This window comes from Micromys minutus (assembly GCF_963924665.1).
Source record: "Micromys minutus genome assembly, chromosome: 23".
In the NCBI taxonomy this organism is placed as follows: domain Eukaryota; kingdom Metazoa; phylum Chordata; class Mammalia; order Rodentia; family Muridae; genus Micromys; species Micromys minutus.
Genome location: NC_137958.1, coordinates 41,019,758 through 41,091,846, shown reverse-complemented (window position 1 = coordinate 41,091,846; position 72,089 = coordinate 41,019,758). Strand labels below are relative to the sequence as shown.

The window sequence follows — 72,089 nt, the reverse complement described above, 5'->3', positions numbered from 1 at the left end:
ACCTAGGCAGAAGTCTCAGTCTGCTCCCATATGGTGACAAGAACCTTAGGCAGAAGTCTCAGTCTGCTCTATCTCTAGGAAATTCTAAGTCATCACCACTAGCAACAAAGATAAACAGTGGAATTAGATTCCCGACTGTGAGTAATTGGTTCCAATATGTAAATTAGGACCAATCACTCCTCACCATTCGAAATGCAATGAGTTATGCTTGAAAAGTTCCCACCCAGTGACCCACAGAGGGAAGGTTCACTGTGGGAAGAAGTGTGTCTCCCATCAGAGAAGAAGGAACAGAGTAAATATAAGATCTAGAGGATCCTGACAGCTACATATTTATATTCACGTGCGCGCGCGCGTGTGGGCACACACACACACACACACACACACACACACACACACACACACACGATGTAATGAGTTCAAATTCTCCCAAAGGTTTTACAGTAAGCATGAAGCCTTCTTCTTCAACCCAAAGAACTGAATACTTGCAGCTTGGACCCTCTTGAAGACTCTACAACTCCCTAAGCTCCTATTCTTCAATAGTCTTACATGATCTCCTCTCAGACGTGGAGTTGGTCAGTATTTGATTCCTTTCACCTCTGTAGACAGACCTGTGTTTGCAAACTGTCCCTACAATATAGTACCTTGTCTAATCTCTCCCATGGGTAACCTTGTAAATAGTAGTATGCAATCCATAGGCTTGCTGGAAACAGGAACTGGGTAAAAAAACATGCACAGTATCTTTAGCATATTAAAGTCAAGGGTGGTTATGATCAGTGAGCCAGTACTTCTTGTTCTCTAGCATAGGCAGACCTCCTTCATCTCAAATGCATGTTTGGGTGTGTTTCAGTGCAGGCTGTGAATGGGAGGTTCAGTGTCCAGCACCTTGCACACATCCTGCAGCCCTGTAAGTATTTGCCGAGTCACCTCAAAGAGTAAGCTTACTCAGTTGCTTTATCATAGTGCACATCGGTGGCTTCATTCTTGGACCTGGCTTAGAATGAATGTTTTCCACTAATCACAAGTTTGTTTCAAGCCTGCTTTCTTATCCTGGTGCAGTTGGCCCCCGGCATGTGTGAAGGTTTACAGAGCCCTATTCGTGGCTTTGTTCCATAGGGGGCTGGATTACATGTATCAATTTAAGAGTCCTATAAAACCATTCTCAGGAACTGTGAAACCATCAGTTCATCTGTAAAATGTTGCTACCTGCAGATCATCTTCAGGCTGATCTGCAGGAAATTTGCCCAGTAGTGTTGTCTGATGTTCAGGAATCATTACGTTATGTAACAATGACCGGAAAGGCATATCAGCAGCAAGAAGTGATCCTGGGTTGAAGCCTCTGGCCACTGTACATCTCAGAACTTACCCATTTCAGGCCACGCAAGATGATGGGTCATCTCCAGAAAACTCTCTGGCGTGTCTTGGCCTCTTCTAAATAGCTTCTGACAACATTAATTTTATTTTGCTCCCCAAATCATGGTGGAAACACATTTGTGAAGGCTGTGGTACTGTGACAGAGATGTGACAGGTGTTATGACCAGACACTCATCAGGACTACAAAGCTTCTCATGTGGGATCTTTGACCCACACAGATCCTGGAAAGATCAGTGTACATTTCTATATCTCAGTCCATAGATGAAGGAATGTGAGCTGATTCTGCTGTCTACTGCTCAGTACTGGGATTGAAAATCCCAAATGGTATCAGAAGTAGCAGGCAATTCAACTCTTAAGGAAATGGAAATCTTCTATTATGGACTCCCCTTCTGTCTGGGAGTCTTGAGTATAAAACTATTATTAGATAATTCCATTTTCCCCCAGGTGAAGAGCATCAGAGTGAGGAGTTCAGACTTCAGCAGTGGCAGCAGGCTAAACAACAAAAGTAAGCAGCCAGTACTCGAGTCATAGATGTGGTGGGGAATGGTTTTCAGTGCACTAGAGACAATACAGAATGTTAACACAGCCAGCATCCCCAACCCTGTCGTGCATACGGGAGCAGGTGTTTCCTAGATCATCTGAAACGGGCTTTGAAGTATCCAGGAATGGAACGGGAGAAGCTGAAAATTAAATGAAGACTTGTGCCTGAGCCAACGAATTTTTAAAAAATCAATTTAATTCAGATTTCTTGTGTTCATGTGAAAATTCATTTGAGCAAGGGACAACTCTATACGTTGGAAGCCTCTTTTCATGTCTGCCCACATCACCTCTCAATCTCTCCTGGCTGTCAGTGTGAACAGAGTTATACAATGGCACACCCCCCTGTTTTAAGTTAATTAAATGGGGGATGGAAAGCTTAATGTTCTGTTAACTTATGGCAAAGTCCAAGTCAGTATATGTAGTGTGTATATGTAGTGCCTGCTTTGAGCTGGAGTGGACAGTGGACAGCGCTACTAGCCACTGCCCTGGTTCCCTTGGATCTGCCGATGAAAGACACACACGTAGCTCATTTTAAACCTGCCTTATGGTTCAACAGCTGGGCTCTTCTAATTCCCCCATGGCTAGTGTGGTTCAGTAGCTGGGCTCTTCTAAGTCCTCAGTGGCTAACATACCTTTTCCTTTATTCCTTGCTCAACTCTAAATCTTCCCTTAGTTTAGTTGCCGGGTTATTTCATCCTTGTACAATACCTTACATCTGCTCTCATGAAATTATTACCCATAAGCTAAACTTAACATAAATTTGTGATTTACGTTATAGCAAGACAGGACTATCATAAAACTCAAGCTACAATGAGTATCACCGAGGAATCACTTAGAAGCAGCTGTGATAACTCCTGAGATAGACAAGGTTGTACTCCAGAAAAAGATATGTATTCTTGCGTTTTAATTATGTGATTAACAGCTACACTGGAGTAGACCAAAGAATACTACTTGGAAATTTAAATACAAAAGAGTTGATGTTGCCCACCAAAGAGTTAATTGCTCATTCACATATTTATCCTCTTCAAATTTTCTTCTCCTCTGTGCACAGGAGCACAGGCGTGTGTGTGTGTGTGTGTGTGTGTGTGTGTGTGTGTGTGTGTGTGTGTGTTCTAACCCGTGTTTGTGGCTGACTTATATATGCAGCCTACCTGTTCAATGCTTTGGGAAACCATAGCCACATTTGAGCCTTCTTTCAGCTAGAACATAGAAAGGCTGTGGAGTCCATGTTTAAAAGTTGTTAGGTCGGGGTTGGAGAGACCACTCAGAAGTCAAGAAAACAGAATGCTCTTCCAGAGGTCCTGAGTTCAATTCCCAGCAACCACACGGCAGCTCCCAAACAACTGTAATGGAATCCGGTGCCCTCTTCCGGTGTGTCTGTGGAGTACTGAACTAAATAAAAATAAATCTTTTTACAATAGTTGCTAGGTCAATTTATAACGTTACTCAGAGAAAAGATATAGTATCTCTATTCTTTGCCCCACTTATGTATAGATTTGTTCTCATTTGAGAATGTGACTTGAATCTGTGAACTTTCTTCATAAAACAAAAGGTTAAAATGGAGCTGACAGAAAAGGAAGCTATATTGTATCCCTTCCTAAGTTGGAATAGCTTTTGAACAAAACATTGGTGGATCAGAATCAGTTTGAACCTGACAGGATGAGGAATAACTTCTGGAATTACAGCCTCCTCTCTGCAGGATCAATTTGGTTTGTAAATTTTATTTCTATGGGCACTTCTTTTCTTAGAATTTATTATAAAAACTATCAGTTTATCTTAACATTTCTGTATGGAAGCAACAGAAAGCACTTTGTTTATTCTGTGGCCAGATATAAAAAATTGGGAGTCTGTGATGTCAGTAGCAATCTGTAAACTAGCTAACAGGGTGTGGAGTCCTGAGCAGGAGGTGGGGCATTATATAACTGAGTACCCACCCTCTGGAGCTCACTTCTGTTGAGACCTTGGAAGAAATCACTTTGTTTTAATTAGAGAAGCCAACTCCTGTAAAAGGAGATGACTTTAATGTCTGTCAGAAAGAATCCAGATACTGTGTGTACAAGGTAAGCCTAAACGCTCCTGGTGAGTCATGTGTGGCCACAGAATCAGATCAAAGACACAGGGAGCCAGCCAGTCAGTGGGAGGTTCAAATTGGCTGAACATGTGGCTTCCCCAAAGCAAAATTTTGTTTAAGCAATGAGCAAACCTGTGAGGCTTTGAAAAGCAAAGATGAAGGGAATCACACACACACACACACACACACACAAAAGTCCTCACTGTGTTCCAGCCAGCTGTATGTCTCCCATCTCTCCCATCTACACTAACTTCCTAACATCACCTACCCCTCCATTCACAACCATAACTGCAACACCCAGCTCCCCAGGGATGTTGTCACACAGTATTAAAAGTCATGTTAATTTTGACTCTTTTGAGCTGTACACTAAAGGAACATGACATGATATATTCCTATGGGTCTGCCTCCTTCAACTCAATGTAATTAGTGAAATTTGTCCTTCATTCTTCTTGAGGTTGTAATCACTATTTTAATTTCACTAATGTTTTTGAAATGTGCAGTACTGGATACGGCATCCTACTGGGAATGCTCATTTGAGTTTTCTACAGTCTGGCACATTCTGAGATATACTACCACCAACACTCCCATGTATGTGGATGAACATACTAACACATGTCTGTTAAGGGTGTGTTTGGTCACCAGTTATGTGTGTGTGTGTGTGTGTGTGTGTGTGTGTGTGTGTGTATCTATATATCTCTATACCTATATAATCTATATCTATATCCATCTATCTAACTGTCTATCTATACATGTATAGATAGTTATAGTATGTGTGTATGTTAAACTTCAATAGGAATTTTGATTTTAATTTCTAAACGTTATATTTCAAACCAGATAGATGAACATATAGATTCTCTCCGATTGCAAAGGAAGTTGAATATTTTCCCAAATGGCACTATGATGCAATCTATGTTTAAAATACTTCTTAATAAAGTTGGTCTTATATATGTCATCTGTTAAGAGTAGTTTAACCTATTTTTCCCGTGTCTTTTGATTTATATAACCTTTGGTAGCTTTAATCACCATAAGGTGACACATGGATGACAACATTCCTAATAGACATAAAAACTGACCTTAAAAATCCTCCTACGATCCTTCACTAATTTGGAGTCCTCACAAATTAACTCGACTCATGCTATGTAGATAGGTTGCCTAGGCAGTAAGTATATGGCTGTTTTACCCAACTTTATATAATAGTGAATATGTATATTTGAATACTTCTGAAGTAAAAACTGTTACATTGGATTTTGAGCTTGCCAAGAGGAATGGATATTGTGTATTCTTCCTCACCCAACAGCCATTATTTAAAATATAAGCTCATTTCCTCTTCTCCACGTTGGATGAGCTATGTATTGGTATTACTGTTTCCAAGCATTTCTTTCTTGTCCTCATTCACACAACGTGGCATTTATTAAGCTTTCCCAGTGTGTGTGAGATGCATGAGATGCATCACAGAGGACCTATGCTTTCAGAGACAGGTACAGTACCAAAGTGTGCTCACAGTTCCTCAGGTTTTGACATCATTTGTCTTGCACTTTCTTACCATTCCCCAATAAAGGCTGGCTTTTCTACTGACTGCTTGAGGGCTACAGTTCTTTAAAAACCACCAACCACTACTTCTTTATTTATATTTTCTTCTGGGGAAAAAGTTAATAGAAAGCCCCCAGAGGAGGCAGGTCCCATTACCTTGTAGACTATGACAACTGAATGTAATTTTGGAAAGATGACCCAAAATAATACATGTATCTGGTAATCATTTGCCCATAGTATGGTCATGTAGTATCCAGGCTGAAGTCAGACCACAGTCAACCAAAACCACCAGGTTAGCATCACTATAAGGAAATACCTGGCACACAGTACTCAAGAAAAGCTAGAGCATTACTTAGCTTATAGTTATAGGTTCAAAGTCTTAATGGCATACAGCAGACCCCGTAACAAGGCCAAGCCTTTGCTGAATAGCTTGTATAGCAATGGTGGAGAAAGATTATAGAACAAACAAGTATTTCCTTTGGGAAGTAGGAACAGATGGGCCGGGAAAGGTTAGGCTTGGTTCTCTGCTCACAATTGCCTCATAAGAACTCAAGGCGTCAGCTGAGAATTATGTCCCATGGCCCTTACAACCTAAGGGTTTTCCACTAGGCCCTATTGAATTTGTTAGTGGTGACGGTTTATGTATGTGTGTGCAGTTATGTATGTACAAATATTTGTATATGCTCATGAGTGTGTGGGCATGTACATCTGGAGGCTAGAGGTCAACTTTAGGTGTCATTCCTCAGGAGACATTCACCTCACCTTCTCTGCTTCTTTGGACTGTGTCTCTCCCTGGAACCAGGGCTCACTAACTAGGTTCAGGTAATTTGGGCAGAAAGCTCCAGGAATCTGCATGAGTTCAGGCCACCATTTCCAGCTTCTCACATGGGTTCCGGGCCCCAAACTCTAGCTCCCACAGCAACCTTTTACTGCGCTATCTGCCCCAATCCCTGGCTCCATCTTTTTAAAGCTCCACATTACTTGCCAATGTCTCCATCCCCAGAACCATATCTCTAGTCACAATGGTCTTTGCAGAACAAGCAAGACCTAGTCCTATGATAACTGAAATGGTGAGGGACCGTTGTCGCTTTGAGGAGACTGTCCAAATCATGATGGAGAGTTTTGAGTTTTAGAAAAATCAAAATGGAAAATGGGAAATACAAAGGAGATAGATTTTCTTATGAATTAACAAGCACTGGTGAGGAGTTTGAATAGAAATTACATGATTTCAACTGTTGGCTTTTCCTCCACTACAGGAACATTTCCTTTATCCTCCAAGCCATTTCCAGGGGACTTAGAAGGAAATAAAATGTAATCCATGCAAATATAACTGTGGGTTTCCATTTATACTTCTAAGTGTTAAAATGAGTTCACATTTCATGAAATTAAATGGGAAATTTTCCCTGTTGAATACAGGGATGATCCTAGAAATGTGAAGGTTATTCCAGATGGCTATTTCATGAAGATAGTCAACTTCTCTCCTTCATTTACTCATACAGAGAAAAGGCATACTTGTATTATTAGCACCTGGGGGTGGATTTTATGCAATTACATATATAACTCGATTCTTATGAGTGTCACATTTAGTTTTGAGCACATGTAATCCTTAGTGGTCGTAGCCTTGTTCATATCCTTTATCATTGGCGTTGCCCTCCTCAGATACTTCTTCACAACTTCCTGCCTATAAGCCTCCCACAAATGAGCAAGGACATCTGGACAGCTCTCCTGTACAGCATCCAAGTGCTGAAATAACCTCTACTACTGTCTTCTCACTCTCCCTCTGTCTTCCACCTATTAACGCCACACTCTGTAATTCCCTTGCCTGAGATCTTAGTTGGAGTGTAAGACAGAAGCAATCAGGTGGATCTCATTCATGTTAAAGCCTGTACTCAGCAATATTAGTCTCTTTCAAAGAATGAGTGTTAAATATACCTAACTGGAAAGAATCATAGAGCATGAAGAAAGAATAACTGATTCTAGGAGGCAGTCAAGAAACAAATTAGAATTATCTCTTTTTTTTTCTTTCTTCAGATAAGTTGAGGTATTAAGACTGGGTGACTTCATAGAAGGTCAATGTTTTTCTACTTAAATGAGGGGACGTAACAATTCCCAAACTCTTTCTGTTCTAAAACTTACAAAATAAAATGGAATTTGCATGCTCTCTTTCATGTGCTTTCATTCGAGTGCGCGCGTGTGTGTGTGTGTGTGTGTGTGTGTGTGTGTGTGTGTGTGTGTGTGTAAGGGTTGGTGTGCACCATTGGATATCTCTAGGGGATGTCAGACATTCTGGCTCCAGAAGTTATTACAAAGTCATCTGATACTCTGAAAGTTTCTCTTGCCTAACTATTTTGATCTATAAACTCTTCCTCAGAGTTGGAGGATATAAGGAAAAGTCTATATAGAGATCATAGGTCAGAGTCTGTGGGGATAACACTGAGGTTTCTAGGTTCTTGTAGCCAGGAACAGAGACTTGAATCAGAGACATATGAACAGTGGTAGAAATAGATGCCTTTACTACAAAAGGGAATACTTTAGTGTAGAAGCAGGCCACAGAATCGGGGAAGCTTAGATGCTCTAATAATCCTCAGCCACAGAGTGATAAGCCTTTATGAGGCAATTACATAGACCTTCCTTCTTTCACATTTGGAGATCACGAGGGTTGGGGGTTAAATAGGTTTGGCCCCCATAGATTCAGACTCATGTGTTTGAATGCTTAGCCCAAAGGAAATGGCACTATTAGGAGGTGTGGCCTTATTGGAGAAAGTGTAGCCTTAGAGGAAGTGTGTCACTGTGTAGGTGGGCTACAGGCTCTCCTATGTTCAAGCTCTGCTCAGGGTGAAATCACACTCCCCTCTACTGCTTGCTGATTAAGATGCTGAACTCTTGGCTCCTCCAGCACCATGTGTGCCTTCATGCTGCCAACACTTCCTATCATGACAACTGTAAGACAGCCCCAATTAAATGTTTGCCTTTTATAAGAGTTGCTTTGGTCATGGTGTCTCTTCCCAGCAATGAAACCCTAAGACTGGGTTTCGTTTTGCCTCCCCCTTTCTCTCAACCTTCCCTGTAGCTGGATGGCGAGGGTTTCCAGTCTTTGAGTCAGCTAGGTTCTTTCTCATGTTCTCCAGCCTCTTTACTCCTCAGACTCCTGGCCATTAATGCTGTGGTGAGGACATATGAGTCTGTTTTCCTTTTAAATATTCCTACACACTTCCCCTCATCACTGAAGTTATGGATTCAACAGGAAAATTCATACTTTTTGCAGTACTTGAGGCTGATGATAGGTACTGGTAGTCCTGTTAGGAACCCAAGGTAATAAATACAAAATTAGGAATAAAGATGAATATAGAACAAAAAGTAAAAAGAAATAAGGACTAGCCACAAACTTCAAGAGTTTAAAAACATTGTAAACTTTGGAAAACTACAAAAAAAATACTTTCATTAGCTACACTCCTACTTTTCTTCATGATTTTTGTACTTTTTTTTAAGTCTTCATATGCTAGTGACTTAGACATTTAGAAACAGCAACTGTAATAGATACATAAAGAAAGAATTTCGATCTTGCCCTGACATGCTGAATGAAATTATCATTACTTTGGAAATTCTTTCTTCCTTTTCACCTCTCAATTGGGACTACTGTGTAAACCTTTGAAATTATTGGGAAATACTGGGAGATTACTATTACAGTTCTTCCATACGTGTACTGTAGTATTTCAAGATGTTCCAGGTGGCTCAGTGACATATATTGAACTCAAATGTAATTGGCAAATGTGGCCTTAGGAATAAACAGGAAACCTCTTGTGGACATATTTGCCTCAGGGAGTGGGGAGGTCTGGTGGGATAGGGGTGAGGGATAGGGATTGTCCCCTTGGAGATGGGGAATGGGGAAGAGGATTGGGAACAGTCAGATGACAGATTGGGAAGGGGATGGCAACAGGATTGTAATAAAAGATTAATAATAATAATAATAATAATAATAATAATAATAATAATAACTTTTACAATTCAAAAAAGTGCTACTGATTTATTTCTTGTGTACCTGACACCTTCTTTCTTTTATTTATTTTTCTACTTCACATAGACATAGATAAGAGAGGCAAAGGAATGCTGGCTGTTGTTTGTTTCTTCATTTTTCTCTTTGTGTAGTACTTTGGGGGATGTTCTCTTTTTCCTTCCCAGTCTTACACAGAGGTCTTTCAAGTGGGCCTAGTGCAGATCTTTCACTCTTGGAGACTTCATCCCTTCATCATGAAAATGTACCCAGCAAACACAAACGTGCTCACAAAAGTAGCTAAGGAAACAAAGATGGCTTCCCAGCCCTCCTGTCTCCTCAGCCAAATCAGGGCGCAGTGATTTTGGGTTTGGAAACATCCCATAAGCAGTTGGTAGAACCTTTGAACAACCTTTAAGCAGTTTTCAGGAGTTCTCCATCGACGCAGAGAACACCTGTGAACATATCTGGAGGGGAAAAAAATCATACCAACCACAGGTATGAATACCATGTGAACGAGAAGATTTTAATATGGTTTATGAAGAAATGATATAGTTTGGAGTTTTTCTTCCCGTTTCTATTACAAAGCCTCATGTTGTCTTGGCCACAGCTGAGGGTTATATTGCAAGTAAGTATAAATCCACTGGCTACATTATAGCCACTTACTACCTAAATCAATTGTTTACTCCTTCTCTATAGTTAATTTGTAGCACCTCATGCTCTGTACAGATGGCACACCAAATGGCACTGACCATATTTAAGTGTGTCACATATAGTTTATTCTCCTGAGATCATTTCCAATTTCAATCTCCAAATTCTTGGACATTTTTATGACTAGAATTTAGAAGCGTGTGTAAGTGTCAGCGAGAAAGCATTGTATGACTTGTGCATGTGTATGAGAGAGTGTATGTATGCTGTGTGTGTGAGAGAGAGCACATTTGTATGGCATGTGTGGTGTATATGTGTGAGGAGTTTTGAGTCTATGTGTGTGGATGAGTGTGTGTGAGTGGTTGTGTGTGTATATGTGTATGGGTATATGTGAGAGTGTGTATGTGTACGTGCATGAGTGTATTTGAGAGTATGTGTATGTATGTATATGAGTGTATTTGAGAGTATGTGTGTGTATGTATATGCGTATGAATATATGTATATGCGTATGAGTGTATGTGAGAGACTGTGTGTGTATGTGTATGAGTATGAGTGTACATGAGAGACTGTGTGTGTGTGTGTGTGTATGTTGTGTGTGAGAAAGTGTGACTGTGTGCATGCCTGTGCAGATGTCTATGTGAGTAGAGGCTGGAGGTCGATGTTCCCTCCTGTCATTCTACACTTTACTATTTTAGTCAGGGTTCCCAGGTTCCACTGGGCTGTCCATCCAATAAGGTGTTGAGTGATCTCCGGGGACCCCCTGCCTCCTCTCGCACCCACCTTCCTGCTGTAACCTGGCCAGGTTTCAGGATTTCTTTTATTCTTTCACAGAAACAAATGCATTTGGAGTCTCCTAGTAAGTTTTTATATACATTTTTTATTCTCCAGGTATTCAAGAAACTTTGTGTCCATGTTTAGTAACTAAAAGAATTCATTGATTATTGTAAAGGCTTGATCTCCTTCCCTTGGCACCAGGGCAACATTGGTTTTGCAAATATAACATTTTTTCTCATATGAAGAAAATGAGGATATGATATAGGATAATTTCACTATGACTTTTATATGTTATATGTATGTGCACACAGGTGCATGTTTGTGCATATATGGAGGTGAGAGGACTTGGTTTCATTTCGTCCCATGATCCCATGGAACAGGAAACAGCACTGTCGAACTCAAATCATGTGGATTGGTGGCAAGCACCTTCGATTTTCTTATGGTAAATCTTTAAAACAAATCTACAACCATGTCTTACACATACATCAAACAGCATGAAAGGATAGAGCTGTGAATCATATTCTCAGATAGAGAGAGTTGGGAGGCACTACAGGGTAGGTTCATGCTGCCAGGGCACCGGGAGCCAAGGCTCTTGTGAACTGGCGCTGGGCTAGGGTGTCCCCAAGCAGTACTGCAGAATCTCAGGGCACAGAAGGTGAGCGTGAGTAAGGCCCGTGTAGAGCACCACCACGGGAGCACAAGATAAATAAAAATCATTGTCCATGGTATGGCAGGGAAAGAAGGAGCAGTAACTTGTGTGAAGAGCTTTAATTTCTCCTAACGCCTAACTTAAAATAGGAGAGGAAGAAGTTGTTCCCGGGCAGTAACAGAACAAGAGGAGAAAACACCCTGTGTCCATCAAGTCGGGAAGTGATAATGAAAGGGAGAATAAATCTAGAATTATCCTCTTGAAAGCCAAACATCACTCCTTTATCTACAACACAGCCATACGGGGTTTTCTCAGTCCTCCAGATAGCTCAGACAAGGCCTTAAACTGTCTGCCTGGGCCCCTGTGTCCTGGCTTCCTCACCTCCAGCTTTACCACCTTTCACTCCTCTCACGTGGTCCTCACTGGGTTCCTTGGCCTGTACACCCCGAACTCTCACACCAGGCTCCTATGCATGCTCTTCATTCATTCATTCATTCATTCATTCATTCATTCATTCATTCATTCTTGTCTCTCCAGGAGCTGGTGTACATGGGCTCTGCTATTAGCCTGGCATGCATGCAGCTCTAAAACATGCACTGAATGAGTGAACTGTTTCTGTTGGGTACAGAGTTATAGGCCTAATCTCACAATGTGACATTAGACACAATAATCTCACATTGTATCTCACATTCAGATACAATGTGTTGTCAATATAGCGGTTCCACAAATGACAACATTCACCAGCATTTCCCAGGAACAGAGGTAAACTGACATGCCACCCACCCACCCACCCACTCCCACCTCACCGCCCTAGCATTCCTGTATACTGGGACATCAAGCCTTCATAGGACCAAGGGTCTCCCCTTCCACTGATGCTAGACAAGGCCATCCTCTGCTACATATGCAGCTGGAGCCATGGGTCTCTCCATGTGTGCTCTTCGGTTGGTGCTTTAGTCCCTGGAAGCTCCAGTGGGTCTGGTTGGTTGATATTGTTGTTCTTCCTATGGAGTTGTAAACCCCTGCAGCTCCTTCAGCTTGGAGGTCCCTCAGAAAATTGTACATAGTGCTAGCTTAGGACCCAGCTATACCACTCCTGGGCATATACCCAGAAGATGCTCCAACATATAATAAGGACACATGCTCCACCATGTTTATAATAACCCCAAGCTGAAAACAACCAAGACATCCCTCAACAGATAAATGGATACAGATGAATGAATGTTTACTGCAACATATATTATATATAATTAGTTATATTATATATAATATATATGTAATGTGTAAAAATTTATACACACACACACACACACACACACACACACACACACGAGAAAAAAACCCATAACACAATAACACATTTCTGGTACAGTGGAGCAATTCTGGATAATCAGAATGCTATTAATTTTAAACAACTAGAACAAGGATGGTAGGTACGGAGTCTCACTGACCTATGTTAAATTAACATCTGGTCTCTCTCTGTTGCCCCATCTCATCTCTCTTTTCTCTACTACGGAACTATATCCTAAGCTCTGGGCTTCAATTTTATTGAGTCTCTGAGAACTCTAACATAGTTCTTTTTGAGGATCAACCTGTATTTTCAGAAATTTCCTGTAGTCCACTGAAGTGATTTTTGGCTCACCACAGCTCCTTCCTCTAAGTCCTTTGTGCCAGCACTATTGTTGGTTCTTTGTTTCTGTCATCTAACCTTCCTGGAAAAGCCCTTGGAGCCTTTATATCCTATTATCATATATAAAGTATAACTGGACATAAAAGCTAGATGTATATATTTTTGTTTGTTACAGAGAGGTCACATGGTCATCAAGAGGGTGGTCTTCCAAGATCATGCTAGGATGGAGTTAAATTACCTTGGTTTTGGATATTGGCTGCTTCTTAGGTGAACTCTGTTCTGTTAAAACTGTTCAGAAGAGGCTATGATAGGAAATGACACTTCCTCAAAGCTTTTAGCAGAACGCATGCACACTGAACATTTTAAACATGTTCTATAGCCCCAAATTTTCTGTTGTGTGGGTTGAATTTGGGCTTGGTGCTAGTGCGCACGAGTCTTCATACACACAGATAATGTGAACATTCTTGACTTCCGATTACACTCTCAAGGAACCAGGGTGAGGTTTATTCAGAGGAAGACCTGTGGTGATAAGTTATTGAACGTTTTGACAAAGAACACATTGGGCTACAGTGATGGCTAGCATATAGACCCAAGTGGTCCGGAGATGAGAAAGGAAGACATCTTTCTTCTGAGGCCATAGTAATGTTTAAGTGGGAAATGAGCAGTGTTCCACACACTCTCAGACTCTGCAGCTTAACTACAAATCTGACAGTGGTCATGGCAGGGCCCAGAGGGCATCTGTTCTAGAACTTCTGTTTGCGAACGGTGCTCAGAGAGAGCTCTCCTCCAGGACACACCGTCAAGGCTGGAGTTAAAAGCTCCAAGCTTGACCCTTCATTTCTAAGTGACATCTGATTGTCCTCCAGGCCCTGGCTGGAAGATGGGCCTGGGTAGATGGGGTTAGCTTTCCTCTGCATAATGCACAAGTCCTGACATGTGACCAAACTCAAGCTGCTGCCATCGCTCCATTTCAGAGATGGTCAAGCAAGACGCTGAAGGGAATGGGACCTCATCCAAAACCCTTTCAAAAGAGGCAGTTATCCTCAAACCCAGGGGGCACAGCCAGATACTCATCTTGATATAAATCTGATCAGCATCTGAATTCAGGAAAGACCAGCTGAAGAATCGCCCTGCTTTATCCCAATAATTGCTCCGAAATGGAAATAAATTGTGCATGAGATGTTTACATGTTAGTATGAGTCACGAACTGGTGGTCAGGTACCTCCGGCATTCTGCCACGAATGAGTCATGCAAAAAAAAAAAAAATCCACTATTTTGCATTGGAAAAAAAAGGAGGGGGGACTGCAAGATTGTGATAATATTTATTTCAACAAAACACTTTGAGACTGTTGATTTTTATACCCAGGGGTTTGGAAACCCCGACATTTGCTTAGGCTGGCTAGTGTAATCTATTTCGGTATTACTGTTCTCCCTTCTACTAATAAAATTAGTTTTAGGCCAAAGGGCAGTCTGTATTAAATCAAGTGTTTTCACTTCAGTGTTGTTTACCTTAGTCAGACTTGTATCCAAACTGGCTCCTGGAATACAAGTTCTTGTTGATCGTGAAGTTTAGGAAAGTTGAAAAAGCAAGGCTGATTTTTCTCAAGCAATTTTAAATGCTAAATTCTTAAGCAAATTAAAGTTTTTTTCATATGTTATCATTTTCAGTTGATGTTGGCGGCCATAGGCCACCTCCCCTTTCATTTCCATTCATGTCTAAGATGGCCGGCTATAGTTACTGAACCCTACTAACCACTGTATTGAGGATAAGTTACTTAACATATCTGAATCTTTTATATAAACCAATATTTGTCATTGTGTTAGTTTCCTTTTCAGGAGAGGCTAACTCATTAAAAAAAATAGTAAAACCAGCTGTTCCATGCAGCCTCATTGAAAGCTGGAACTTTGCTGTAGAAAGCTGTTTGAATGTAGAGATGCAGGCTAATTTAAACTATTAGCAAGTAAAGATGTCTGAACACTTTCAGACGCCAATGCTCCTCATTTACAAAGTTTTGCACACTTTCCCAGCATACCCTGCCCCAGTATGATATGGCATTCTGAAGGAACACATCCTAGACAGAGCTAATTTTTCTCCCTCATATTTGTGCCTCCAGATCTAAGCACTTGGATTCGGAATGAGCACTGTATCTGGAAGTGGCAGCATCATTACGTTTTGTATTTGTTGACTTGGATTCTTAAGATAAATCTTAGGGCTGGAGAGATGGAGCCCTAGTTAAGAGCACTTACTGTCTTGTGAAGGACAGGTTCTCAGAACCTGTATCAGGTGGCTGACAACCGTGGGTAACTCTAAGTCTGGGAGAACTGATGCCTTTTGCCTTACACAGACACTTCCATGTATGTAATGCACATCACAGACATGCACAAATACATACATACATACATATAAACATACATACATACATACATGTTTTTAAAAAAGACAAGTACCTACAATGTGACAGTGGGGTTGTTCAGACACTTTCAAAATTCTTTCTAAAGGAAATTTAAAAATATGTAGAAAAATTGCAAAATATTAAACAAGTAGACAATTAAAATTTCCATACAACTTCCATCAAAAAATTGTCACTTTTGTATTGTGAGCCAGAGTCTCGTGTATAGCCCTGGCTGGCTCTGAACCTAGAGAGCACCTCTCCATGGAGATCCAACAGTATGAAAATAGCTCACATCCTAAGAGACTGGAACCTCTGCTCCATCTCACAGCTAGAGTTCACAACGTTCCCGAGGTCACTTAAGACTTCAGACTGATAATCTCCTTTGCACTCAGCCTGCTTGACTAACCAGACTTGAAAGAAACAGTGCAGCAACCAAGCCCATTTTCTTTGGATTCCACATGTAATCAACTTTTGAAACCTAAGCCAATATGTAGATGTCATCTTATATTGGTCTCCCATGCCCCTGACTCAGAAAAATACATGTGTATCATTTGATAAATGCAGCAAATACAGAGGTTGAAAGCAATGTTCTAAAATAAATATCCACTATAAATGTTGACCACAACATGTATATATATACTAGTAGATAAATAATGGTACTTGTAATTCTTCTAGGTCAGTTGAAACCAGTGATTTAATCTTGAGTAAAACTCTACTAAACATTTCTGAAAGGACACTATTCCTTTACCATGTAATGTTTCTATACTGTTCCATAGAGAACCATCAATAGGGACAGGTACACATAGACATATAGAGACAGCCACAGAGACAGACACACAGAGGCCACAGAAAGATTCACAATGAACATTCTTCAGGTGGGTACAGATTCAGACTCATTAAAGACAGAAAGAAAACATAAGACACAGGTAACACAAAGTAAAGAATTCAAATCTAGACTTTCTCTTGGTTAGGTGATGCCAAGGGAAAGTTCTTTTATTTCTTTCTTTAATTTTTTTCATTGATTGTTGATCGATTTCCTTAATGTGATTAATTCCAACTGGTGACTTGGAGTAAATCAATGTGTTTAATCCATGCACTTTTGCCTCCCCAGTGCTGGTATCAAAGGCCTGGCCACAAAGCCTAGTATTAAGTAAATTTTAACATCTCATTTTTTAACATACCATATTTGCCTTATTATTATTTTTCTAAAGTTGGGCATATAAAATATGTAGTATGTGTATACAGTACAAATTTCTATTCTGTTTGAGAGAATTTACAGGTTTTGTGATTCATTCATTGGTTAACAAATTTATTGCTACTTTTCAAAGATAAATTAACACAATAAAATAATCATAATATAAAATCAAGACAATACTCCTATAATCTTCAATTTGTACTGTGGTGTATATGTTGCAGATGTAGGATGAAGGTATGCGATGCAGGTGTGGGATGCAAGTGTAGGATGCAGGTATAGGATGCAGGTGTAGAATGCAGATGTGGGATACAGTTGTAGAATGCAGATGTGGGATTCGGGTGTAGAATGCAGGTGTGGGATGTAGGTGTGGGATGCAGGTGTAGAATGCAGATGTGGGATGCAGGTGTAGAATGCAGATGTGGGATGCAGGTGTAGAATGCAGGTGTGGGATGCAGGTAAGGCATGCAGGTATGGGATGCAGGTGTGGGATGCAGGTGTAGGATGCTATGAGAATCACTACTGTTTTCCTATTTCTTGGACCTTCCTAGACCTTCATGACATTGGTAGATTTGAGAGCATAACCCATGAAATTATTTTCAGAATGTTTCCAGGTGAGTGTTAGACTTGCACACCATTCCTTATGGTGTATGGTAGTGTTACAGACTTGTCAATACACCATATAGGAAACAGTTTGTCTCAGTACCAATGGTGTTATTTTGATGACTTTGTTGCTTCATGATTTATACCCCATTCAACTCTACTCTCTGTTAAACAACCTTTTAGTGCTACGAATCTGAAAACAGAATCAAATTCAGACTTTCTGTGCCATTCACACTGGCTTTTCTAGACTTGCATGTCCCAACCTAGTCTTCCAACTGTCCTTTCAGCCTTGCCAAACTCAAGCTTTTCAGCTTCATGTAAATCTGCAAAGAACATGGCAGTGAGCGATGTTCTCAGGTCTGTCTGTGGCTTTGATGAGCAGCCCTTATGCAAGAGTCATTGCTTTCTTACAGTTAAAGCTGTGTTTCTTTTAACCTTCATATTTGTTTAAGAGAACTGGCAAAAAGCTTTGTGTATGGTACCTATGTGTTCTCAAGGCACGTCTTCCCCTTCCTCTCACCGCTAAACTGTTCTAGGTCATCTAGAGGTCAAAACTGGGCTATTTCCTAATCAGAAGCCTTAGGGCTTTACCATGTGCAGCTCAGTTCCTGTTCCTGTCTCCAGACCACGTTTGAGGAGTAAACTTTCCCAGCACATAGCTTTTCTTTTTTATATTGCCCTCTATTCTTTGAAATCAACTGTTGATCTAACCTTTAGATTTGTCTTTTTTGAAATGCTTTCCATATAGAGTATGGCACAGGACTAGGGTATATCATTCAATCTCCTTGCCAACTGTGACTCATAAGGAAACCCCTTTTACTGACTGCCAACAACTCAAGAGCTTGAGATACCAAGGTCTGAAGAATCACAGATTTTCAGCGTGTTTGGACCTGGCAGGGACTCGCTGCAGGTTGGGGGAGGAGGGAATACAGTTTACAGTTGCAAGACAAGGTGCAGCAGCACTGTGCGTGCATGTGTGCATGTGTGTGTGTGTGTGCTCGAGTGTGAGTGTGTGTGTGTGTGTGTGTGTGAGTGTATATGTATGTGTGTGTTTCTCTGTCTCTATTGTTCCTATTTTCCTTTTTACATTTTCTCCCTTTCTCTTTCTTTAAAATTTGAGGCATTGTTACCCTTCTGAACCTCTTTGTACATAAGTGTCGAGCCGATTAAATTCACTGCAGAACCGTAGTACAGCGCCAACACTCCAATCACAGTTGGATTTGGGATGCTGAAGTATGTGACGGCTAGAATCAGCATTACCATACAAGGCAGCTTTGAATTCCTCATGGTAACCTTTTATTACTGTTTTTAAGTCTCCAAGCACCGCCCAACATCTTGAGCTTTCTGGAATGATTATAAACTTTATAAAGATAAACCTTTGATTCCACTTTGAAATTCTGCTACAGGGTGCCAAAATTACAATAAAATTTCATATATTTCAAAATCAGAGACCTATAAAAACATTTGGATCCTTCAGTCCTAGAAAAAAAGAGTTGGTATCGTTGCACAACTGATAAATGAGAAAAGGGCAGGCATTGCTTACTTTCAGAAGGAAGCCAGAAGTAGTGTCTACAGGGCTAGCCTGTTGTCCAGACGGGCTGCTTGCAGATTCTTTGCAAAGAATTTAGAGAGCTGCCCCTTTGCAATCTCTAAAACATTTGTTAGAAACACTTCATAATGCGAGTTTATTTTCGTTGGCACCTCGACTGAGGGGATCTTGCTTTCAGCTCATAATCGGAGGAGTTCTGTTAGGAACAAAAAGAGTTCTGTCTGTAGCAAGTGGTGCTGCTGTTGCTGCTGGTCTCCCTCTCATACAAACCCACATGGAGCAATCCTTTAAGGAGTGGCCCTCCCTCCAGGATGAGGTTCTTGTTTGATGAAATCATTTGAGAGGCAAGTAAGCAAAGCCCGCTCCTGATATGCTGTGCAAACATGGAGATCATCTATGGTGGCCTCGAAAGGGAAGAAGGGTCCGCAAGCCAGTGTGGCCTTGTGAACAGGGTTCAAGCCCTGGGGCCTGGTTACCACTGTCCCAATACTAGTCCTTTCATCTACAGGCATGGCTGAGGCCGAATGATGGCCAAACGGCCATTATCCTCAGTTACTCTGGGTATGACGAAATGACTTAGTGATCAGCTGAAGGAGTCCGGAGCACTTATTCTCGATCTCTTTGTCATGACCCCATGAGGGGGTTCACAGGACGCTTTCTCAGAGTTCACATATAAGATATCCTGCACATCATATATTTATATCAGTTTATAACTATAGCACATTACAGTTATAAAGTAGCAATGAAACAATTTTATGGTTGGGAGTCACCACAACATGAAAAACTGTATTAAAGGGTCTCAGTTTTAGGAAGGCTTAGAACCACTGCACTAAAGATTCTGCTCAAAAGTATGTTGAGACGGTTTTAGGAAGCAAACAAAGACTCTGGGAGCTCTGGGGGAATCTGGTTGGTTGATATTGTTGTTCTTCCTATGGGGTTGCAAACCCCTTCAGCTCCTTCAGTCCTTTCTTTAGCTTCTCCATTAGAGACCCCGTTCTCAGTCTAATGGTTGGTTGTGAGCATCCACCTCATATTTATCGGGCTCTGGCAGAGCCTCTCCAGAGACAGCCATATCAGACTCCTGTCAGCATGCAGTTCTTGCCATCAGCAATAGTGCCTAGGTTTGGTGACTGCAGGGACTAAACCACCAACCAAAGAGTACACATGGAGGGACCCGTGGCTCCAGCCACATTATGTAGCAGAGGATGGCCTTATCAGACATTGACAGGGGGAGAAGTTTTTGGTCCTTTGAAGGCTTGATACCCCGAAATCCCCATGTAGAGGAATGCCAGGGTGGGGAGGTGGGAGGGAGTGGGTGGATGTATTGGAAAGCACCCTCATAAAAGCAGGGGGAGAGGGTATAGGATAGGATGTTTTTGGAGGGGAAACCTGGAAAGGGGATAGCATTTAAAATGTAAGTAAATAAAATATGCAATTAAAAAAAGAAAAAAGGAAAGAAAGACTTAAAGTGAACTTAGTTTAGAAAAGTGTCAGTCTAAATTGGTTTTACAGGAAAAGTATGCTCCAAATCTTCTCCTCTCCCCTTCCCTCTCCTCTCCTCCCCTTTCCTCTTTTCTCTCTCATCCTCCCTCTCTCATAAGCACACACACACCTGTGCCAATGTAAACATGCACACACTGGCACAAGCACATACACAAACATACAGGCACATATACACATGTGTATGCATACAGACAGTCACACACACGCATGAGCATACACATACATGCAGATACACACAAACAAGCACAGTCACAGGCATCAACCTATACTCATGCAACACACACACGAGCAAACATGCACACAGGCATACACAAGGGACACTCTAATACTATTAACTCATTCTCCATCAAAATGTATACATCTTCTAACAAGGCTTGTAGAGTGGTCCAAGGAAATCTTGTGAATGGCCAAGTAGTAGTTTCATCTCATAGGAAACAAGAGGCATCTTCAGGCTTCCAGGTAGATCTTTATCCTCCTGCAGCGCACATACTGCACAGAAGCATCTTCCCTGACAGCAGAGCTGGTGCTTTGTGCTTCCATTCGGATGGACAGAAGAACCACTTCATTCATCCCGAGTGGTGATGATTTCACACTTGTGCCCTATGGCTACTTTAGGGATTAAGTTACGTCATTGGTGGAAAACTCGGTGGGACTGGAGATTATCATGTTAAGTAAATATGTACACAGAAAGATAAATGTCACTGTTCTTATATTCAAAACGAATGTGTGTGTGTGTGTGTGGTGTGTGTGTGTGTGTGTGTGTGTGTGTGTATGTGTGTGTGTATTTGTGGTGTGTGTGTGTGGTGTGTGGTATGTGTGTGTGGTGTGTGTGTGTGTGTGTGTGTATGTGTGTGTGTGTGGTGTGGGTGTGTGTGTGGTATGTGTGTGTGGTGTGTGTGTGTATTTGTGGTGTGTGTGTGTGTGTGTGTGGTGTGTGGTGTGTGTGGTATGTGTGTGGTATGTGTGTGTGTGTTGTGTGTGTGTGTATGTGTGTGGTATGTGTGTGTGTGTTGTGTGTGTGTGTGTGTGTGGTATGTGTGTGTGGTGTGTGTGTGTGTGGTGTGTGTGTGGTATGTGTGTGTGTGTTTGTGTGGTATGTGTGTGTGTGTGTGTGTGTGGTGTGGTGTGCCTATGAGAGAGAGGGGATGGAGGGAGAGATGTTGATGAGACAAAAAGATGAGACAGAGAAGCAAAGGCCCAAAGGGAGAAAGAATGACAAAATATCCCACTATTTCCAGCTTATGGTGAATCTACATTTAGTAACATATGCATGTAGATATATGTATATAAGATGGGGAGACAGAAGGGAGAGGGAGAGGACCAGTGAAAGAAGACAGAGGGGAGACAGTGGCACAAATCAAAAATGACCAAAGTACAAATAATATTTGCACATGAAAATCCCATAATAATAAGAAATGAAGATACTATCCCAAATTGAAAAGAGTATTTTGTGATGATGTCAAATGCTGGATGCAGGGCCCATTGGTGAATATAGAATGTAACATGGAAGCCACGTTCAGAAATGATGTCCCATATTCTACAGTGGTGCTGCGGTGCCTGCCAACTTCTCTCCTCAGTCCCCACTTCAGACTCAGTGGCAGCACATAGTTCAAAAAGGGAGGTGTGCGTGTGTGGTATATATTTGCTAGACAGAGCTGGCAGGACTCACTAACTTGCCTAGAATGAAGGCTTTGAAAGTCTCACTTTCAAAGCTTATCACTTGCAATTAAGTGGAAGTAGTTTATTTTTAAACTCTGGCTTAAAGGTGTAAGAGAAGCTATAAACTGCGGATTATGGATGCCCTCCCATGGTAAGCATTGAGAAACCTCAGTGTCCATCACTGTGTCTTTATGTCTGCTGAGGATTGGAATTGATTGCTTGTTCGTTTCAATACCCGATTTATGTCTCTTTGCTCAAGCAGGCCCTCGATATTAAAACAAAAATCAAATCAAAACAGAATAAAGCGAAAGAAAAAACAGTGCTTGGTGTAGATCAAGGTCTCGGTGAGCACATAAGAGCTATCCCAAACGGGATGAATGAAGCAGTGTCATGGAAGAACCTTCCAAAAGTGCCAAGTTAAAAAAGTCATGGAGACGTAAGGATGTAGATGGCACTGACTGTAATGGAAGGTAGGAGGAGGCTGCATTAGTATTCGATGCTCTAAGTAGTGGCCTAGAAATGCTATTTCTATCCTGTGCAATGGCAAAAGAGTAAGGAATGGATCAGAACAAGAGCTCCGAAACTGTAGATCAAGGGCACCAGCTTCTCCCGGAAACTTGTAATAATGGAAATCCTTGGGCCATACCCAAGATTCATTGAATCAGAGAGGGTGAGAGAAACGGGTTCCAGTAATTTCCGAAGTCCTCCAGGCGACTGTGAGACACACTCTGACTAGAGAACCATTGGTTTGTGTCAAGAGTGAGAGTGTAGACAGGAAGCCCAGAGACACATTTTGGGTTTGCAGGCTAGTTCTGAGATGAAGTGCTGGACTTGGTGGTGGAGATGGTATCACAGACTATGCAAATAAGTATTTCAAGATAGCCATTTCATGGGCACTATGCTGTGGCAAGAGGACAATGGCCTGTGGCTCAGAAGCTGTGGCTTGGACATGGAATGAGACAAAGAAGAAGAAGGAGAAGAAGAAGGAGAAGGAGAAGGAGAAGGGGAAGGGGAAGGGGAAGGGGAAGGGGAAGGGGAAGGGGAAGGAGAAGGAGAAGGAGAAGGAGAAGGAGAAGGAGAAGGAGAAGGAGAAGGAATGGTGGGAAGAGCAAGCCACGCTCAGAAACCAGCCACCTTGAAGATGTCCCATTGTCTTCTATTCTGAGGTCCTATATTTGCTGTCTATATAGGTGAATTCTTGCCTAAGTGTTACATTTCCGAATGATGCTGTGTCATCCCACAAGCCAACACAACCCCCCAACGTCAGGAGCATGAGAACACACCTGGATGGGAGAATCAGTCGGAACAACTACTGTAGTCACGTAGGTGAGTTGTAAATGCAACAGCCTTTTCCCCTCTCCCTGGTTCAGAAAACGACTTCTGTGATGTCTGACTGCAGACCTAGCCCTCCGAGTATAAATTATGAGAGGCTAAGTCAGTCATTGACACTCTATTTCTCCCTTTGATGGGATAGGCACGTGACTTATTTGTAGCCAATGAGATAGAAGGGTAGTTAAGTCTGCTGGGGAAATCTGGAAACAATTTTTGCCTCCTGTCTAGAGTGTAAGATATTTATTTCCTTTCTCCCTTATCATGTACACTGGTGTCAGTTAGGGAAGGGTGACAAAGAAGTGACAAATCCTAGCATGGACGCAGCATGAAAGACAGCACAGTGGACAGAAACAGCTCTTGTGAGCTGGCTGTCCCATCCATGTCTACGGAAACTTAGTTGTGTTCAGTTCCTGCTCAGGGATTCCTGATTGCTCACCTTCTAGGAAACTCCAAAGGCTGAACTTCAGCACGCCACACAGCCCTTTTATTCCCAGGCATCCAGTGTCTTCAGGCTCATTTGGAAACCCGACGCCCATTCGGTTCCGTTAGACTCCCCATCTGACCCCTCTCTTAGTGAACTCTGCCTCTGTGTACCGAAACCTAACTGCTGTGAACTGGAGACTCCCTTATAACCAAAGCCTCTTCATTTCATGGCTGAATTGAACTCCTAGATATATCTCAGAGTCTCTGGTGCCCCCTCCCATTCTGCCTGTCCCCCACAGACCCGGCCACGTCGGCAGGTTGGTTACAGTGCCTGAGACACACATAGAAGATGCCTTCTTCATACAGTCTCTCTTATTTGTACCAATTCCTTTCGATTTTTGAGATTCACCATTTTTTTAAGCATGATACAGCGTATCAGAATTTACCCCCGATTTCTTTTCTGATATCTCATTTCCATTTTGTTTTGAATGTTTAAAAATTAATCATCATGTTAAATAACAGTTCCAATGGCACGCTCCCAGTGAAAGGCAAAGTCATTAGACAAAGCTACTTAAGCATTTGATAAGTACAGGAAACAGACGTGGAGATACTTCAAGCTAAAATCTTTGATGGGTTCTGTGATTAAACCCCCCACAGAATCCAGGGATGTGGGTTCTTTGTGTACATGTGATTTTCCATTTTCTGTTTAACTTCAGAAAATTTCTCCACATTCTTTGATATTGTCAGTTCCTGGCTCATGCTTTTTTCTCCTTGTTGTTGTTGTGGTGGTGGTGGTGTGAGGACCTCATCAAACACATGGATTTTCATACAACACCTGTGCCGATTTTCCCGTCTTCCTAAAATCCAATACCTCTGCCTTCCTTCCCATCCAGATGTAACTGGAAAGGAGATTCCGAGGGACTTTCCCAGGTGTCTGTTTTGACTCCCAAACCCAGATTTCTTTTGGACCATACCAAGGTATCCCAGTTCTCAGTGAGACACTATTTATGCAGAATTGACTCCAACATGTCTACGTGCCACAGTGGCTGACACCAGCAATGGTAACTGGGCAGAAGGTACTTTTGTTACTGGGTGAAGGGCAAGATATCCTGGGGAAAGCTGCACTGAAGAAAGACCAATAGCAGCCTTTACAAATGTCATTTAAAATGCCGTTCAAAACAACCATAAAGGTTAATGGCATTTTGTTTTGATTATTTCAAAATATATTATCAGATTAAATAGAATCTACAGTGGCGTGCCTCCCATGAAAGGACGGAATAATTAGCCACGGTGATTGAGGCACCAGTGATTATATGGGAAAACAAAACACCCTATTAATCAAACCACAGTTCCTGCCAGGTCCTGTGCTAAAACCTCTATCTACACAACACTAGGAAGTAGGCCTTTTCATACATGGAAGCAGTCAGCGAAGCCTAGAGTTAACACTGATCAGTTACCAGGGATCAGGAAAGGCAGAGAGTGGCAGGGAAGAAATGCCTACCAGGTGATTGTTTTTATGCAGCCAGGGACCGTCTTAAGTCTTCTAAGGAGTTGCAGACAAGCTCAGAAGACAAGTTCAGATAGGCCAGGTCATTTTGAAACAAGGACTTAAAACTGTTCTTGGGTGGTAGTGTCTCTTTGGTTACCATAGTGATGTTGGAAGAGCTCAAACACAACGTGTTACAAATTGCTTAAGAATGACTCAACCCTGAGTCTCTTGCCTTTGGTGAAATTCATCTCAAACACTTGAGTCAGTTTGGAAATCTCTGCTTAAAGACCAGTCACTGGTACAGCCATGGCTTATTAAAAAGAGACAATCTGCAACACCTTGTTTGAAAATAAACAGAAAGACACCAACCCACTCGAACCCAGGCTCAGATCCAGGGCTTTGAGTAGGCCTATCTCAACATCTACCCCATCTATGTACTGCTGGAGTGTGTAAAGGGGTCAATCCTGCAGGTTCCAAGCTGCCGGACCTCCATGACACAGCAGCAACAGGACATCTGAGAGAGGCCCAGTGAGGATCCAGTACAGAGAGTGTAGCCGAAGAGGCCTCCAACCAGACTCATTGCAATGAACATTTGGAAGTAAAGATGTTTGGGCAAAAGGTGTTAGTGTCACAATGTGTCACTGTGAGATTTTGTTCCACAGTGAGATTTTGGGTTTTTTTGTTTGTTTGTTTGTTTGTTTGTTTGACTTATTGTTTTGTTTTGTTTTTATTTGGGCATTTAATATTTTTAATTACTTTTTATTTTTGTTTTCTTTTGAGGGAGAGGTTGCAAGGATGGGGAAGACCGCCCCCCCCCCCGGACTGGAGGTACAGATGGTATGAAGGGATGAAGAGGGGGTTGGGTGCATGGTGTGAAATTCATAAGCAATAAAAAGCTAAAAACAAAGAAAAAAAATGATAAAATGTATGTCTCAAATGTGAAGGCCAACAAGTTACCTGGGCAACTTGAATTGCTTAAATAAAACTGAATAAAAAGGAAAACCATCAATTTCAAAATCATTTTTGTATCTTCATAAACAGAACATCTAAGATTCTGTTTCGAGATGAGCCGTGTACGTGCAGCCTCCATAGAGGAGTTCACAATCAACGAGGCATTAAGCGTCTCTCATGAATCGTGTGCAGAAGCTGATGCCAAGTCAGCATCTTCCGGTGGACTTCCTGGACCCCAGGAAGTGTCCCCATTCTTTTTCCTCATGGAACCCTCTGCCCTTGAGTTCCCACTGCTGTTCGGGTACAGGAAAAGCAAAGACCACTGTCATGTCTTTTAACACCCAGGGTGGTGGCTTTTGTGGAGAAAAAGGACATCTCCGGTCTTGCCCTAAGTGCCAGCAATGGCTCTACACTCTGTCCTAGTGTTAACTTGCAATGATGTGGTTGTCAAATCCATGCTCTACCAGACTAGGAAAATTTATAAGGTCCTATCTGTAGCCAGGAATAATGGGGCACCCTTGAAATCTCACTTGGGAGGTTGATGCAGAACTGAGAGTTTGGGGTAGGCTAGTCTGGGCTACCAAGTGAGGGGGAAAAAAGATAAGGAAATTTCTCCCAAAACTAAAAATGCAACACTTGACTCTTCTTTTAAAGTTTTACTAACAGAACGAGCCTCCTGCATGGCCTAAGAATTACTAAGAAGTCCTGGTTTAAATCTTTATGAAACCCACTCTTTGCAATAAGAAATCCAATGGGTCTGCCCCAGCAGCAGCAGCTTGACTTTTGTCAGGGATAGTTTTACTCTTGGAGACAGCGCCCCCTGCTGTACGCTATACTTAACTGCAGAAGGATTCCCCCCCCCCACTCACAAAAAAGGATGTAGAAAGACAATTATTAACGTGCAAGAGACTTTATTTTCAATAACATATAAGTCATTCCATTTAATATTTATAGTGCATAGTTATGTATGAAAGCATATAAGGGAAAACATTTAAAACACGCAAGGGTAGGAGTGCACAGGCAAAGAAGACAGCCTTTGTGTCTACAGCAAGCTCAGAGGTAGCAGAGGAGAGTATTATCCATCTTTAACACTGTAAATCATGCACAAAATTGAGTCAAAGCATGGCAGAAAGGTGACATCAGCACAAGTTATAATTCCCTGGGTATATATATATATTCTTTGGGTTTCAAAAAAAAAAAAAAGGTAAATGTACGTCCTACGTTTATGTTCTGCACAAAAAGAAAAAGAAAAAAATCTCTAAGAGCAAAGTGCACATATTGTTCCAACTGCATACATATAAAATATTCAAGGCCACAGATGGAGGTCACTGGATGACAAAAGAGAACCCTGGGAGGTAAAATAAGTGTGAGAGAGGGCCCTCTGCCTCAACAGGGGATGCAAAGGCTTAGGTATCCGAACTCCCATTGTGGACCGCGCTGTCTGCCAGGAGTTCACTGAGCTGACGTCATCACGTCATCAAACTGTTCAACGAGGCAGGCCGAGTGCACAGCGTCACGCCAGGCAGCACGTGGAATAAGCACAGAAGTCAAAAACGTTCAGTTCTCCCAGGACACCAATTTTAAGTGGTTTTATATATAAATTTGGCACTAGGGGGTACGCAGTTATAAGGCCTGATTAAATTCAAGCTTCCAACTCAAAGGCTTAATGTGTAGAAATAAAGCTACAATTCTTCACTCTTTTTTTTTTTTTGTAAATCATGTGCTTAAAGCAGTCATTTAAAATTAAGAGAGACAAAATTCATAAGGTTAAAAAGAGAAAAATATTGGACAGAATCTTCTGATTTGTTATGTAGTTTTTTTTTTCTTTTATTATTTTTTTAACTGCAGTTTATCATGAAATGCGGGCCGCTGCAGACAGCTATGGCTCAGTGCTGCCCGATGTTCTGTCAGGACATCATCTTCTTACACTCCACGGAACAGAAAACCATCCCTTCGACAGGCATGAACTTCTGGCCAATCAGACACTTGCTGCAGCAGGAGCACAGGAAGCACTCTGTGGACGCGTGCCAGCTGAAGTTGTTGTACGTCACTCGCTGCACTTCCGGGTCGATGGCGTTGTGGCACCCTTGACACACCTGCTCAGAGAGGACATGAAAGAGACAGTGACATCTTTGTGAGACGCTGTAGCCAACAGGGACCTACACACGGCGTGTGCTGAGCAATGGCTGGTGACCCTGTGGAAGTGCATGTCCCCGAGGTGCGGAAGTTCTGACGGCAGATCCCAAAGCACCGTGTTTGTTTCCAGTTAAATTTTAGTAGATTTTACCAAAATAGTTAGAAGGAAGTCTGTGAGATTGTTTTCCTCGCTCTGAAGCGGCAACCTCCTACGACCATGGCAGGGGTTACGTCACGCCTACAACACCGACACACGTGACTATTAACACCCACGATTTCTAGAGAGTGGTGAACTAAAGTCATGCTCAAAGTAATTAAGGATTTGAATAAAATGAAGATGGCTTTTGAAAAAAGGATGATGACTCCACATCATGAATATAACTTGTAGTCAATTAGCTTCTGTCCGGTCACAAGGTTAGTCATCATTTACCTCTGATCATACCTGTGCCATGAACTTTAACACTTTCCTTCCCTGCAGCATTCTGCCTTTTGTTTTGTCTTGGAAACAATATTAGGCTGGGCCTGAATTCCTGACCCTTCTCTCTCCACCTCCCAAGTGCCGTGATCCTGGGTGATTCAGGTAGGGCTGTGGATCAAACCCAGGGCATTATGCACACTATGCAAGTGCTGGACTAAGGGAGGTGTGTCCCAGCCCACCATTCAGTGTGGGTTCTACTCCACTGTACAGTGAGGTAAACACACATCCATGAACGTGCACATGAGGAGAACGAGGAACAATCGTCTATGTTACAGCCGAAAACTCCCTCGTGGGAAGCTCCCAAGTCATCTGCATTGTTTATATATGATCAGAATAAAAGCGTGAAACATCTAAAATCGTTGTTTTACAAGAACTGAGGGAAGACCATACGGCACTAATCCATCTCAAGCACCCCTTGTCTCTCGGTTGGAGATACTGCAATGAGGAAGCCAATGTTGGGCAACGAGGTGATTCGTATCACAGAGCCATGTGGACCTCAAATGTGATTTTTGTGTATTTTACAGTTACTTAGCTTCTTATTACAGAGACTATATCTGCAGGTCAAAGAGCTACCTCTTGGCTGGGAATTAGACATACATCCTTTGCCTAATTGCGTTCCCTCTGAAGCTACAGCTGCACCATGTAAACAGCTGCTTTTGCATGGAATTTCTGTAGTGTAGCTTCCACAGAATGTTCTGGTTTTCTGTACGTCATGTTAGTCTTTTAACACTTTAAAACTGTGTAACAGAGGAGCCGCTTTACGTGGAATGTTTCATTTGCTTTCTTTTTTGATTCTGTTTTGTAACATGATTTGTGGATCGTTTTATTATTAGATAAAACAGACTTTTCATTTCTAATATACAAAAGAAGACAAAACAACTATTCAATTACATGTGGAATTAAGGGTTTCTTTAGGTCAGAAAGCATCACACGGATGTACTAATGGCTTTTAGAACTACACACACAGGTACTCTTTTTTTTTTCCCTCTCCCAAGTGTCCCCTAGGTAATAGTTTACGGGGACTTTAAGAAAAAGTAGGAGCCTATCCTTCTGATATTCCAGGCTTAGAGCCGACTATGTATGGTCACCTTTTTCCCATGTATCTGCATTACCATCTCTTGGCCAGCATGCAGCAGCTCTGCGTAACACATCGGGTACCATAAAAATGTGCTCACATTGAGCACCTGACTGTCCCACACAGTGATCTAAAATTACAGGCCAATGGCTGCTGTACCTAATCCCTTCTTCCACAGTCACTGAATAATCTTTACGGAGCAAGTCAAGGGCCTTGTGGGTGAATTAGTAACATGGACTAAAACCATGTTTTATTTAATTTTAGCATTTATGTGTATAGGTGTTTTGCCTGTATATATGTCCACGTAACATGTGTGTACCCGGTGCCTAAAGAGGCCAAAAGATCCCATGGGACTGGAGGTACAGATGGTTGTGAGCTGCCATGAGGGTGCTTAGGATAGAACCCAGGTCCTCTGGAACTGCAACAAGCTCTCTCTCTTAACTGGTGAGCCAATGGTAAGGCCCCCAGAAACTATTTTAGATGGAATTTGATCTGTGGTAATAAGAATAAATCCATTCCTACTAAGTAATTTTTTTAAGTTGGAAAATTATTACCAAGCATCATATATAATCTATACGGCAAATGCACAGGCAGAATGAGCCATCTTAAGGTAATCGGTACGTTTATGGCTTTTGAACTGCTAGATTTAAACGGCCCATGAAGGAAGCACGTGCTTTCTCCGTACGGGCTGGCTCATGGCTTCCCACTTTTAGGTGATGTAAAGAGAGGCAGAGACAGAAGTCACTGCACAGGCTGAGGTGAGTGTGTGCCCCCGCGCCTCTTACCACAGCATGGTTCTTCACATAGCAGGGCTTGCACACAGGCTTGTCGCTGACCATCACGTATATTTTTCCTGCCAGGATGTTGTCGCAGTCAAAGCAGCAGAAGTGCTTGAGATGCCAGTTCTGGTTTTCGGCTTGGGTGTATTCATTGCTGAATATCAGCTGGAAACAGGAGAAAGACAAGACCCATCAGTCTTTTTTTCTCTTTACTCCACAGTAACACACCCAGGATGGGCATTGAAGCCTACAAGAGCACATGCCTTCTTGGGATTTAATATTTGAAAATGGTAGCATCGGGCTTGGGTTTGTTATCAGAATCAATTTCCCTTCCGATCACTTTTTCAGGTTTAATCAGGACACCCAGAATAAAAGTAACCAAGTTGCCTGCACGATCGATCGATACTTGGGTAAGGCCTGTGGTCTCCCGTCTGGCGGAGACCTGTGGGGCACAAGGGGGAGGCTGCAAGCGGGGCATCCCTGGACAACAGACCTCATCACAGCCAGCACAGCGGGGCTTCTCACTGTCACAGTAATGTCTGCCACAGTAGAGCTTCCCGTCCTTCCAGAAGTAAATCATGTCCACCAGGAGCTCCCCACAGGTGCTGCAGATAAAGCAGGCCGGGTGCCAGAGGTTATCGAAGCCGGCCCTCTCGGCATAGACAGCTGGGTCTCCTTCCTTCATGGTTTGTTTGCAGCAGTAACAGGACTAGGGGAAAGAACCCAGACAACAGTTGTCAGAGCGCCTGAATCTTTGGTCCTGCATCGGGGTCCACAGAGCGACCGTTTCTACAGAAACGACAACAGGGACCTGACAGGTCTGAGGAGGACTCGCTCAGCTTCCTTCTGTCCCAACCATCTTCTTCCCGCTGTGTTCAAGCATGCTAGGCTCACACACGCTGCGTTCACACAGCACTGTTTCCCAGATGGAAGGCGCTCTCTGGGGAAAGGTTCAGAGTTGTTTCTGCCTCGATTCTTATGCCGGTTCTCTCAAAAATGATTGCATAAGAGCCGTGAGTGACCGTCTAGAGGACCACACCTTATTAACTATGTGCTAATTGTACCTATGAGAAACGCATTAGAGTCAGCTCAGGCCTGATGCTTTATCACGATTCTCCTTTCCCTTCAAGCCATTACAGAAACAGTCTCTGAAAGAGGCTTTTATATACCCTTGCCAATACAACTGCCCAGACTGAAGTCTGAATCGTAGTGAAAACTAGATTGGCCTAAGCATATATGATCCCTATGGACGTGGAATGGTAAGCTCCGACTGGACTTGAGCCATGCTTGCGACTGTAAACTCAGTCAAAACCCATAGCTGAGGCGGTCTTGGGCCCTAGAGGGAAACTTACTACTGTTGTTCCGCTGTATCGATACAGCAGCAAACCGCCTTCTAGATGTTCCTGCTGATACTCATAAAGCAAAGCTACCTTCCGCCTCAGTCATGATGAAGGCATAGACTCAGACTCAGGGAACCCGCGGATAAGTGATGGGTGAGTGTCAGCTCTAAAGAGGACATGTGCACCGCTCAGGGACGTCATGGAAGAGAGGGCAGAAAGATCCTAAGGCCGGGCAGAGGGAGGGAAGGACTGTGATCTGTGGTCTTCTGGACATGACTCCACCGTTATAATCAGGACCCCACAGCACCAGAGGCAGGGCACTGGGCCTGCACAAGATTGGGCCAATCAACAGTCTATCATGTATCGAGGAGGGCCTCACAGGGCCATGTCCTTCCTTGCTTAACTATTGGTTACACACAGATTCCGGGGGAGGGGCAGCCACGGTGTTCATCGGTGTACACACTGGAGAGCCCACTAAGCTCCAAAGAGTTCCAGTCTCTTAGCCACACAGTCTTGATTAAAGTACATCACAATGCAAAGCTACATGAACTGAGAAAGGGACAGGGGGGGCTTAAGGGGAATCAGAGGAAGAGAAGACATAGAGTAATCCAAACATGTCATATACATGTATGAAACTGTCAAAGCACATTCAGGATCAAACCTGAAACATGTCAGCTTCATTCACTTAGGCGCTAATGAGCTGCTCAAGAGAAACTGGCGGCTGCTTCCCTACTGGGACCTACAGCTTTTACAGTAGAGCAAAGACTCAAGGTGGCCCTTGCTAAAGTGAGTGACAGAGGGTCCTAGTGATGTCATCACTGCTCAGAGTAACACTGATGACATTAGCCAATGGCAGTCGATGTAATTAGAGAAGTATGATGTGCATAGGAAATGACCAGTTATCACAGGATTGTGTTTAGAAACAGATGCTGGGAGCAAGAAGTGGCTCAACAGTTCAGAGGACCAGGTAGCTCTTCCTCATGTTTATCTCCAACCCTAGGGAAATCGGCACCATCTTCTGGCCTCCATGGGCACTGCATGCATATGGTTCACAAAAATAGATGCCAGCAAAAAAAAAAAAAAAAAAAAAGAAAAAAGAAAGAAAGAAAACAAAAAAATAACATACACAAAAATAACAAATAAATGTTCAAAAAGCTTTCTAACGAAACAGACGCCAGATTGGTATGTTGTATTCAAGTAAGAAGCTAAAAAGCTAATGGTGACTGCTGTGAACAGATAAAACTCAAAATTATCCTTTGTAATAAGCAAAGTTCGGCTGCAGACAGATGCCTCAAACTTTCGAACATAGTAACGCTCTAAGATAAGTCAAACGGGATTCTCATTAATTTTCTTCTCCTTACCTAATGCTTTTTAGAAACAGAGGATTGAACCCCAACACACACCAACACACACACACACACACACACACACACACACAAAACAAGTTCTAAGAAAGGAAAAGATTCACATAACGCAAAGCAAGTCAGCATGGTGACTACTCACGTATTGGGTCTTCCTGGATTCCGCGGCCTTGTCCCTGGAACCCGATGCTGGGGTGTTCCTGTCTCCGGAAGGGCTGAGCATCTTGTCACCCTGAGCATTCATCTCAGAGGGAAGCTTCACGTCACCCACTCCCAGAGCCTCGCTCTTGTATCTCTTCACAAACTGCTCCATCTCCTTCACCTCTTTGGAAGACAACTCATGGCACTTAGAAGGGTCCTGGTCATGTGCAGGAAGCTGCTTCGCCAGCTGCTTCTTCCGGTACTGTGCCCCCTCGGACCCTGCCACTGGCTGCTTCTCTTTGGGCAGCATCTGCATGTACTGCCTGGCCTGGGGGACAGGAAAAGCAGTGTTGGGTGAGATTCTTATATCTTCTGTAACACACAAGAAATGAGTTTACAAAAGGGAGGTTCAGCCTTGTGCTATAAGCATCTAAAGATATTAACACATTGAAAAAGAAAAACATGTTTTGGTGAGTACAATGTACACATTTTTCTCTGGGAAATTAACTCCCACCATCCAGTCTTAAAGAGCCTTTGGATTACTGTGGTTTGTGTGTGCTAAGTCAGCAGATGCGAGTCTATATGGAACAGCTTGGGTATGTCATTATGAGTGCAGTGTGGCTCAGTGGTGTGTTCATCACCTCATTTGTAAGATATCCCGGAATGCCCTAGCTGAACGCCCAGTGCTTTAGCTAGTTGTCACAGCAACAGACAAAGAGCTGGATCCTAATCATACTTTTCTGCCTTTTATGGTGAAAAAAATATGGTGCCAGAACTATTTGGTTCAGTTCTAAAAACAGGCAGGAAATCCATCCTGTGTCCTTTCTCATCATAAGAAAAATCTTAAGAGTCTACCAGAAAACTGGTTAGATGGGTGTAAGACACCCGACTGGTCTGTTGGTTTGTTTGTTTGTTTCTGATTTTCAAATAATCTCTGACATTTTTAGACTAAGGTAAATTAGGTAGTTAGAAAAAGTCTCTGGGGCATGTAGTAGACTTGTGGTTTAAAAAGTAGTAATAGGTACCCAAAGTCACAATAATGGGAACTCAAGACAAACAACAGACGTGTGGCAGGTGACCATGTCACAAAAGACGCTGCCCTAAATAAGCAATCCAGTAACATAAGGCGTCCTTCCTCGCCCCCGTCCCTCCCAGTACTCACCAGTGCCTGGTTCTGAACCGGGGGAGCCCACTCATAGGTGACCGTGTTGATGGAGATGTTCTTCTTGGCAGCGACCGGATTGGTTAGTATCATAACATTGCGTCTGTACATGGGGATTCCGTCTGACTTCAGCTTGGCAATCAGGGTGGTGTACTTGGTGTCTTCAAAGAGTTTCCCCACCTTCCGGTCCTCCTCGGTGCTCAGGAGAATGTCATGCTCTTCTTGACCACATTTGCAGTTACGACATATTTTTCTATAATTGGGGGAAAGGCAGAAAATGACTAAGTGCACCTAACCAGCGATACCTGTGCGGTCCCTACTCTTCGTGGTTCCTAAGACACTGAAAAAAAATGTGTTGCACAGAACACACACACACACACACACACACAAAGCAATTTGTTTCATAGGGGAGGGATGAGAAAAGCTTATCCAAGAAAGACACAGAAAGACACACCCGCACTTTATATGACTTGGATAAATTAGATTTTAGCTAAGAAGCGCATGTCCGAAAGGTCCAGTGTGAAGATGATAATACAGATGCAAACTACCCCAGCATGCAATTCCATGTTTCATTCGTTACCTGCTATTATTTCATTGTCTTTCCCCAAGTTATCCTTTTAAGTGAGTAGGAGATTCAGACCCCCCCCCAGTCAAACATCACAATCCTACATTTAGCCCTACAATGTTTTTCAATTTCCTTTCCCTTTCCAGCTTCAATTTCCGTTCCTTTCCCATTTTCCCATTTCCTTACTCAATCCCTCCCTTGCTTCCTTTCCCTTATTTTTCGGAACACTTATCCACCAACTATCATGTCTTTCATTACACATCAAAGCGATAGAGGCTGGTATTAGCTTCAGGCCAGCCAGGGCTACATACTGACACCCTGACCCCAAAATAAGACATGAATGAATGATCCTCTGCTCTTACGTTGTTTGTTGGAATTTAACAACACAACCCATGTCTACTCATCTCTCTAACATCCCACATTCTCCCATGTGACCTTCGGGTATGTCCATGTGTCAAGAGCATGCTCGACACCAGACCCAGTAAAAACCACAGGTCCAGTCTTTGATCTTCTGAAGCCTGCTTCCTGGTAAGAAGATGACACAGACACGCATAGACATTCTAATTGCATCTGTGTTAGGAATGAAAAACACGCTACCACGACAGTAAGTAGAATCGTTACTCCAACCTGGTGAGGAAAGGATTCCAAAAGGAAGTGAGATTTAAGTTTAGAGCAGAAAGAATGCATAAACCATGTGTATGGGGTGTGCGAGCGTGTATTTGTGGCTGAGGAAAGGCGCCCAAGGCTTGAACAGAAAGAGTATTTGCAGTGGCCCTAAATTAGAAAAGAACTATTTGATAGGTCTATACCAGAGAAGGCCGTGACGTTGACGACGTTGGAGAGCAAGGCAGACATAAGACGCCTGCGGGCACATCATGCAGTGTGACCTTCATTATAATGGCAATTGTGAGGCACTGAATCATTGATAATTTGTAACATGAACAGACCTAATTATAACACAACCTACCATGCAGAGACTGGATTAGAGATAAAACATAACTGAAGGCTAACACAGCCTGTTAGTCTTTCAGATACGTGCACTTCATTCAGATATTGTGCGTGTAGCCAAGAAGCACTTGCTGACAGGAGCCTGGTGTAGCTGTTCCCTGAGAGGTTCTACCAGCATCTGACCAACAGAGATGCAGATACTCACAGCCAACCATTGGACAGACCTTGGGGACCCTAATGGAAGAGCTAGGGGCATGACTGAAGGAGTAGAAGGGGATTGCAATCCCATAGGAAGAACAAAATTATCAACTAACTGGACTGCCCAGAGCTCCCAGGGACTAAACCATTAGCCAAAGAGTACACAGAGGGACCCATGGCTCCAGCTGTATTTGTAGCAGAGGATGGCCTTGTTGGAGATCAATGGGAGGGAGGCCCTTGGTCCTGTGGAGGCTTGATGCCCCAGGGTAGGGGGACGCTAGAGAGGTGAGGCCGGAGCACGTGAGTGGGTGAAAGAGCATTTTCATGGAGACAAAGGGGCAGATGGGATGGGAGTGGTTGTAGAGGGGTAACCAGGAAGAGGGATATCATTTAAAATGCAAATGAATAAAGTGATTAATAAAAATAAAAGTTAAACAATGTTGCATGGAGTTAGTGAGCTATGCTGTGCTTTTTGGTAGCAGCAGCACTGTGACACTTCATAATGTAATGCATACATTGCATAATGTAAAGTGATGCCCTGGAAACAGGTCACTGATCAGACAGTGGAGATGAAAAGATTTCAGATCTTATAGGCAAATCTAACTGGGCTTGTGGATGACTTGGGCTTACTGACAGATTCTCAAAGACAACAAAATTTCGGTCATGTAAATGACAGTACAAGGAACGTTTAACTTACCAAGATTAAGAACACAACAGAGAAATAGATGTGAGGTAGGGAATGGGGAAGGGTGAGAGGCTGAATGTCTTCAATGCTAAACTACTGTGATAGCTGGATTGCCCAGGATGTGGAGAATGATGTCAAGTAGACTGCAAGACAAAAGAATCTAGTATATTCTGGTAAAACTTGGCAAAACAAAAACAAACCCCTCCAATCTTGAGATTCAGGAAGCAGTATGTAACATGAATGAATTGTCAACACCTCTGTCTCCCGGGGAAACCACAGCATGAAGGCCGAGGACCCAGAAAGATGACAGTGAAGGGAGAGAGGCTGGAGTGGAAACAGGACATTGTGGTTGAGCATTTCACAAAGCCCTGTATAACTTCAGATTGCTCAGGAGGTCAACAGATACAAGTTAGCATTAGACACTCTTAAGTGTGTGTGCTAAGTAACAGTCACTAACAAAAGGACTTTACAGTACACATGAGCACACCAGAAAGGATGAAAGGACAATTACTGGGTGAAGTATTCTATCAAAGAAATTGTGGAAAGGTGTCATAGAGCTCTAAGTCACAAGAAATAAAGTTAATAGCATTAGGGGAAACTAATCACGTGAACAACGGCTACTGTTCATCTAGAAGCATTTAACGTCTCTCAAGATCACAGCAGGTTTTTGGGTCTTGTGATAGGAATCAGGAAGCTCACAGAAAAACCTCTCTGGGGGAGAACAAAATAAAACACCTATCCCCAATCCGCCCAACACTGAGCATTTACAGTTCATATACTAATTCTAAGATTTGAGACAAGAGACTAACCCTGCTATCTCCAATTCTATTTATATTGTTCAATATGTACTATTCAGAGCAAGTGAGGGGGGAAAATCAATGAAACAGGAGTGATAAGGATTCATCAGAAAGAAGCGAACAAAAGAGGCAAGAGAAAAAGGGAGAAAGAGTCAGGAGAAAGAGGGAGAAAGAGGCAGGAGAAATGGGGAGAAAGAGGCAGGAGAAAGAGGGAGAAAGAGGCAGGAGAAAGGGGGAGAAAGAGGCAGGAGAAAGGGGAAGAGACAGGAGAAAAGAGGGAGAAAGAGGCAGAAGAAAGGGGGAGAAAGAGGCAGGAGAAAGGGGGAGAAAGAGGCAGGAGAAAGGGGAAGAGACAGGAGAAAAGAGGGAGAAAGAGGCAGAAGAAGGGGAGAAAGAGGCAGGAGAAAGGGGGAGAAAGAGGCAGGAGAAAGGGGAAGAGACAGGAGAAAAGAGGGAGAAAGAGGCAGAAGAAAGGGGGAGAAAGAGGCAGGAGAAAGGGGGAGAAAGAGGCAGGGAAAAAGGGGAAGAGGCAGGAGAAAGGAGCAGAAACGGGATGAACGAGTTCATTGCTCTTCTTGTACACATATTGGTCAGGAAACTTTATTTGGTAAAAATCTGTGGAGAATTAATGCATTTTATTATGTCTATAAAAGATCCTTTCTTACATCCAGTTATCTCATACCCCCATCTAGTGGGAAGGATCTCATCACCCGGGCTTCTACAGTGTGCTCTTTATGTGCCTGCTGTTACCCAAAACAATGGAACTATCTATAAAACCATCACTTGGTGGTTAGATCAAGATTAAAACTGTACCAGAGGCATTCTGGAGAGGGAATGAGGTTCTCAACACAGGTAAGCAAATCTTTATGAGGCTGAGGACTCTGGTGTGCGTTCTACTAATCAGCCAATGACTGCTGACAGGGACATAAGGTGACCCTGCCTTTGGATCTGCTGACCTATATCTCATCAGAAAATATCTCATGTATAAAATAAGGAGCCTGGGGCTTTATAATGAGCAGTAAAAGATATACAGCGAATGAAACCTACTGGTGGGTAAACATGTTTTAGCAGGCTGCAGGTCCAATTGCATTTACTGTGAAGGTACCAAGTAAGACAGGCACTGAATCAATGACACCAGACCCTGTGGATTGACGTTAAGGTGATACATGATTGGACAGTGGAGAGGAAGGCGTAGAAAAGGTAGGAAAATGGAAGAGGAACAGAGATTAAGGGGGAAAAAATCAAGATGGAGCTGGAGAAAGATGACCTAGATCCTGGTGGACTTAATTAGCAAGAGGTAGATATAAATATTCTTAAGGGATTCTATAGGTCTTTTTAATCTCTTATAGAAGGGCAGTTTGTATCTTTGTCCATTGGATTTAATCAGACAAATCATCTCAGGTTAAGCAACATGCCAACAGCTATGGGGAACAAGAGAAAAATAAATAAATAAAAAGCATCACATTATCCTGGTGCTCGGCTTTTTAAGTAGAGAGAGGCCATTATTGATTAGTGAGCAGTCTTAAACTGGGACTGTTGCCTGGCTCTTTTGTATTACCACTCCCACAGGGATCAATGTGGGACCGAACACTTGGTGAAACGTGACCCAGACCGGGCAGTGCACCCTCCTCGGCTGGACAGCCATCGCTGCAGCAGCTGGGGTAAGCACATCCTCCCAGCCACCCCACTGCAGCTCCATGCCGACAGAGGGCCTGTCACAGGCCACCATGCCATCAGGAGACCTGTAAAACAGGGCAGCTGCCACAATCCGGACACTGGAAATCTGTTTTATGAGTTGGAAATTGCTCTTAAACCGTTTCACAATAATTCTTACGGTTCTAGCCTCCATTGTCAGGTACATGGGGGAAACCGCTAACTGGATTCAGAGCTAAGCTTGGTTAAAACCATCCTTTGCTTGTTTACTTGGGAAAGGAGGGAAGTAAACACTGAAGGTCTAAGGTATGTGGGGGGGGGGCGACTCTTGTTTGAAATAGGTTACTTTTTAAAATTAGCACCTAACACACACACACACACACACACACACACACACACACACACACACACACACACACACAGAGGGAGAGAGAGAGAGAGAGAGAGAGAGAGAGAGAGAGAGAGAGAGAGAATAAATCCAGACTCTAGCTCTCCACTTCAACAATTTAAGAGTTCTTGAGTTAAATCCAAGGAAGAGAATGGAATTTCTAAAGTCTTTAACAGAAAAAACAAAACAAATCAAAAAAAAAAAAAAAAAAACAAAAAAACCACTGAAATTGACAGTTTCAAGGTGAATGCAGACAAGAAACTCCAATTCACCTGTGAGAGAAATGACTTTTGTAGCACTGATTCATACAAATTATTATTTTTCCATTGCGAGAAGCAGTCCAACCAGCTGCCAGCTGTCCCGGTGATCTAAGAATGAGGCTGTGGCACTGCTACAAACCATAATTTAAAAGGCTGGAAGCTGCCCTTTTGTAGCAGGGACAGACATATATGGGCAGGAACATGGGCCTCCGTAACAGAATTCAACACAAAGGTTACTCCATTTATGGTCAGGAGTCTTCAGCTTTCTGCCAGGCCTAAGGCCATTAGAAATTCTACTGTAGGTGTACTGCAGTCGAAGTAATAGTGTCTTCTGAAAAATGTAACTGTTTAAATATAGAGAAGGCAAAACTCTCATTCCGTTACTTATATGATGAATGACCTATGGATGTAATGATCTTACTACGTATTCAGTATAAAAGAGGTTGGCTATAAAATCTTGAGACTGTGCCAGACATTTCATAAGCACTTATGTTTGCATATTGCTTGAAGCATGTCCCATAGATAGTTCTTGGTGGGCAGATGGCAGCTTTTCCTGATCTCTAGTTTTGCTTCTGATGCCATTCACATCAACATGGTTTCCGTTTGATAAATGGAGAACAGGGTGTCCAAGAAGACCTACTCAAATCACTCAAGTCTATAAAGAGGAATGGAAACAGAAGTCAGACAGAGATGGAAGACATAGAAATGGCGTGTGTGTGTGTGTGTGTGTGTGTGTGTGTGTGTGTGACTTCCAAAGATGACAGCAACTCCATCTGAAAAGCAGCTAGGAACCAGGACCTCGGCTGGCCAACAACAACAACAACAACAACAACAACAACACAACAACAACAACCAGCTTCTACAAACAGCAGGAAGGAACGATTAGATAAAACACACATCACCACACTGACAGCAGCCTTCGGAGATGCCAAGAACAGAATTGCTTATGTTGTTCCTGTCCCGCCCCAGCTCACAATGGGTAAGAATGGAAGCTCAGGTAACTAACAAGTGGTCTTTTTACCCTCTGAGCTTGTCAGAAGTGGCTACCCACAAACAAAAACCCGCATATATGGCACACGCAGGTGGTTCATAAATTATACTTAACAGAAACCCAGTGGCACAAACTAGTCATCATAACATTTTTCAAGTTTTGCTATTGGAGTGAGGCTTGCTGAATGAAGTTGCTAAGTTTCCCTCTGAACTTTTCTACAAGTGCAGACTTATTTTTCCCAGAACCTTTGTGACAAATTCTGAACTTCCACTCACCTCTCTGCATGCACGCTCCTCCACCCACGGCACACTGACTCCTCTGTCCTCAGCAATGAGGTAGTGGAGGACACTAGCCAGTAAGTCACCCTTAAGCGGAATGAAACCTGAAAACTACTCTGCAGTATTCAGGAGAAAGGATTTCTAACTTGGGAATGTGTGAAAGCACAGAAAGGAGGGGCCACAGATCACACTGTGTCCCAACCCCCCCCCCCCCCCCCCCGCAAATTCACACACTGAACTACTTCCATGGAGGTTCAGTGAGGTGACATGGTTAGGGTCATAATAATAATAATAATAATAATAATAATAATAATAATAATAATAATAATAATACTTGGATGAGCCCTCCCATGCATGGGTGTGCACAGGCACACATTCATTGGCCTTGAGAGTGTACTCTGAGAAACACTGCCTACAACTCGGAAAGCGGACCCTCGACACAACTTTATAGCATTCACAGTGGAAACACATTTGTGTTTCATGCACTATGTCTGTGTGTTTTGCTATAGCAGCTAGAGCCGTGGGCAAGAGTAGTGAGCGATCTAAGAATTTCTGTTTCTAGTGCCGGGAGGTGGTATATGTCCGAGCATGCACACGTGGGTAAGAAATTCAGAGGATTTGGGGGAATAACATGAAACATGTAGTTGGGAGTAAATGATGCTTAGAAGGACTGGGAAAGGCTGGAGAGACAGGATGCTGAGGTCTGCCAACAAAGGTCAAAGAATGTCAGAAAAGGACTAGCTCTGGTGTGCATGGAGGGTTCTCATGCGGTTGAGAAGTACACACAGCACCTATCGAACCACTTCAAAGTACCATCCTGTGCCAAGGGGCATGGTGAGGACTGCATCCTACATGTCGAGGTTCACCGTGAAGATGGAGGTGACTAAGTGCCTGGGGATGCCATGGCTCTGGTTTGCAGATGACATCTCTGTTTGCACTTGGGACCACTGATCTAAAATTTGTTTCTAGGATGGTTCCAAACGGGGGGCTGGAGGGATGGTTCAGTGGTTAGGCGCAGGTGCTGCTCTTCCAAAGAGTGACAGTTCAGTTCCTGGCATCCACATGGGTGCTAGCAATTGTCTGTAACCTGAGTCCCACAGGGCCCGACACCCTCTTCTGACTTCTGAGGACACCAGCGACACGTGATACACAGACATACATGCAGGCGAAATACACATACACATAAAGTGAAAATGAATTAAGTAAATACTTTTAAATGCATTTTTAAAAATTATGAAAACTAGCTGTACTCAGAGGTCAAAGGCACCTGCCTCTGGTCTTCCAGTTATAGAGGTTGGAGAATGACAAGGAATTGTACTGGAGATATGCGTTTGGACCCCTGCCAGAAGGATTACAACATTTCTAAGAAATATGTGCAAGGACCATACAAACTCCAGCTATTCGGGAGGCCAACCTCTAGTATTTATGACTTTTGGACAAAGTCTCAGAGTCCAAAGCAGCCTGTTTGATACACCTAAGAAAGAGTTTTCATGCTATGGAGGCTTTCTGGCCAACCTTTCAACAATCTGAACATCTCAGATGATAGCAGAACAATCTGCAGGCCAACAGGTAACTCAGAACTAACCAGGTTTACAGAAAAAGCAATCTCTCTTAGGAATGAGCTCCAAAAGTCTCATGAGCAGTTTGGGAAATTCCATAGCTGAAAGGGTTATTTTAAGCCTGAAAACACTATGTCCAGCAGGGGGCGATGTGTCCCTCTGAAAAGTCATCTGGTGGACACAAAGGAAAGGTGAAGGGAGAGGTGGTCATCCTGGTACCTTCCTCATCCATGCATTCACTAGAGAATGTAAAACAAACATCTTCCCCAAACAACACAACATACCAGCTAGTCGCAGAATCTACCACGTATCAGACACTATAAAAATATCTGAAGAAGAAATGGATAGAAAGCAAGCAGGCACACATTTTACAGTGAGGTTTGAGCATCTATGATTCTGGCCCTTCAATTCTAATCCTGAGAAATTATTCTATGTTGAATGATATTGTCTTTGTATTACTCTACAGGCAGTGAGGCTACTTAAGTCTGGACTATGCCAACGCCGTGGAGAATTCTAAGCTCTTCGAAAATAAACAGAAATAAGGAACTTGTCCATTACTTGTGGTAATAGGGAGTTCTAGTGCCATGGCTCTTTTAGGTATTCATGTCTCTCACCTAGAGCCTATTAAACACGGAAGCTTCTAAAGGAGACTAATAGGTCAGACTTATTATATCTCCTTTTAGTTTATACTGCACACAGACATAATAGCTGTTGAAACTTCTTTATTTTAGTTTCTATGGTGATCTGAAACATGGAAGTGGGGGTTAAATGGGGTTCAGCGTGAACTGGAGGTAGAGTTCAGGGGACCGAGGCTTGCTTTGTATGCATAAGGCCTGTTCCTCGGTACAGAAAAAAGTTTATTGCCACAGGTGAACCATTATCCTCTTATAACTGATTTTTACTTCTTATTTTCTGATAATCCTCTGCTGACTATAACTTCCAGCAGGCATGTAGAAGAACTTTTATGCTCTTTAAAAGAGCTGGTTTCCTGTTTTAGGATTTTAAGAACCGTTATCTTCTATCTTTCCGATACACGCCCCTCATTCAGAAATTAGCAGCAAATTTTAAGTTTCAAGTTCCTCAGTAATAAAATGACTTCTGAGAAAATTAAGAATTAACCCTAGTGTCATTTCTTGGCACCTAGGATATGGACGTGCAACTGAACACATGTGCGTTAACTACACCGCCACCGTAGGTGTGAGCCGCGAGGACATCATTAATTTATAGTCCAGAAGGGTTACCACAAACTCCTCTGCCATTCTGTTTTTGGGGTATCAGAAAATCTGGAAGACAGCAAAGACATCAACAACTCTGCATACGGTTATCATCAAACCCACAACAGGATGTGAACACAGATCAGTTCACTTTTCATCGACTTCTAAGAAAAGAGAAGTCCAGCAGCTAAGAAGCTATACCCAAGAACTCTTCAGAGTGTGAGAACCCCATCCAAGGGCCCTGTCCTAGAGGGGAAAGATGAGAACCCCATCCAAGGGCCCTGCCCTAGAGGGGAAAGACCAACGATATTATGGTTTCAAGAGCTCACCTCCAGAAGTGTAGTTCAAACCCTTCACAGTTCTCTTTGCATTTTAGACAGGGGGCTCCAAATCCTTGCTCATGACCTAAGCCCATCTGTTCAGGGGAGGAACAAAAGGGAATCTATTATTATACATGTTTGAAATTTTTGAAAATTCAGTAAATCACACTTTTAATTCCACTTAATGCTCTTGTTGATGTAACACTCAAACAAATCTTTTATGAGATTCCCATTGTTTAGCCAACTCCGACACCAGGTCGGCGAGTGCAGGCTGTGGATACATGTACCGCATACTTTATGTTCTCCTTGCTTTCATCACGAACGGAGGAGACGCAAAACACAACTTTATAGAAAGACTACAAATACTGAAAGTCACAGAACTCATAAATTCATGCCTTTGCCCCTTACATGCCCTGAATACAAGTTCAGGAATGACACAGAGGGCAGCGGCTGAAAAGCAAACAAGTGTATGAAAGAGTTTAGGAATTACGATTAAATGGTGACTTTATATACGAAAGTATAATCACAGCAACTACAAATGTTTGTTGAATACCAGAAAAGGTATTCTATTATACTTACCATTTAAACCTTACAAAACCTCACACGACATTTAGGAAGCAGGCGCTATTTCCCTCTGTTCATTACAGATGATTTGATGGAAACCCAGGAAGTTTTCAGAATTTGCCCAAGATCAAAATATCAATACATTCTAGAACTTACCTGGAAGCCTCCTCCCTGAGGACTAACTCTCATGACACCCAAAGGTGTTATGAGGGCTGACAAGGGAGAAAAGCAACCGGCAGGCTTATCCAGCTGGAAATCTAGACTTTACACTGACTACTGCAGCAAGACATCCGCAATGGTGCAACAGTGGTACTTTTGTTTGAGAGGTAACCAATAGGAAGTCTACTTGGACTTAAGATCCACCCCATGAATAGAGATTTAAGACTGGTACTGAAAACCAAATAACTACTGCTCCATTCCTAAATCAGTAGAGTGTATTCTAAATACATGTTCTTACACCACAGACAAGAGCATCTCACTCCTCATTCAGGAAGTATCACTCTGCAGTAGATGGAAACTGTCATCAGAATCCACAACTGGTCAGACTGTGGAGAACAGCTGGCTATGGCATACCCAAACCCAATGATGCACCTACAACAGGCCCAGGGAACGCTGCAAGGGTGGTACTTAAAAGCCAGAGGACCAGATGCCTGCTGCTGGACAGTAGCTTTTAGGTGTAACATGGAAGCTGCGTGTATGAACTCTGAACAATATGGTCAGTGGCACAAGACAGGCTTTGGATTGTGTGTTCACGTATCTCGGCTTCTCTGGAACTGAATTAAATTAACACTAACTTTTTTTTTTAAACAAACACACATACTTTCATCTTTTCTGGGTGCTCAGACTCAGTGACGACAGTAATAATGTCCCTGACAGAGGAGTTAAGTGAGTTAGAGGAGAAATAGGTCACACCAGTATACACTACGTCCTGTAACCCAAAAGAAAAAAGTCCTAATTAAAAACAAAACACAAGAAAGACACCTATTTTTCAGAATCTTTACCAGCAGCCAAATCCATGAGACAGAATTCCTGGCTGGCAATGAGCTAATTTTTCTATGACAGAAATTATTTTACGTATAATTTCTGGCACATGTTGGTCCACAAAACTTAACTGACACCCAACTAATTTATCTTATGCTCCATGACTGGGTGAGAATTTTCGACCTCAATTATGACAAACGAACACAAATCTCTAAGAAAAGAGATTTGCGATCCATACCCTCATTCCTTGTTCAGCAGATGTGCCTGGTTCCAGGCTGAGTTATAATCTGGAATGCACTTCTAAGACTTCATACAATAGCACTGTCTAGAGAGGACATAGCTCTACAAGTATCAGTCAACTTTCTTCTGATTTATTCTTCCCTGAGGCTTCTGGGAGTGCCGACCTCCCAACCAGAAGAGTCAGAACCACCCACCCCTGCACTGTTTAAGGTCCATCCCATACCTTTTAAGGCACAGTGCCAGAGGACCTGGACTGCCCTGCCTCTGAATTTCAGTTATTGAGCTCTATTTGCTCCAACAGTTCCGGCAATTTCTCTCTCCAGTATACACCATGTTCAGGATTTCCTGAATGCAGAATCCTCACCACACATCTTCCCTTACTTTGCCCTCAGCACAGACTACCCCAATTGGGCACAGCCCTCTTTTTAACAAAAGAGATGATTCCTAAGTTTAGAACCTGGGCCTTACAGGTTAGCTTCTGCCCAGCTCTCTGTGCGTGAAAACTCTTGGTGAGGACTAATAGGGATGATGTTAGATACTGGCACTCTGGCTGCCTTCTGAGCTAGGATGGGGTGTAAGAGGGATGAGGGAGGCCTAGATGTTCTTTCCTGGCTGTTTAGACAACAAACTACAGATCCTTGGACGCATGAACACTATGATTTGTGTGCTTGTGTATAATAGTGATGTAAAGAAATGATGAGAATCGTATAGTTATGTATTATAACAAACTATGTAACTGTGAAAAAGAAGGCAGACCATTGAAGAGGAGTCAAGAAAACTGTGGTCTGGGTCCCGCAGTGTCCCCAACTACATTCAATAGTTTTTAAAGCCATTTTTTTTCTCCGAGTTTTGTCTAGATAAGAAAAGAATTGAACCGGCTGGACTCCCAACATTTTTGAATTTCTAAAATTCTGGTTGCAGATCCTATGCTGGGTAACATTACCTTTAGTCGGCCCCTTAACAACCTGCCCACGCTAAACTGCGAAGCATAAAGTGATCATCTGAGAGGGCAGTGTATGAGCAGCTCATGCCGGCCACCGTCACCTCAGTCTGTAAAGTACAGACGGGACGCGAGCAAGTCCACGGTGAGTGACACAGCTCAGTCCTGTAGTGTGTCTTATCACACCAGCACTGAGTGCTCACTGCAGAAACATATGGTTTTCATAAGCACACAAGCTCTGAAGCTCTCTACATAATTTTAGCAACACGTTCTGGCCAGTGTCAATAAAAGGATATGACAGATTAATTTTTTTCTCCATTATTATCCAAGGAAACAACAGGTCTTCTGGATTAACTATATTCGGCGAAATCATAGCAGGGCTTTGAGAACAGCTATCAAGGTCCTCTGAAAAAATAAAAGTCTCTCTACCATAGTTATCTCGAAATATGACTCCCAAATAAGACATACTAAATAACCTTAACCATAGGTTCCAGGAACTTAGCTTACATTTCCATGACCCGAGTCTCCGGTCCCCTGCTTCTCTCTGTTTAAAATAAACAGAGTTAGAAATGGAAGAGGCATCTATTTCTCCATAATCATAATGTCAAGAAACCAGATATGCTGGCAACATTTCAGGTGACCCTCTTGATCCAGAGCAGAGAGATTGCATGCTATATACTTGAAAGAGAAAAGGGGGGTGGGGGAAGTGGCATAAAACATCTGGTATTTCAAACATGGGCTGAGCTGATCTGGAGACATTTTGGATCTGGAAGATATTATACAGCGTTCAGGGTGAGATCATGTGAGTTGTGCTGCCTTATAACCAAATTTCCCTGTGGAGCAAGACTTGTATGCGGTTACTAAATAAGCAAGTGTTACTCAGACTGTTAATCACCTTGCAGTGAAGCTTCCCGAGGTAAGAGATATGAAATATGCTATATTCTCTCTTGTATGTGTATATCTGTGCACACATATTGGATATATATAGGTACATATATATCCAAGTGTATATGCAGTGAGTGTATACAGAGAGTAAAAACATATATTAGTCATGGACAAATAAATGACATTTCTAAACAATGCTTTTCAGACTGGGTCTTGTAGAAACTGTGAAGCCCCGCCCCCTTCCAAATCAATAAATCTTGTCTCTGACACAAGGTCTTAAAGTGTTGCAACTGTTGGGATCACTGCCTTTTTCCCAATCTCTACCAAGATATATATGCTTCCCCAGAACAGGAAGAGGGGTAAGTAAAGTCAAACACTGACCTTACACAGGGAGTAACACCCTTTAAACTTTTATGTAACTTGCCAACTTTCTCAAGTGAGGAAACAAAAACCTAGTTGTTGTTAGAACTCATGGTTAATTACCACTAATAAGACCTCTAGGTTTGTGTTTTTCAGAATATTAAAATGTCCTTTCTCGCTCATGAAAATACATGAAAGACTAACAAGACGCTTGTGCCTACTTGCCTAGTGTCCTCACTGGGGGCCTGAAGTCTTCTCTATTTGTGTGGTGGCAGGATCACTCTGTGCCAAGTTCTAAGCACTCCTGGTTGCTCGCTCATTCCCAGCCAGTGCCTTTGCTCAATCTCTCCTCATGGTAGCTTAGTAACACACTCTAAAGGATAGCTCCCTCTGCATGTCGCCGTGCTGTCTCAAAAATGAATTCATCCTATGCTTAAGTGAGATAATGAAGTCCTCTTCTCTCCAATGTCACAGAAAGTATTGTCAAACCTGCTACTGCCTCATTTCTCCTCCTGCAACCATGTTCCTCAAGAGCCTTGTCCTTGCTTGGGTCTCCATTCCTATTCCCCATCTGTCCAAATCTCTCTCTACCCAGTCTACAGGCCCAATCCTAACGTCTAATACTTTGATAAGCTTTCTTTATTCCCTATTTTTCCCCGATTCCCACAGGTCTTGGTAGAAATCTCACTGTTTATATGTAGTGCTTCTCTGCACTGTGACAGTGACTGTCAGCTGCTGAGCACGCACCTGGAATTCGAGCAGGGTTACAAGGATGTACTTACTTGAGTGCCTTAATTGAATGATCATTAACATAGTATCTGCCCCCCCCCCAAAACTTCTACTATTTTCGAAGGAATTGCCCACAGGGATTGCAGTGGGAACGGCAGCAAGCTTTCATACTGCCTCACATAGTTCTAAGTGTTTCCCAGGAATCAAGTTGTTTGGTGTCTGTCCAGTTCCATCGGAATGGCAAGATGATTTGCAGTGCAGGAGGTATGCTATAAATATGGGTACAGGCAGGGATTACCACCAGCTTGCTTTCGTTTGTTTATGTTTTTGTCTTCTATCAATTCTCTTTACTAAAACAGAACTTGGCTCCTTCCTTGTAAATAATTTTATTCTCAATATGTTGGTTGTTCACTCTGTCAGGACTAGGAAAGTCTTCCCAAACTCAGGACAGAGAATGACACTTTAAAAATTCTAAAACCCCATTCTCTTTCTCAAAAAATATATGAGCATATCCAATTGTACATATATGTACACACACAGTTATAAACCAGTTTTAAAAAATACTATATACAATGCCAGGCTTGACTGGCAGAAAATTTCCAGAGATATATTGACCCAAATATCTCTACAAGTCTATAACACACCAGGGTTTTCATTTAAGAACACACACAGACACACAGTAGGAATGGTTTTGTATACGGGTCCATATAAGCTTTCTTACCTGGAACTGTGGTCAAGAATAAAGAAATAGACCCAGGACCTCAGTACTATGAGGATGTTACTTACGACTAATGTTGGGGAGGACTTGTGTCCAATCATTCTTCATTTATATTTATATTATGTATTTATATCACACACACATCTACATATATGGACATCCTGTGTTAATCCAGCATTCAAATGCCAAAGGAACATGACTGTTGCTCAAATCACTTCTTAGTTAAGACTGGTTCCTCGGGAGTACTGTGCAATGGCATGCACTTGGGCAACACGTCCTGAAAAACTTTCTTACTAGCTATAAATGGGATTTTCAGAACCTGAGTCCAAAAGGTATCCGTAGGAGTGCCTGTAAAGATGGTGGATTGTGGCCAACACTCCTAATTTGGTCTTGTGTCAGTCACTTCCTCCACAGCTGCTCACAAAGCGGGGTCACTCAGACAGAAGTACACTGAGAAGCTTTATGAAGAGACTGTACCCCAGGATGAATAGTGCCATCCTTCTTGACATCTGCGTCTGGAGAATCATTTCTTCATGAGTGCCCATTATATTGTGTTAGAGAGCAGGGGAAGGTTACTGCACAGTGAATGACTGACCTTTGTTCTCCATCTGTCCAATTGGAGTGTATGTAGGAACCAGAAAGTACAGGCATGTATTCACCAAACAGGAAAATGAAAGGCTTCAGGAATTTCTGAGATAACTGTAGAGAAGCAGAGAAGGAAGCAGGGAAATCTGAGAACAACTGGGAGTAAGGCCCAAAGGAGAAGTCTTCGGGAAGATGAGAGCCGGGGTCATGAAGAATAAAATCAGTTGCCATGGTGCAGTCAGGGACCTCAGATACCAGGAATAGAGAGTGCTGGCAGCTGGGTCCATGGCTTTTGCTAATTTACTAATACCCAAACTCTCCGCACCACCCCTTGCTCTTCGACAACAAAGCAAATAGAAACCGAATGCATTTCCATGGTGTGCCTTAACTGATTTGGAGCTGCTATCTAACTTTCGCTGGGCTGGGGGAGTGCTAGGAGCATGGCTTAGTGGTGGTGTGGGCGCCAAGTTTGAGAGGAAAATAATGAGAGAAGGATTTAGTTCACTGTGTTCTTCATTTACAGACTTCCTATCACAGGAGAAGTTCCCCATTAAAGAAGACACACAGCCAGCACTTACATTTGCTTAATGGTTCAGGAACATCAGGTCACTTTCTAAGCATGCATATACGTCCTACTTTATAGCTACTATCAGATTTCCGTTGCATGCTAATTCAGTCTCCCTTTACCTTGGTGGAACAAGCAAAGAAGCTGAAGTTTAATGATTAGAAGGGGCCATTCCCAAGTCCAGAATGATGCCCCAGAAGCTATGTCCTCTTGCTTTGACTCTTCCCTGTTCACAGAATATTGAAGAAAATCACCACCATGACTCCTTCTATACCTTTCACTACAGGAGAGAGATAAGACTCCACCCCAGCCACGATTTGCTGCTCCCAAACCTACCAGTTCACTGGTAAAGGCGGTTTGTTTATTCTGCCCGTTCTGTTTGCTCTGTTCTTGCTTTGACAATGGTGTGAGCTGGGGTCAGCTAGCTGGGGCAGCAGCCAGCCACTCTTCTGTTCCCTTCAGGGCAAATGGTTCAGGGGAGCTCCCACTGAGATCTCTCATCTGTTTCTGTGGCCTCTCATTTTCCTCCAGGCTGGCCTGGCTACTTCCCAAAATAGGATCAGAGCCCCAAGGAAGCTGGGAGAGACAAGCAAGGTCTGTTGAAGCCCAAGCCTGGGGCTGACACTAGCCCATTCAATACCTCATATTGGGCCAAGAAAGTAACAATAGGCAGAAAGGGGAGGAAGACAGACTGCACTTTTATGGGAAAGACTGCAAAGAGCTACGGAATTCTTTTAATTGACCAGCAAAGAGACATACCAATCCCCCATCTGATCCTTGACACTGTCTAATCGGTAGTTCATTTTGAGAACTTACCGCCGCTTTGAGAAGGAAAATAATTAACTGCAGTAATGTAGCATATCCCAGACTACTGAGCTGTAAAGAAGTATTTCTTTGTGTTCAGCAAAGCACCAGCTAGGGACAATTTGCTGAAGTGTGTCATCCCCAGACTCTTGCCGGTCCCACCAGGTGCTTAGTAAATGGTGTGCTGACCTCTGCATGGTTTTCTTCCCCACATGCTGAGCTTTGGTGGTGGTGATGACAATAGTTGTTTGTTTTCTCTGTGTGGGCTCCAGGTTAAGTGTGCTACAAGTTAGTTTCAATTGTACTGTCCCTCTCAGTAATCTATGCATTTGAGGAACAGACTCCAGGATACACTAAAAACCCTGACACAACTCTGGTCTCTCTGGACACTTACTTATTCATGCTGAGAGCCACCTAAGCATCCTTAACAGAAAAATTTTTAAAAATTAACAATTACAGAGCACTCTCAGCATCTCACAGATTAGTCTATCAAAACCAAAGTAGGACCAAAACAGAAAACAAAACAAACAAAAAACTGTCCAAATTAACAAGTGTCGAAGCTGGGGTTTAAATGTGCGTGTGCAAACATCACACTCCGCACTACTTCCTTTAAAGCCCTGTGTTACACAAGACCATGGGTGTCAGTGGTCGGTGTCCTCTGGCTGAATTCATCTGGTTCTCAGAAGTCACATGAAATAACAATTCTACTGCCCTGTGTATGACATCCTAAGAATGTAGAATTAGGGAAAATATCTCGTCTCCCCTTTCCTTACACTGAGCTTAATTCTCTTTGCATCCTATTAGCAGTGACATATTTTAACACTTTCACTATGGCCTGAACACTTCTGTAACAAGCCCTGGGTTTGTTATAATATTGAGAAGGTCACACTTTGTAGTTTACCTTCAAAAGAAATCCCATGCACTTCGGCATTTTTCACAGAAGTAAGTTCTACATTCTTCACGCAACATGGAAGGAACCTGGCCCGGCTGAGAAGAATTTGGGAAGATCTATGTCTCAAAGCTAGCAGGATAGTGGCTGGATTAAAGAAACGTAACCTCTGATAATCAAATAAGACACACTGCAAAGTTCACATCCTTTTAGAAGGCCAAGCGACTATGGGAAAGAGCAGTGGTCAGTCCTTGCATGGGATGCTATTGCAATGCAAATTCTCAACACAGGAGACATTTTTCAGAAATGAACCTTCACGTCACATCCATATTTATCAGTCTCACGACTACTGTACACATTAGAATGCCATCCCAATGTCGAATTAAAGAAACATCACCTAGCACTGCTTGCCTGACTTCTTTCTCCCTTCATTTGGGGCTGACATACCCAGCGGCCCTTGCATAAGGAAGGCTTAATGGTGTTCTTGTTTGCCCTTTATTGTTCTAGCCTTTTATTACATTTACTATATTAGGTCATGGCTGACCTAAGGGTGGAAGATCTAAAAGGTCCCATCTCTCTTTAAGGACATCTAGGCAGAAGTTAGAGATTGTTAGATAAAGTTCACTGAAAAAGAAGATTTAACTTTGTGTAAGACCTTTGTGATGGGTGTGCCCTGATGTTCTTCCTCATCATGAGTAAGGCCGTTGGACTCAGGCAGTTCAATTGCTTAGTGGGCACTTGACTGACAGGGGTCGGGTGATTTTCATACCTCTCGTCTCGGTGATGCTGGGTACAGAGCTGAGTAAGTAACCCAAGTGGGATAGAGGTGAAGGCCACCTAGGAAGGTAGTTCTAGGCTTCCCACTGTTCCAGATCCTGCCTGGACTGTGGGTGAGCTTACGGATGCTCCAGGAGACCTACAGGGCTACATAGGGCAACCACAATGGCAGCCCCACCATCTTCGGGAGACACCATAGCTACTCGACTCCTATTCAGATCCATGGGAATTTCCTCAACTACGGTCACAACATGTGTAACTGTTTTAAGAGCTAGACACGGCATGGTGGAGGACATCTGTGACTCTGATATGGAAGGTAGAGGCAAGAGAATCACTGGTGTTCGGGGCATCATTGGTGACAGAAAATTCAAAGCCAGCATGGACTACATAAGACCCTATCCTAAAAAATATGAAGTATAGTGGTTCATATGTGTAATCCTAGAAGGCTAATGATGGACAGCCCTGAATTCAAGGCCAGTTTGTTGTGTGTAGTGAGTTTTAGCTTAGTCCGGTGAGACCCTGTCTCAAAACAAAATAACAAAACAAAACAATGCTCTCGATGTGACCTTCGAAGGGTTAAGTAGAAGCTGTTCATCATTGTGAACTCCAAGCAAGGATGCACTTCCTGAAGTCTCCCGCCCAGCACATTCATGCGACTCAGTCTTCCTGTGACATGTCTCCTTTGTGTAATGAAATTTTGTTTGGTTCATGGTACTTGTTTCCTCAACAGAATGTGCCCAGTCTACCCAGTAGAGGCTAATTACTTTTGTCCAGGGACTCAGTTATGGTCGCCTGCATTCCCATTACTGCAGCAGGGCCCTTCAAAATGTGGCAGTTTGGCAAACCGTGACTCACCAGTCCACTCCGACATACACTACAGGAGCCATTAAGCATTTAAACAATCATATCTTTGCCTTTGACAACTTTTTCCCATTAATTAATGTATTTAATTATTTATTACTGCAGCTACCCTCCCTCCTCTCTCTGTCACCCCCTCCATCCCCATGCCCTTTTCCTTTCTCCTCCAGAGCAGAGGAGCCTCCCATAGATCAATCCCACTTGGCCTATCCAGTTGCAGTAGGACTAGGTTAATCTCCTATCAAGGTAGACAGCCTTTAACAATGCTAAACACACACACACACACACACACACACACACACACACACACACAACAAAAGAAAAACAAAACAAAACAAAAACCCAGCTTAGTGTGTTTTTATTTTAGTAAATTGGTTTTGATGTTTTTAGAAAGTCAGCCCATGACAGATTTTTTTTTCTTAAAATGTTGTTTCTTACCAGATCAAAGAAACAATAGTATTCCATTCATTCCAGCCTAGCCAGCACTGTAGTAAATTTAAATGTTTGTCTGGCTTCCCCCTCATTCCCGACCCTTTTTGTTCTTCCCGGTGCTTACACCTTAGTTTCCCAGACTACACAAACTCAACAAGTGATTCGGATGAAAACCCAGTGTAGAGGCTATGTAAACCACTTTAAATATCCTCTAGGTAAAACAAAGCATAACTTTCTGAGGAGTCCCAGCTCCTTTTACTAGAGGTCAGAACCCTATAAAAGGGAAACGCTGGCCCTGCACCACAATGAGTCACTCAGCCATGCTAAGGTGATGATGTGTCCATAGGCACCTGCCTGACGGTTCTGCAATGAAAGTCGCTTTATTCCCAGTGAAACACTGTATCACTTTATCATCAGACAAAGCAAGTAAAGTTCTGTGGCTTTGACTTACTGCTGACTCTCCACCAAAGCATTCCAGGCTCCAAGCCCTGTTTTTTGCGCTGAGGCTCGCCACTGTTCAGATAAGAAGCTATGCAATAAACTCCTGGAAACTCCTTTTTATGGTTTTTAAAGATAAACACAAGCTGAATCACTCCTGGTTTGAGGATGAGTCAAGGGTTTCATCCGGCCTTTCCCTCACTGAGCAGCCAAGATGTCCGCAACCCCCCAGGCTAGCCTCATATCACTCTCCCCCCTGAAAGCCTGGCCCAAACCTGCTCAAACCTCAGACTTGGGTAGGAAGGGGGTAAAGTGTCCCTTTGACCTTGGGGACCAAACCAAAGCAGTAAGCATTATGATTTCATGTACCCTTTATTGCTCTAGGCAATTACTTAAACAAGAAGTTAAGTGGATGGGACGCTCAGAAAATAAAAAATAGAGGTAGCCAAAGGCTGTAGGTGGGGTTGCTGAAAAAGTTAAGCTTTACTTTCCAGTCTAGCACGGGGATTGAGCACTTATGTACTCCAAGAACAGTGACACTGCTTTTTTTTTTTTTTTTTTTTTAATCTTGGAAAGGCTGTTTTTTGTTTGGTTAGTCTTGTTTCTGTATTTCTGTGGTGTGGTTTGTTTGTTTGTTTTTTAGGTTTTCTTAATTACAATTCATATAACTTCTCTGAATGTTTTCTCATCTTAAAAAAAAACAAGAAATAGTTTCCTATATGTTTTGAACATTAATTATCTAATAACTTTTAAAAAATCATATTAGTTACCATGGCAGTAGTTGCCAAACAAAACCTTCTGAGTACAGCAAACAGGAATCCAAGACTGACTCTTCTCGAAGGGCATTTGTCATCAAGAAGACTGCATGTGGCATCGAAATGACTTCAGCAATGCAAGGATACACTGACTACTGTTTCATGTCATTACGGGTGTTTCCATATTCTGGTACAGAAAACTGCTTTACCAAATTTCTGCCCCGGTGGACAATCTTTAAGATAAAGAAAACAAAAATTCCAACGTTTGCAAGATTAATGTCCAAAACTCACCACCCAAACGTCCCTCTGTGTTAGAGATCCAGGACACTGCTACTTTTTAAAGGCTGCATTGTCATCTGTCATTGAGTTTTATTTATTTTTGTTCTATTACTCTTTCATGAGTGTAAGATCCTGCCTTTTTGGTTCAGTCTTATAGTATTACAGTCTGCACCAGCCCTAGATACAATTTTTTAAAACAGTTTTTATGAGACAAATCTTGTTTGAGAGATGATGCTTAAGAGCCTGAGTGATCTCCTCATTTCTCCATATACGAAGGAAAGTAACACTTCCCATGTCTGCATTTGTCCCCTGTCACTAGTTTCCTTGTGGAATTCACTGACATATAAAACAGTTGCACACTATATCACTTCATGTGTGCATGTACATATGTATTCACGTGCACACTTGCAATCTGCATGATTTTTAACTATCGTGGAATACTCTACTTGATAGACTGTTGGCAATGATTTTCATAGCCAGGGCCATGGGCTTTGGAACCTTAGAATTAATCTTTTTTATCTACTGAGTTTTTCTGAACATAAAAATTGAGATCTAAGTGGCAAACATAATTAAAAATCGTAGATTGATTCAGATCTACTATAGGCTAGTGTGATGTGAAAGTTATGCTGATAAAAATAAAGGAGAAAGTCCAACTCACACCTAATCTTCCCAGACAGAGACATGTTCTGCATGTTTACGGATTTTTCCTAATTTCTAGGCACAGTGTGTACTTTGATTTGTATAAAGAACTTGTATTCAAATTTTATCATGCAGCCAAGCACTATCCTAATTCCCAGAGAAAGAACATGGAGAGTAACCCCAAGCAAACACTACTAAATAATCCTTTTCCACACTGTGATGGCCCCTGATATTAAATTTACTCTGAGTATTCCCGTAACAAATTTAAGAGACAGCCCATCATTTTGGTGTTTCTCGCTGCTTTTAAACCAACTTTTTTGTAGGCAGGAGAGAAATGAACTGTAACAGCTTCTTCCTCAGCATAAGGGTATCTTGTGTTTTCCTTTTTGTTTTGATTTCTTCTCTGCTGTTAACTGTCTGGTCTACTGTGCCAGTGAAACTTGGAGCATCTGCCATTGGGAAAATGCATTACCTACCCACAAAGTGTGGAGACTTCTACCAAATATGAAGTTTAAAAGGTAGAACTACCAGAGCTCACAAGAACCACTGCAGATTCTATGGCTGACCTCCTAAAGCAGAGAGCCCAACACAGGCTCACGACTGCTCAGGACCACACTGAATGTGGACAAGAAAACAGCAGAGATAACAGAAGAGGGTGAATGAGTTATCACAGACCTTGAAGAGTGTATAAGATGTACTACCGAACTTGAAATACGAACACTACCCAATGTTATTTAGGAAGGAGTACAGTTGTGAACATCAGTGTTAACTGTCAGCCTGACCAGATCGAAAATCACCTGAGACTGTACCTCTGGGCATGCCAGTAGGTGAATCATCTTTATTCGGCTAATTAAGAATGGGAAGGTAGCACCATCTCCCTCTGCATGCATGCTGGACTTCAGAAATGGAAAAGGGGGAGCTGAAGAGCAGTGTACACTCATGGCAGTCTGGTTTATCATCATGGGTTGCTATGACCAGTTCCACCATGCTCCAAACACCCTGACTTCCCCACCATGAGGCACTGCACTCTTGAGCTATTAGTTTTCTCCTTAATTTATTTCTGTCAGGATGGTTTACTACAGCAACGGGAAAAGACATGGAGGCTTAGCTAAGAGCTTTCCTTTCTTCTGTGGTTTCTGAGTCAAACCACATCTACCTCTAAAGCTAGGCCCCCCCTTTCCTCTAATTTGTGTCAATGACTCTTGAAGAAAATGTGTTTCCAGTGTGTTGTGAACAAAAACTCCTGGAAACAAGCTATGCTTGCAGAGTGACGGACTGACTGGAACTTTAGTACTATGAAGACATTGGGAGGGGAAGAATGAAAACCAAGAAGCTAATTCCCTTATGGCTAGGTCTAACCTTCTGGAACAGCCATTCCCAGCCCATCTGAGTCTGATCTGACACCTAATAGACGGAAACCTTTTGGAATCTATTAGCTTTGCAGACCATTATCTCTCAGCAACTCAAAAGCTAAGAATGTCATCAGATATTTTCTTGCAGAAAACTCCCCTTCATCTGGATGTGACTGCATATCTGACATACTTTAAATTTGCCTCAAGTTACGACTTTGTTCTATAAAATCACAAGGCAGCATGAAATTGCTTCCATGTTACAACATGGAATGCAGGGTAACTTAAATCCATGTTCCTGGGCCATGGTCATTCAAAATGGCTCCAGAATGAACCCTTTTCATCTCCTTTTGTCTTTAAGGTGAGAGCTGTAGTTTTTGCATCCAACAGTTTCCTACATCCAGAAAGGATTTATACAGAGGTGCTAACTAGACTTGAAGACCAGATTTCCATTTTCTGGGTTTTTTGTTTGTTTGTTTGTTTTTGTTTTTTGTTTTTTTTAACTTAATTAAGGGACTACGTATAAGCAAAGGCTCATTCTCTATCCAATGCAATCCTCTCTGTGGTTCTGAAGCTTTCCCAAGGCCGCTCTATCACTCGACTTCCTACTCATGTTGGGGTAATAATTAAAAGGGTTTTTTAACAAGTCTGAATGGCTGAGATGGACTTTTTGCTGTTCTTAGTGGCCTTCCATATTTAAGATGTATCTCATTCTTCCTAAAGTAAAGTTGAAGAGACAAGGAAGTTCAAGAGAAGTACATAAGGCGCTAGCATAGGTTTAAAAAAATAATAATGCAGTAAAATGAAAGCCCCGCAGCAATTCTAGCCAGCATAATGGGAGTCACTGGAGTCTTTCTCTCGGGTTTATTTTGAAGAATAAATTTTAATTTTCTCAGAGAGAGAGGAGCTCTGAGGGAAAGCAGCTGTTGATGGGGCATGATTTCCCATTCCCCACAAAAATGAGGCCCATGTCTACCTCCCTGCCATTGTTTATCTCTGCAATCAGATGCAGATTTTTACTTACACAAAGTAAATGGATGCAAGATACAGGGACAGGGTCCAGCTGAGGGCTTCAAAGGATACGGCATGAACATAAAAGTCAAATTCTTCCCTAAAATACTGTTGAGACAAAACTCTGTGTAGACAAACTAGCTTCTACATCCTAGCAACAGCCCAGTAACTTCAAACAAAACAAAATACGGGAAAAACAGCAATTATGAAAGCCAGTGTGCCTGTGATAATGGTGTGTTAACTGCTAATCAACCCAAGGGCAAGTTCATGGAGAAATCACTCCTTTTATCCACCAAAACTCTTACAATAGTAAAACCCATCTAGATCATTGAAAGGTAAATATTGCCATCCCTATTTATTTTTTTCCAGGACAGGTTAACGGAAAATTATTTATTTTATTTTATTGTATTGTATTTATTCCCTGTCTGCCTGGGGGAAATTCCTTCTGAAATCAACACTAAAATGTAAGGGCTTTGGAAGGGGAAAATACCACACATCTCAAGCTGTGAGTCACATTGATTTTAATTTATATGCATCTATATTTCCATTTCCACCCTGCCTTTGCTTTCAACTGTACATTCAGATCATGGCTCTCTCTCTCTCTCTCTCTCTCTCTCTCTCTCTCTCTTTCTCTCTCTCTCTCTCTTCCCCCTCTGTGTGTGTGTGTGTGTGTGTGTGTGTGTGTGTGTGTACTTAAGAAAATCTGACAACTATTTAGATTCGAAAAAGAGGGGGAAAGCCTTGGAGCTGAGTCAGAAAGTCTTGAAGTATTTCTTTAAGTGTGTTAGAAAGCAACCTACAAGTAAATCCCTACAAAACCTACAAAAAAATCCCTAAATTCGTATTTCTTTTGAGGTGATGGTTTAATGTACTCCCAGAACCTTCAGACTGCTCTGTACTAGGAAACCTCTTATCCAATCCACTAAAAACATAGCTTAGGAAGGTAAATCAAGAGCATGGCTGGTAGTCAAATGGGTCACTGTTTGGGTTTCTTAGTCACTGATAGAGGACCCTTCTGAGAATCACCGGAAGTGACAGCATTATAAAATAAAGATTTATTAACAGTGTCACATAGTCTTTAGATTTCTGAAATTTTTCTTCTTGAGGTGGGCTGGACAGCCGTAAGCTGACAGATAAAGAAAAGGTGCTTGGCTGGAAAGATATCCTTGTAAAGTTGTAATGGGGGATAGCGACACCACATTTGACAAGATTTATTTATTATAAACGAGGCTTCAGAAAACTGCTCATACATATCTGCATGTTTTCTACCCCGTGTAAACCATTTAATTCTTAGCTTTGGACTCTTCCCTAAGAAAATTGCTTTCAGGTTCACAGCCAAACTGAGCAGAGGCATGAAGCTCCCCAGTAGTCTTCAGCTTCACATGTCCAGCCTGCTCCTCACCATCAACACTGTATTTCAGAGGAGGCCATTTATGAAACGCTCTGGCGTATCGCTATTTCCCAAGTTCAGATTCTACATTACAGTTCCCTTGTTATCCTACATCCTGTGGCATCTGACAAACATAGAAGATATGTCCACCAAGATATAATCCCACATAACAGTGTCAGTACCTTAACAATCCTCCAATCTGCTTTTTTATCACCCCCACCCACCTTCAAGGAATCGCCACTATTACAAAGTCGTTTTTCAAAAGGGCATATATCTAAGCAAAGACATCCTATTTGAGACAAACGCCTGAACTAGTTCTCACATAAAACCCCACCAACTTCAGTGTATGTCCATGAACAGAAGAATACACAGCACATCAAATGTTTTCTAAGTGGCAAGAACAGGTAATCAAAAAACATGTTAAAAGAATATCAAAAAGGAAGGGAGTTGAGAGCATCTTATTTTTCCTGTTCTTTCCTTCCTTTCTGAGTATTGGTTTTAATCAGAAGGAACTTAGGAACGTTTTCTTAGGTTCAAATTTTTATTGACCAACAGCTTCTGAACCTCATAACTTACATTTGCATACAATTTGAAAAATTCAATTCTGGCACAAAATAGAAATTCCCTTTTAAGAATTGCAAGGCAGCGGGAGAAGAAAGTTTTCTCAACTCATCTCTCTTATTCTGCACAACTTCCTTCCTTATTTGATAAATGACCACTAACTAAAATTTACTTCAAAGTAAACAGGCGCGATCCTGAGAACCAGACCTTTAAGGTCGAATGTGACAATAGAATGTGACGTAAGCGTTCTTTTTGAGTCATAGTCTGGTCCCCACCCATTTCTCCCAGGCGACCTGAAACATAATCTCTCAGAGTTCCTCAGGTAGGGCCTTTAGCCTGGACACCAGGAACAGCCATGAGGGTGTTCCACAGGCGGGGCCACAGGGCACCTGCAGTGACCCTGGTTCGCAGCTGGCTGCCCAAAAGCATTTTCTTTGAGAACTAACTCCACAAGAAGGAAACAGGGTTTTGGCACTCGCCATCAATGAAACACACACACTCCCCCCCCAACCCCAAAAAAGTCATCACTTCAGAAGTTATCAGCGGGCGCGGGTGTGAAGGAAGTGTCACCAGTCAACAGCCACTTTAGAGAGCCTTGGGGCAGCCAGGCTGCAGGGGAGGAGGATGTCAAAGCCACCATCACTGAATCATACAGGCTCTCCAGAGCGCAGCTGCTGCCCGCGGGCAGGAAGCGTGTCAGCCACCACCTCGCCTAGACTTCACCCACGGCCGGGGGGAAGGCGTGGCCGAAAGGTTTTCCGAAAAGTTTCAGGCGCAGCCGCAGCGAGTCGCAGGCAGGGTCCTGCCCCGAAGCGACAGTCACCCAATAGGTTGGGGTCCGCGGAGTCATCCTCCAGCCGCACCCGCCCGGTCAGGTCCCCGGAACCCCGGCCAGCTCCCGCGCTCAGGTGAGGCGACCACGCCCGCCGTCCGCTCCACTCACCTTCTTCATTTTGGTTTCCAGGTCCATGCTGGGCGTCGGAGGGGCTCTGCCCCGCGTCCGCGATCTCCGCGGCGGGAACTCCGGCGCCGCTGCCACAGCCACTCACCCAGCGCCCTCGAACTTCCGCAGCCCGGTTCGGCCGCGGCTGGGACCTGGAACAAAGAGGCCCTGGCAGCCAATGGCAGCCGGGCAGCGCCGGGGAGCGGCCAATCAGCGCGCGCCGCACGCACCTTCGCGGCCTGAGCGTGCGGCCAGCAAGGTGAGGGGCGGGGCCTCGAGGGGGCGGGGCCCTGTGGAGTTCCCGTGCGCTAGGACTTCGATTCTTCAAAGCCTAGGACTTGTGTAGGGCAGCCTTTCCTCTGGCTGAAGACTAGGCCCAGACCTTCATACAGGCCAAGAGGAGTGATCCTCCCAGTACCAACTTCTTGGCTGACTTTGGAGGCAAAGAGAAGTCAGAGAGCACCTTTGGCATCTCAGGGATGAGCACTGTGCCCTGGTTTCATTGTTGAATGGTGGAGGTGTCCATTTCTCAAATGGTTTTCTTCAGAGTCCCGAACACTGCCAAGGAATCTTCTCTCACATCCATAATGCCAACGAAGACTACTATTACTACACCTCAACACCAAAGAGAGGCTCACAGGAACTTCTGCAGAAGTAAGAGGTGTCCTTGTTTGGGAAACGGGGTTGCCTTTTGGACCTACTACGTGGAATAAGGTGAGGCTGCTCTTGCTTCTCGCGAGTTTCAAACTCCGTTCTCACAGAAGCCTGAGCCACCAAGAACCCAGTCTACCGTTTCATTCAATAGCTATTGCGATGAAGAACCTCATCTTGGATTGTTGGAGTTTGGGGGACCCTAGCGATTAATTTACTTCAGATCCCTTGCAGGGATCTGTAGGCCCCGAGGTACATACCTTAGCGTGTTTCAAACCGAGTTAGCGCTTGAGAGACAGTAAATTTTCCAGGATGTGGAACTGAGGAAAGGGATTTTGGTTTAGGCAAATAAACGTGCTCTTTTGGAAGGGAAAAAAAAAATGTCGATTATGTGTCTATGTGTGAGCATGCGTACTTGTGAGAGCAGGTACACTTAAGAGCCCAGAATAGGCAGGATCTTCTGGGGTTGTAGTTCCAGGCAGCTGTGAGCCTCCAGACTGGGGGGTTGGGAACTGAAATCAGGTCCTCTGCAAAAGCAGCAGGAGCTTTTAACAACAGAACCACCTCTCCAGCCCCAAGTAGTGTTCTTCAGTTCCTCCTCCATTGAAAATGTCAATGGCCTGGTATCGGGTGGCTTCCTAGTCCAGCATCTACATATGCATATGTATGTATGTCTCTCTATATACCCATGTGATAGTAAAAATAAAATCTCCATATAATGCAGATACTTGGGTCCAGATGTTTCATTTTACGTTTGGAAATTTGGTAACACACTTCCAAATTTACTTTAGCTGACGCTTTCTACACTTAGTTTGACTTGATAACTTGTTGATACTGCCTAACAGAGCATTGGTTTAACTTACATATGTTTTCAGTATCCAGTTAGTGGAATGGTCAAAAATAGCTTGTTATAAATTTTGCTTTGCATTCAATTGAAATAAAGTATTCTAAGGCATTTTCCCAAGCCACCCAACACACTTGGGCCTACAGAGTCTGCCCGGGGTGAGTGTTAATGCATTCTGATGACATCTAACAATGGTTACATTTCTGCTTTTTCAGAAAGCTTAACAGATAGAAGATGTTTGGGAAATCAGTTTAAAATAGCCATTAAGCAAATGTTGTGACATAAGCCTGGGTCCCTTTTTTGTGAAATAGCAGAGAAGACAAGAAAAATGTTATGGAAGTGCTAGCATTTGTTTTATGCGTGGGCGTGTGTGTGTGTGTGTGTGTGTGTGTGTGTGTGTGTGTGTGTGTGTTTTGTTTTGTTTTTTCATTAAATTTTGTCTTCCTCCTTGTCTTCCTTGCAAGCCTTCCCAATATCACTTTGTATGGGTAGCATTAGCAAGGACAGACATTGGAATTCAGTGGTTTCTAACTGGAGTTTCTATCCTGCCAATTATAGATTAATGCCAATCATTATCTATAGATAATGATAATTTATATAAAAATAAATTAAAACGTGATAGATCAGTGTTAGGAGAATTGGAGTCTCTTTTCAATGTGTTAAGTGTTGGGCAGCAGAGATGTCAGGGGCTAGAACTGGTGTGGTGTGAGGACTGGACAGGGTGAATGGTGGACAGATGCGAGCATTTCTAGCATGGTCGTCTCCGGAAGATTTGGAGGGGAAAGGAGTCTAAGGGACAGGGTAGGGTTTTATAACTACATTTGTCAGTGCACAGATGGACAGGTAAAAGGTAAATGGCTTTGGATACACTGAGCTTGAAGTTGGGATGCTGAAACACCAAACTACAACGTTTAGAGATTAGCCCTATGTTGGGATGGTGACTTGGGGGAGTTAGCTTCCCACCTGCATTAATTAAAAGCCGTGGGTGGGAAGAAGAACCTCGGGAGGATGGTAAACTAGAAGATCTGGATGGCAAATGATAAGCCAGGCGGAACTGGACCTGCACAGAATGGAGGTAAAAAAGCTAAGCAGAGGAGACAAGACCGAGGTAAAGGGATCAAAGCCATGTGAGAAGAAAGGGCCTTCAGGGAGCCACAACGTGAAATAAGAGAGAAGGGTCGGGTGCAGGGGAACTTGGCAGAAGCCACTGATAACTTTTAGGGAGTGTGTGGTTGGTGAATTGTGTGGTACATGTTATTTAGCAATTGGAGCTTCCTTTGCGCCTACTGGAGTTCTGTGGCTAAAGTTTGACTTGGCTCCACACCAAAACTCATGGAAAAATCAGCCAAACATATGACCTTCTCTGGCAGAGGAGACATCAATCAAATAGAGACATCAATGTTTTGTTTTGAATGTCTTTATTCTTAGAAAAAAAGGCAAATATACTGGATTTTACACGTACCCAAGCACGCACGCATACACACAAACACACTAAAAAGTTCTTTATGTAGACTAATATGTATTGCAGTAATAATATGTAAATGTTTAGGAATTAAATGTAGGCAGTGTTATGTTATCCAATGACAGTCTTTGATGAGAGAAGTGAGTGACCCGTTCCTGGACCTCTGTGCTGTCATGGACACTGAGCAGTGTAGCCAGGCCTGGGCAGTTTTGTTTGTCCTTAGGTTGTGTATAAATGAGCAATGCAGTTTACAGACAGAGAGGTAGACTTGTAGGAACAATGAGGGTCTGTAGACAGTCAGAGGGGGAACAAGCAAGGTCAGGAGAAGGAGTGGTATAAATGTTTCCCAAAACTTCTCAGAAGAATATTCCTTGGCTGAAGATTTAATAAGTGTTGTATAACAATATTTTTCTTAACTCTTCAAAAAGTATTTAAATTGTCATGTTTTCTTCCCGCCCCCTCTCATTGCCATCTCCAAAGAGTCTGGTTTGTGTTTTCCAGCTAATCTTGAGATTATAGCTCTAGGATATAGTAGACCTACCATAGATTTCATCCCTAAAGCATTTTTTTTTCTCCCAGAATCTATCAAATGCCAGTAGCTCCTTAGCTAGTGGTGGGATGTATACCCACCTACCACTTGCCCATGCTGGGATTTTGTCTAGCAGAAGCTTGTGTTGTGATTAAACCCTTTTTGATTGCAGGTGAGCTAATTTGATAAATTAATAACAAGATGGCCATATATGCTCAGGAGACAAGTGTCCTGCAAAAACTAAAAGGTAAAATGTATCTGGGAATAGATGCAGGCACTACATGACCCCAGAAATCCAAAGCACTGCTCCTTTCTGAGGACACACAGACTTTTGTCTCACTGGTCTCCCTACACCAGCCTTGATGCTTTTCCTTCCACAACTGTCTTCTCCACGTCCTGACATCTCTGTAGACATTCTCAGCTCTCATGTTGCTATCTTCTCTGACAAAAGACCCAGAAAAGAGCTTCCAAAACAGGCAATAGGAAGATTCTTGTTGTCCCAACTTTGGGGGAGTTTGGACCTCTGGTCCAATTCACCTTGCCAGTGCAGAGGCTTTCTCCAAACACACACAAACACACACACATACACACACACACACACACACACACACACACACACACACACACACACGGAAGCCCAGCGTGAGTGACAGGGCAGATCTTACAGAAAGAAAAGACTGAGAAACTTTCAGACACTTCCCAAGGCAAACCAGTAGAAGTGGAGGCTGAATAAGTCATCCGAGCTGAATCACCATGAATGAGGCTGAGGGACAGATGAGGCAGTTATGGGGCTGGAGAGTTAGAAGTTAGAGAGTTATGCCAGTGATGTTGAAGAGGCGGTAATGTTGGACTGGGGAGGCAAAGAAATCTGTTAGAATCCCTTAGGACTCCTTCCCCCATCTTAGAACTGTACTGGATTGCAGCTGTATAGACCTTACACCTTTTTTCTGTACAAAACAGAAGACAAGGCAGTGAACCTGAGACAGGCAATGAGTTCAGTTTTATACATAATGAATTTGCAAGGCAAATGGAATCTGGGTCTAATAACCAGTTTGGGGCTGAAGATACAGAAGATATGTACACAGGCCTATGTGCAAACATGTGTGTGTGTGTGTGTGTGTGTGTGTGTGTGTGTGTACACACATATGGGGCTGGAGAGATGAAACAGTGATTCAGAGCATTTGCTGCTTTCAAAGGACCTGAATTTGGATCCAGCAGCTGTGTAAAACTCTACACATGTGTACATATAATAAAATATGTGCCAAACACACTAGAAATATAAAAACGTATTATTGCAAAGTTTCCTGTATTAGATGAGGTGAGATTTCCAGGTAAATATGACAACATCTTTGTCTCCAGCTGTTAATGTGGACTCTGTAAGCCTCCTTAGAGAAGATAATGATTTCTTAACACTCATCACAAGAATTCTTATGGGAACCTGGTATGGCTGTTATGACTCATTAGCAGCCTGGATAACATTATAGACTGTCCCATAGGAGACATTCTTCAGTAGAAAACAGGGACCAGTCTATCTCAGAACAGACCATCATGTAGAATGCTTTTTAAACTTCCCAAACTCTAGAGCTGAACTCGAGGAACGGATGAGCCACATATGGGCCCAGCACAGCTGCAAAACTGTGATACTCAGCAATTTCTGTAACTCTTACGTCACAGGAAAAAGAGAACGTGGAGCTGCACATCCAGTATTGTACCATGCACAGAGAAGGGCCAGGAGAGACCTTGGGAAGGATTAGCAGTGGTTTTTCTTCGGCTGGGAACTCCAAGGTGATTCTTCCTTTGTTTAGAAACATATTCCGTGATGCTTGTGATGTACTCCTTAATGTAAAAACCTTGTCTTAGTAATTTATGATCTAAAGCATTTGAGTAAGACAAGCCAGGGGCAGGGGAAATCCTAATCTATTTCAAAACACACATTAGCAAATCTAGTGTAAAAACAGATCAACTATTTGACAAAGGTCCTGGGCAATCTATAGTGGAATCGGGCAAGAAATAGTAGGTTGATGTGAAGTCAACACTTGACTGGACAGCAGTAGAGAGTTTATAGTTTTGATAGAGAGGATAAAGTTTTGATAAGGCAGGAGAGAAGGAGAAAGTTGGAGGGGTTGAAGGCATTTAGCCTGTAGACTATCTCCAAACAGATAGTCTGGACCCAGAATTCAATTTGTTTGTTTGTTTGTTTGTTTATTGTGAATAAAGGTCCATAAGAAACTACTTCCTGAGAGGTCAATGGTGAGCACCAGATAAATAACAAATGAAGAAAACATCCAGTTTGGTGGCTGCTGTGTGTGACTATTTAAATCTTAATTAAAATATTTAAATAATGTTAATAAATATATGTCTTACTCTCTTGGTAACACTAACCATACTGCATGTGCTTAGCTAAGGGGGGGGGGTCTCCCAAATACAGCTTGATTTCTCAAGCTTTCATAAAAACTAAAACTAGGTTCTATGAGGTTGGAAGAGACCTAAACCTTGCCTGATTGCAAACACAAAATGAGTAATTTATGAAAATGAGTGGCAGCCAATTCTGGAGGCAGAAAATACACAAAGTTAGAAGAGGAAAAGGAAGAGGAAGAGGAGGTCAGAAAATTCTTCCTACAGATAATGAGGGAAGATCAAAAAATGTTGTCCATGAGACACAACTAGGCAGTCAGCTGTTGTTTTAATTTAAAAGAGTTTTTACATTTACTTGCATATTTAGCTTGTGGTGATAGGAGGATATTGATTGATTAGCTTGTGGTGATGGGAAGATATTGATGCATAGCATAAGTGAGGAGTCAGACGATGACCTATTGATGTCAGTCTCTTATGTGTCTGATACTGAGCTCAGGCCATGTGGCTTGGCAGTAGGTGTCATTTCCTGTTGAGCCATCTTCCCAGCCAGTGACCTGCTATTGTAAATAAGATAACTAAAAGCTTGATATGTGTGATGTACATGAATTATGATTATAAAACCTGGGTGATAAGACTCAGGAAAATATTAAAGATAAATGATGTTATATATACATGAGGGATAATGTGAAAAGATTACAAGAATAAAAGGAAACATATCTAAAAACCGTGAAGGGCCATTGGGATGCAGAGGACTTGACTATGAGGCAAGCACTACACCACCGAGGCAGGTCTCAGCTCCTTTCCTATGACTGAGAGACAGGATCTCGCTCAGGGTGGAGTTCAACTTACTCCGTGGGCCAGAAAATCCTCGAGTTCATTATTCTCCTCTTCTTCCTCCCAAGAAACTGAAGTTGTTGGAGCTACAGACCTGTGGCACCAAGCCCAGACAAAAAATATATATGTATACAAAATAAAATTTTAAAAGGCGAGAGTATTCTAGGGAAATTAAGAGATACTGAAAAAGACAAGCTGGGGGTGGGGGTGGTAATAATCAGAATCCCAGGAGAGGAAAACCAAACCGAAAGAACACAAACTGTAAATCAAGAAAACCAGACTAAGTAATAATAACGATGATGTGATTTGAAACTAGGTGTTGGGCTAATGCAAGAAATAACTAAAAATATCAACTCAAAAAAACCACCACAAAGATATATCCAATGGAGATGTATCTTTGAATAGTGGGGAAAATAAATCCTTTGAGTATGAGGATGGTTTGGAAAAGCATTTGATTTACAGGCGAATGAAAACTATGATCACTCTATTCTACAACAACCCTCAAGAGATGAAGAAAATAGATATCCAAGCAAGATCTCAGCATAGCTATGAACTTTCTAGCATAATTTAGTAGATCAGGGTGGTGGCCTGGTGATCTGAACCTGTATAAACCTGAAAGGAGATCAACTCTACACACACACACACACACACACACACACACACACACACATACACACACACACACACACCAGGGACAAGGGAAAGACAAAGAAAAACTTTTACTGTCATCCAAGAGCTTAGAAAAAAGTTTTACGAGCTTTCTTGAGAAATCTGTACAGAATGTGCTTTAACTAATCGAGGTGGTGAGGTGTTTGCATAAAGAGAAAAGCATAAAGAATTCCAATTTCCAAGACCAACTGACATGAAACAAAGGGTACATTAATGGCCTGGTAATATGGGTGGTCTATACATCAAATGAAAATACAACATATAGAATCGAACATATGGAATATACCATGACAGAGTACTTAGTATCCGTTTTGTTGATGGTATTAGCATCAATCTGTTTTTATAGTGCAACATAAAATAAATCAAGTAGATATGGGAGAGACTATTTTTTATTATTTACTGTAAGTTTAAGAAATGAGATTCTATCAATGTATGGATTTAAAAAGAAAGGGAAAATCAATGCCCTAAAACTAAAATAGTTTAGCATTTGACCAACTTCAACTATCTAACTTATCTGAATTTACTAAATGCACTGCCAAAAAGAGCTTACAATAATATCCAACTAGTTATAAATATCCCTTGTATGCAAATTAAATATTTGAAATAAAGTTTTTCAGTAAATTAAACCCTAAGCATCTTGGGAAAATGACTAATCCAAGCAGAAGACCACTCAAAATAAGCTGAGGACATTTCAGAGAAGAGAGTTCTGTGAGGACCTCCTTGGGTCATTCCAAAAGAAGGCAGCAGTGGACAGTTGGAGAGATGGCTTAGCAGAAAATGTTTGTGCAACAGCTCTAAGGACCAGTGAACAGATCATAGCCCTCATCCAAGAAGCTGGGAGTCACCACAAACTCTTACAGAGGTCCAGGTCTGAACAGAGAGGAGACAGGAGGAGTTCAAGGGCTTGTGGTTTCTAGCTAAGCTGAAAATGGGAGCCCTATGTTCAGGGGTGAAATCCTGCCTCAAAGAAGTAGACAAAGAACATGAGGGGAGAATGCCACATACCTCTGTGTGGGTACATAATGCATGTATTCCCATGTGAAGACACACTCATGCAAACATACACGCATACACAAAGAACATAAATACACTAAAAAGAAAGTTGGACCCCAGTTGAAAGTATCTTCCACAGGTAGAAAGGGTTCAGTTTGACCTTTAATAATGATATTAATTATAGTAGGTTGAAATTCATCCAATATTTTCAATCCATGAATCCATAATATATAGAAATTAATAATATTCATATATATGTACACACACACACACATACACACCTGTGTGTGTGTATGTTATCTAGATGAACCACCTTAAAAGAATCCTAGGGAACCCAATAATCATCGAAAGAAATGAGTGAAGACAAGAAATTCAAGATGTATCCAGTCTTTCTGCAAAACTAAATATTAAAAAGTGTATCTTAAGTATCTGAGCTAACCCTGAAGGAACAGAGTATCATCATCTCACACCATTCAGCCAGTAAAGGGCATCATCGCTGAAGGTTATCACCATGAAAAAGGTAAACAGGTTATGTGCAGAACACCCCCTAAGGGCTCCCAGAAGGGTAACACCTAAATCCGGTCTAGTCTTCCTTTACAGATTCCGTTAGGTAGTAAGGATCTTGGGAACAAGGTTATATTATCCTGAGTAGCAAGTGTCGAACAAGAAAACTCTTGATCAGATAACCCAGGGTTTATATCCAAAACAAAACAAAAAAAATTACAAAGGCAACAAAAAGATAGGATAGATTAAAAACTTAGGAAAGCTTTCGCTCATTCGTGCTGGACCGTGCTAAGAGTGTTACCCGGTGTGTGTGGGAACACACATTTGAATCGTGAAACTCTAAAGGACAACGCATGTTTACCGCTGCCATAAAAATGAGGGTCACAGTTGCTTGTGAGAGCAAGAGTTGGTGATGAGTGGGTAAAAGCACAAAGACAGGGTTACTTTAGTGCCTGCTACACTCCCCAGAGAGAAGGCAGTGGGGAGTGGGAACAGCTGAGACAGAAGGTCATGACATAAGACTAGACCTGACTAGGTCTAGTCACTGATGTACCAGACACTTCATGATTCCATGCGTGCATTTCCAAAATGTCTCTAGTCTACTTTTCCAAAACGTATCTTATGATCAAATAAATCTCCTGCATCCAACTCTAAATCCAAGCTGTCCAGATGATATGTATTCATTTGATTCTTGGGTGACTCGTTCTTTTCTGTTTGATGTCACAGGCCTTTAATCCTAACACTTGGGAGGCAGAGACATATGGGTCTCTGAGTTCAAGACCAGCCTGGTCCACAGATCAAGTTGCAGGACAGCCCCACTTATACAAAGAAACATTATCTCAAAAAGCCAAACAGCAACAAGCAGCAAATAAAGACAAACCAAAACCAAAAACCATGGTTTTTATTTGTATGTATGAGGTTTGTGGGTTTTTT

The 72,089-nt window shown here is 42.5% G+C and overlaps 1 protein-coding gene across 2 annotated transcripts; it reads right to left on the bottom strand.

Annotated features, from left to right (window-relative positions):
• Positions 1 to 28,085: 28,085 nt before the first annotated feature.
• Positions 28,086 to 62,440, bottom strand: TES (testin LIM domain protein). Of its 2 annotated transcripts, none has more exons than XM_080936261.1 (7): positions 62,316 to 62,440; positions 44,633 to 44,718; positions 34,768 to 35,020; positions 33,607 to 33,933; positions 31,257 to 31,472; positions 30,770 to 30,928; positions 28,086 to 28,391 (listed from the first exon to the last, which is right to left on the bottom strand). In XM_080936261.1, exons 1-7 carry the CDS (start codon positions 62,340 to 62,342, stop codon positions 28,203 to 28,205), a joined length of 1,257 nt encoding a protein of 418 aa, XP_080792387.1. In that variant the 5' UTR covers positions 62,343 to 62,440; the 3' UTR covers positions 28,086 to 28,202. The 2 variants fall into 2 exon arrangements, with proteins under 2 accessions (XP_080792387.1, XP_080792386.1); XM_080936260.1 differs by lacking the exon at positions 62,316 to 62,440 and adding an exon at positions 45,344 to 45,461.
• Between the last annotated feature and the right edge of the window lie 9,649 nt (positions 62,441 to 72,089).

Excerpts from the sequence above, each read along its gene's own strand:
- TES (XM_080936260.1), bottom strand. The coding sequence starts at position 45,376 with ATGAGAGTTAGTCCTCAGGGAGGAGGCTTCCAG. Across the intron at positions 35,021-44,632 it reads TTTGAACTACACTTCTGGAG|AAAAATATGTCGTAACTGCA; the intron begins GTGAGCTCTTGA and ends CCCCAATTATAG. Across the intron at positions 28,392-30,769 it reads ATGTGAAGAACCATGCTGTG|GTGTGTCAAGGGTGCCACAA; the intron begins GTAAGAGGCGCG and ends CTCTCTGAGCAG.